Below are 66,168 nucleotides of genomic sequence, written 5' to 3'. Positions count from 1 at the left end.
GTGACAACACTAGATGTCACAACCATTCCATTCAGAGTTGCGCAGTGAAGCGGCTCTGGTGCCACTTAAAAAAGTGTTCCAGTGAAGCGGCTCTGGTGCCACTTAAAAAAGTGTTCCCCCACTTCTAATTTTACAAATTAAGCACAGGTTATAGTACAGCGGGATCCCCCAACCATCGCTTATATTTATAGTTTTTTCGGTCTTAAATTCCATTCAAGGTGGCATTAAAAAGGTCTTAAAAAGTCTTAAATTTAACTTACTGAAACCTGCAGATACCCTGTTTATAAATGCAGCTTGCTCCATACTCATGCGTTTTTGTCTCGTGCAGCTGGACCCGCTGCCGAAGGCCGTCCTGGAGCAGAGGCCCAACCCCAACGCTGTTCGCTCTCTGGAGAAAGTCTTAGAGACTCACAGTGAGTTCACCCTCAGCAACTCAAACATGTGACACTAATACACACAGTACTTCTTTGTGTCATTGTCTGGAAATTGAAACGTATCCAATAATTCACTTTCAATACCCATCAGGTAAGTACTGGCGCTCGGTGCATCGCTACTCCCCACGGCTGGGACTCTCCCTGCTGGAGGCCAAACGAGGAGACTCAGAGGAGGCTGAGGCCGTCAGTGCCATGGCCTCTCTGTCCGTGGCCAACACCAACGCCATGGATCAAAGGTAAAGGATCTAAAGTCACTGCTTACCAGAGAACACTGGGAGAAGCATCTTAATGAGTTAGCATCTTCATATTCAGAAGCTTTCACCTTTCAGTTCTGTGAGCCCTGTGCTCCTCTATCCAGTCATGTACTTCTGCCTGTAAAGCGTAGCTGCAGTGCAAGATGTCAGGTTGCCGGTGGTTTGGAGGAAACATGACGAGCTGCTTGGGATTTAAAATCTGTAAATGTGTGTGTTTGTCCGCCAGGCCGGAGGAGGAACCCATGGAAGAGGAGGAACCACTGTAACGGAGGGAAACATGAGGGTGTTACCATTGACCTCTCCGGAGAAGAGTCTCGACTGATCCCTTCATTTAGTCCCCCTAACCCCACTCACCACGTCAGTCACCTTGATTGGCGGCCCCTCGGCCGAAACGAGGGAGAGGGGGTGGGCTCAGCCTCAGAGTAGGGAGCCAATCAGGAGACAGAGGACTGAATTGGAAAAAAAATTAAACATAACAGCGCTGCTTGGTGGCACTCGCGCAGAGACACTCATTTTTTTCTGTCAGTCTTCGCACCCCCACGTTAGCCCATGGCGGCTAACCAAGTGACCACGGCAGCGGGGAGTGGGTGAGTGTATTTGGAGTTGGGGCGAGATCAGGTCTCGCCACAGGAAGGTGTGACGAACTGCGGAAAACATACGGTGCTTTACACAGCTGCCCTCTGACCACAAGGACACCAGGGACAGCAGACGTCCCCAGCTGTCAAACACAGCTCGGGACTTTCTTTTCTCTTTTCTCAACTATTTTTCCCGACGAAACAAAAAGGGCATCGCGGCAACTGAGATAAATATTTTACAAGTTCACTGTGGACTTTGGTCGGCCGAAGTTTGAGTAGGCTTTTACAAAGATTTGATGATGAGACTGTCGCCTCGCTGGACCAGCCTGTCGTTGAAGGTTGACGAGTGAGAGGAGTGCCTTGGTGAGGGTCCGCTGGATTTCAGGATTGTTCAGGAAAAGATTGCCTTAAGTTAAAAAAGATTTTTCTCGCCGAGGAGTCGGTGCAAGGGAGGGAGATGGAGCGTTTCCGGTCCTTTCGGGGGCGAGAATGACAAAGCAAACAGTCTTTCAGCATGTTTACTTGGAACGTGACGAAGACAACATTTATGTCTCTCACAGCCTCTCTTGAAGACTTTACTTTTGGATGGATCTATTTTTCTGTAAAAAAGGAGAAACGCTTTGTAAAGGTAGTTGCCAGCTTAGGTCGAGAACGGTGCAAACATGGAGACCTTCAAACAAGGAAATTAGATTGAAAACGGTCAAAAAAAGGTTCAGCCTTTGATGTAGCTTCCCTTTAACTGAAGTCATTGCTTTGTAAACACATGAAGCATGCATTGAGCAGAGAGACCAGACATTTTCGCAAGATTTTTGAATGTTATCCAAAAAGAGAAAGCCAAGCAAGAAAAGCCAAAGCATGAGTTTGCATATACAGTAGTACTTTCACTCCATGTTAGCTGGCAAACATTTCTCGTATTGGCCCTTTCAGATAAGGCTCCCAGTACCCAGTTCAATGTTTACTAATTTAATCTCCACACATCCAGTGAGCATTTCTTTACCCGTGCCGATCGGCCTCCCATGCTTTGCCGGTTGGCAACTACCTTGGTTGCTAGTGTGAGCTCAACATTAGTCATGTATATTGAATTGAATATATTTTGAGAGGCAGTAATCGAGTATTGCCTGTTTGTATCTACATGTATGATTTCAACATCAAGTTGTCAATTTACAATATCAAAAAAGAAACGTGTTTGGTAAGCGTGTCCACTTTTTATTTTTTATCGTACAAGATTATTTTTCTAACTTTTTTCATCCATAGATTTTGTTCTGTGTTTTTATCCGTTTTCTGGATAGTTATAGGGCTGCCATTCACACACTTAGTACTATCGTCTTCAGAACTTTCTTTCTTTCTTGTATTTATCAGAAATAAGGAGCAACACTTACTTTCTTTCTTTCTTTCTTTCTACGGCTCTCTCGGCCTTCCTGCATTTTCATCAATTGTGTATTTATAACATGTACTGTTTATAGGAGATTTGTATATGGAAAATTTATAAATGTACTCTAACTAATGACAGCTATGATATTGTGAGCGAAAAACAGTATGGTGTATGATATTACTCCATGGACTTTTAAAAAAAGCAGCGTATTTAACTCGTCATCGACTGCACTGTTTTCAAGTTGCCCTCAAGTGAGATGTGGTCATTACGCAGCACTGCAATTGACTTTTGAACACCTTCAGAGAAAAGCATTTGATCACTTTGTTGCCTAATTGATACATTTTCCTCTTGTGCATGGGTGATAATGCACTTATGTACGGAAGCAAATAAGAGACAAAAGCATTTTGATTTTAACAACCGCTGGATACTGATTATTAAAATTTAAAAACAGCTGAATTCATAGCATTGAAATATTTTACTTTTAAAAAAATATGAAAATAAGATATGAATTTTCTTCTTTTTGAATTTGATTTTTTTCTCTTATGTTTACAAACTCCGGAAAATTCAAATTCACATGTATAAAATTAGTTTTAATTGATGTTTATTTTGATTTGATTTTAATGATTTTTCAACAGCTGAAGTTCAGATGCAAAAAGATTATTCGACAGTTGTCGAACAGTTGTATTTGGCTGATGTTAATTTTTTTTAAACTTTTTTTTATTATTATTATTTTTAACTATTTTTTTCTTTTTTTTTTTCATCTGAATTTGACCAATCAAATTTGAGCAACCTGAATCTATTTTTTTTTTTTCTAAATTCTGAAACCTAAAGTTTTTGGGATCTGAATTTGTGAACATTGACAAAAACTTTTAATTTCAAAGCGCTGAATTCATAACAAATAAATTCAAATACATGGTTTTTAAAAGTAAAATATTTCAATGCTATAAATTCAGTGGTGTTTGAATTTCAATATCAAGTATTTAGTGGTTGTTGAAATTAAAATACTTACGTCTTGTAATTGCGTCTGTCCTTACCTTTCGACTGTGACACCATCACACATCTAAAATGAGGTTTAGAGGCCGTTTTATGTAGCTAGCTGAATTTTCCTTGGCGGGAAAAGAAAAGAAGGGGACACAGATGTCCAATAAAGTGGAATTTTAACTAGTTTTGGATGGAAAACATCGGCCAATAATTTAAAAATCTCTCTTGAGCATGTGTTGCACTATCATGTTTGACTGTCCGTAACATCCGTGTCTCCTTCTTCCCTTTTCCTGCGTTGATTGAATTAATCTGACACCAGTCGTAGATCAAACTACGTTCAAATTATCCCCCATCCGTCAGATCCTTTGTCAAACACCGGATTAAAGACGACTATCATGTTTATTTTATATAATTTTATAAACTTGTAAAATTTGAGATTAAGTTGATATTTTTTCATGTCTAACAAAACATTCCACTTGTTACTCGTTTAATTTGGCTTAACATTTTTATTTGAATGATTTTTTTTTTTTTTGTAGAAACTTTAATACTATGTTTTTTTGCCGTCTGCTCGCGCCAACTTTAACTCTTTGCATGGTTTGTGAGTCAGCATGCCTGCTTGTCTATGTAACAAAAATGTATTTGCACAATAGAAGAAGAACACTGGAGGACTTTTGAAAAAAAACTAAAAAAAAAACTAAAAAAACCAAACCTCCCACGGCAACTCCCAAGAGCACCAGGCAGGGCGATTTTCTTCCTCTCTGGTGTGCAAACAATTCAAAAGACTTTGTCCAAATGACTCCACTGAGAAACATTTGATATTGTTCTTATTGAGTATCATTTCCAATAAGTGATTTTAACATGATTCAGCACTTACAACATGTATGGACTGTGTTAAAGAGAAACATGCTCTGCCAAACCTCTGCTACATCCACACTCACAGACTCTCCCAAAGAATGTTCCTCTTTCAAAGATTTCTGAGCGGGCACTGTAGAGAAATGGCGGTTGAGAAAAAAGGTTTGGAGAAAACAAAAAAGGGCATCGTCGTTTGATTGTCACACCCACCTCGGCCAGTTCTATATATATAACCACTGTGGCTCAAGAGCAATTCTTGGTTTACATGTAAATGGATAAAAACGTTATTTTTTGTTTGTTGTTTGTCTCTATTGATGAAAAATGTTATCTTTCTTTGGGACCTACGCTTTGGACATTTCATCTCTGACATCATCTATAAAATATATTTCTGAAAAATAAAATCTGCGCTTGTGTTGTGTCTTTTTTTCTCTACGTAAAAGCTGTACAGAGGTTAAAAAAAAAGGTCAGGATTGGGCAACTTTTGGTGCGAGTTCAGGAGTTTTTCCTCTTATCACCTGATGCTGCAAAATCACATTATCAGCCTGATAGATACCTGAGGTGTTTTGCCGTCATTCTGCCACTATCACTTCAGTGAAATGATTACTCAAAGTCCATGTTAGTGCAATGCAAGTGTAAATAATAAATGCTGCTGGCTGCAGTTGAATTCCTTAATGCATTTAGGACGACAGGGCAGCTGCTTAACCTTTATCTCATCTGAGTAACCCTCCTTGATATCTCCAATACAAATCTCCCACTCTCTGACCTGTGCTAGATCTGAGCAGCGAATTAGCCGTCCAGCACATGACAGACGTAATGGTAGAAAGTGTGTCACCACTGAAACAGAGAAGAAGATGTATGTAGGAGCATCAAGTCTCAGCTGACTTCTCGCTGAGTGGAAAATCTAATTACGAGATCCAAAATCACAAGTGTGCAAAGCAGCAGCCATCAGGTGACCTCCTCCTCTCTAAAAAGTCGAAAAAAATCCTTTTATTTTTTACTAAAAGCCCAAGCTAAAACATTTAAACAGCTTGTTTTGCTCTACCAACTATCCAAAACTGAAATATATTAAGATTATTATCATAAAAAATTCAGAAAACCAGCAAAAATTGTCTTTCAAGAAGCTAGAAACAGATAGTTTTTTTTTCAATGTAGAAATACTAAAAAAAAAAAAAAAAACTGTATGAAAGGAAAAAAGGGACATAAGTATTTTAATTTTAACCATGTAATACTTAATATTGAAATTTAAATACCACTAAATTAATAGCATTAAAATATTTTACTTTATTTGTTCTGTATTCATAAGTATTTTCTTGATTAGCATTTTTAAAAGCTGAAATTTATTTTTGTTTTATTCATTGTTTATGAATTCACACCCAAAAAAAATTCAAATTTAAAAATTAAAATAAATAAATAAAATAAAAAGATGTTTTTGACTTGAACTTTTGGATCTGAATCAAATTTGAGCAGCAGGAATCTATTTCTTTCCTTTTTTTTTTAATTTTCAAAGTTAAATTTTTGGATCTGAAGTTGTAAAAACTGGCATATATATATATATATATATATATATATATATATATATATATAATTTTTAAATTTGAATTTTTTTTGGGTGTGAATTCATAAACAATGAATAAAACAAAAATACATTTCAGCTTTTACACACATACACATATATGTTTGTTTTGTTTTGTTTTTTGTAACATTTTGTATTCTAAGTGCGTGAATATTTTTTTTCAAAGAAAAATATTTAAATGCTATGAATTCAGTGGTGTTTAAATTTCAATATTTTAGCGACTGTAAAAATTAAAATACTTATGTCTCTCCCATAAAATAATAACTACAAGCAAAGGGTCAGGAGGAGAAAGAATAAAAAGAAAAATATAGGTATCATATGCTTCAGGATTTTATTCTATCACAAAAAATGACAATAATATAAAAAAATACTGTCATTAATGAATAAATTATTGAATAGAGCATATTAAAAATGAAAGCCAACATATGCGTGTTTCTATTGTGATGAATAATAGCTGCACAATGAGTAATTCATAAAAATGTTCAATTAATAATTAGTTTGGGGGTTTTAACAGGCCTGCATCCTGGATACAAAATGATTTACAAATAGTAAATTAAAATAATAATAATAATAATAATAATAATAATAATAAGACAACACCCAGTTAAAAGCACATTTTTTCACTTTGTTGTAAACAGTAAAAAGCGTTTGTTACTGTTGTAAATAGCGCTTTCTATGTAAAGTAAACAATAGTGCAGTGTAATAAGTGTACATGTGTCAGTGGAGTCCTCCTCTGTCCAATAAGAGGAGGGCACTTCCCTTTTACCATGCAAATACTGACCTGATATTTCCTCTCTGCCCACTGTCTCCACCGCTGCACCAGTGCAATGCCTGAGCTGCAACAGTAGCACGCTAATTTCTCCCATTTTCACAACCCTTAAGTGGGGCGACCTGTCGTCTTTTTTACCCTCCTTTCTTTTCTTTTCTTAAGCAAACTGCAGCGTTTTTTCGGACATGCCTAACATCGTGCTTTTTAGCGGGAGCTCGCACCACGACCTGTCCCAGAAAGTGGCTGATCGGCTGGGACTGGATCTGGGGAAAGTGATAACCAAGAAATTCAGCAACCAGGAGACATGGTGAGCAGTTTCTTTACTGGTACTCGACGCTTAGTGTTCTCTTGGCTGTGACATTAGCATGAAAGGCATGTTTTGTTGCTGTGGCGGAAAGCTGTCCATGTTGCTCTAGCCTCGGTATCACATGTGGGGAGGTTAGCTTGAAGCTAACAATAGTTTACTATTTAGCGGGTAGAGCTGTGAAGTCTACACGTGACTAGCTAGCCACATGTAAACACACCAGGCTAGTAGCTGATAGCATGCTAACACCAGTGCGTCCTTTATCGGACAGCGTTGCTAGCGCTGGCGGTAGTGAACTATTTTCGTTGAGTTTTTTTACAACTGTGTCTTCCCTTTGTTGCTGTGAAAATGGACCCGACTGTCAGAACCACAGCGGTTGCGACATCACGTAACGATGCATTTTGCTCGTTGCGTATCATCGTATCATGCTAACTACGCTAACGTTACGTGTGTTTCCTGTGTGACGGGGTGATTTATGGAGGACGCACCAAAAAAGTGAAAGGCCGTATTTTTTACTTGTGTTGAAACGCGTCCCCTCAAACCCAATTTTAGTCTGAACTATGTGAAAAAACCCTTTTACACGAGAAGAGTTAGCTCTGTTTTAAAATGTTAGCGCTGAGCTAGCAAGTTGCTAGCTTTGAAGAGGGAACAGGTTGCACGGTAATACGAAGTTTGTCGTTACACCTACATTTGTTCTTCTGCTAGCTAGGTGGATACTGTCAGCTAGCTGCTGCCCTTAAACCTGATGTTACTGATTAAACACTGTGGTTTAGGCACAACTTGGCCAGATTCTGCCAAAAAGAAGTATAGAAAGCTAGGGAAGAGAGTGCTAAATATTGTGTCCAAACTATGCAGATTACTGGCAGTTAAATAAGAATATTCAGTTAACTAAAACTAGTTGTGGGGGGAAAAAATGAGTTTAGAAAAACTAAAAGTAATTGAAACACCATCATGAACTTAAAAAACTTACCATAATGAGATAAAAATATACTGAAAATGTCTTTAGTTTTGGTCTTAAGTGTATTTCCTTGCACATCCAAGTGTATAAGAAAGACAAAACAGAAAAAAAGTTTGTATTTATAAGCTAAAATGCATTAAATGTGATGGAATTAGAGTCATTTCCAGATGTTTTTTAATAATGTTGATCGTGGTGATAGCAATAGGTTGTTCCAAATAGATGGTTCTCGGTGCTTAAATTAATATTGATGAAGGGATGTCCAACATCAATGAGTGAATGCTTAAGGAAGACTTCAAAGTTCTGGAAAACACTTGGCAAGTCGTGAGTAATGTGAACATATTTGTACATGAATACACAAGTCTGCTATATGTTCACATTAAAACTTGATATAAGTTGATGCATCTTTTAGCAAAGCTTATTACCCTCTAAAATGTCTTTTTGATTTAGAAAAATCGTATCGAGGTAAGTGGGGCTCGTGGCCGTCTAAGCAGTATAATAGTACATAATATGACTTAAGGTGTACTAACAGGTTATGTCAGTTTGTACAAGTTTGTTAACACAACAAGCCTGAGGAGGCGTTGGTGCATTTGTTTATTTAGACTGGGTAGTTTACATGCCTGTGAGGCAGTTGTCTTCACAAAGTGAAGTGTTTCTGATAGTTGTCTTAAATCTTGCCCCTGACAAATAGCCCTCAAATTATATTAAAACAAATAAACAAATACTGGATCTTATAAAAACTTAACTAAGACAAAACCTTTTTTTAAAAAAAATAAATAAAAAGAGCAAACCCACTCTGGAAACTGAATTGAAAACAGAAGTTAAAAACAAAATGAAAACTAGTGAAAAATTTGCCAAGCCTCAATCACATGCACTTCATTTGTGATCATCTCCAAAGCAGCCAAGATAACCGCTCTTTGAATCACTGACTGCCTTGTTTAATATTAGCATTGTAAATTACTTTATTACTTTCACTTCCTCTTCTGCTGTGTGGCTTTGATCAGAGTCAGTTAAGGTCACGTAGCTTGTAGGCTTGTGGGTAATGATTATTTTAATTTTCCATTAATCTGCCCAGTACGTTTTTGAGTAATTGATTAATCTTTTTGTCAATAAAATGTCAGAAATAGTGAAACGTGTGGTAATTTCCCAGAGCTAAAAGTGATGTCTTCAAATGCTATTCGCATTCATCATATATGACACAGAAAAGCATCAAATTCTCACATTTAAGAAGCATGAAACCAGCACGTGTTTGCTTTTTTGCTTTAAAAATGTATGAAAACAATTATTCAGTGATCATATTAGTTGCCAGTTATTTTTCTGTCAATTGAGTACTCATGGCAGCTTGTTTGAGCCCTTTTTGAGGATGAACTTTTGGCATTTTGCTGCCTGATTTGACTATGTTGACCTGAACTTGCTGCGTCAGATACAGCTTTAAACTCAGCATATATCTGAATGTATTTGTGGCTTTCTAACGTCTCATCTAAGTGCATTTTATACTCTTTAATTCAGTAACACGAACCTCAGTGAGTAGGGCTTTAACATTGTCAGAGTTGGATTTCCACTCTGCGCTCCCCATATTGTAATGCACTCTGGATAAAAGCTTGATGTTGTTTTAATCTTTCCTGTGCATGAAACTAAAGAGTGCTTTCCAGCAATGGTTTAAAAGGGCATGTAAAAATGTCTTGGCCCCTTTATCTCCTGTACGACCCTCTCTGCTGCTGATGTTTTCAACCACGACTCTGAAATCCAGGGAAAACTCAGATTATCCGTGCTCGGGTTTCTGTCTAGGGAACACAGCTGTTCTGGCAACGCAATGTGCAAAACAAAGATTATTTTCCTGTCCTCGCAGACTAACAGGGAGGTGAGAGCGACACGCTAATAGCGACTCTTCTCACGGCGCCGACACAGGTTTTACCAGGTGACTCGCAGAGGTCAAGGACCAAATGCAGAGGGAGTGCAACCCTGGGCAAGATGTTTTGTGGGTGAAACGTCCAAATAAAGACTTTATTGACACTGCCTTGTTTGCTCTCGTGTGGAGCAGAGATCCAGGTGTATATGTCAGCTGAAAACACTTCTACATAAAATGACAAACACAGAATATACAGGAAACCTACATTAATAGTACCAGATATTGTCCTTCTTTTCCGACTTTCTATTATTGACGAAGTGACTTTTTGTGTCCTGTGTTGTGGCACCTTGACTGCTGTTTAATTTGACCACCTGTGGCAGGAAATGTTTTGCTCATGGTGGTGTCTATCCATCCCAAATGCCTCGACATACAGTTTGAAAATGTATATTTTCCGGTTTTGTCTTTCCAGCTCTACAATAGAGTATTAGCTTTCTTGGTACTGACCAAAATGTGCACAGAGAAAGAGACAGTATTGTACTGTTTGTTATTCAGGGTGTCTGCAGGTCCTTAAAAGGTCTTAATGTCTTAAATTTTCTGAATATTAGGCCTTAAACATCATTGAACAGTTATAAATTTGAATTTGTGAGGTCTAAATTGCCAGAAACCTTTCAATCTAATTTATTTTGACCATCGTTGAATTTTTTTGTCAATATGAGGCGGGCTCTTCAGCGTGGAAGTCACATTTACATCTTTAAACCTTCTGCTGAACCTCATACTGGTTATGCACTTTTTACTTGCACTTACCTGCTGGCAGAATATAGATTAACCACATTCCTACATCAAACCTACCTCTGCACAGGATCTAGTATTGCAACAGCGTGAGATTTTCATGGTACAATAACCATCTCAGACAATGTATCGGTATTACAGTTACTGTCATTGTTATCAGTCACAATGCCTGTCAGAGGAATGAAAACATTTTTTGGTTGAACAAAGGCTTTATTATAAATTGAAACCTGAAACTATTTTGTAATAGAAGTATGTGTGAAGGTGTTACAAACCAGCCCTACTGACTCGTGAAAACACGAATGGCCCTATCTAGAGCCAGTATTTGGTTTGTCCGTTTTAGACTACTGTAGAAACATGGCAGCGCAACATGGCAATGTCCATAAACATAGTTATCATATAAGATTCTATTTCTGCCATTAAATCCCCCCTAAATCCTACACACTGGACCTTTTAAGTGTCTGATACCTGCAGACAGAACTCAAAACTCAAGATAGCTGTGATTGGCTGAAATTGGCAACTATTTTAACACATTTGGGCTTGTTTGAGTTACTGTTCAAGTCAAAAAATAATATTTAATTGCAGCCACAGTTTAGTCAAAATGATCTCCGAATTTGCCACACTGTTGCCTTCAGGTGCCACTACGGCCTTTGCTCTCCATGAAATACCTCCCAAGCATAATACAAGTTCAAACAATGCGAGTGGCGTCCTTTATTCACAGCGTTTAACGACCTTTACAGATTTGTACATGTTGGCCCCTCTTAAAAAAACCATTAGCCTTGTGACTGCACACACTCTCACCCTCTACAACTGTGCATGTCCAGTGATCACATGACTGAAGCCGCAGAGGACCTGGTCATCCCCCCACACAGGAATGTTTCACACATATGCTGTCTGCCTCAGCTGCAGTGTCTGTGGCAGGTTGACAGCAGTGTGTGTGTGCGCGTGTGTGTGCCTGGCAGCACAGTTTTTACTTCCATACAAGTTTTTTTTTTTTTTTTTTTGCAGACATCCACACATAAGCGGAGGGACTCAGCCCAAACTTGTTTCTGAACATTCACGTTAGCTCTGTCATACATAACTTTATAGAAGCAATGAAAACTCACTGCTCAGAGATGTGTGATTGTGTAATAATAAACTATATGACCTTTAATCTGGAAAGGAATGTTGCTAAACGTTTATGCCGTTGTTGGAGGTGATTTAGTGGTGATCAACAATTTGTCATAACTTGTTTTTATTAAAGATTTCAGTAAGAACAGGTTTTATCATGATGTTACCATGCTCGCATCAGGCTTTGATCTCCGCTGACACATTTCCCTCTTTGTCGTTCCAACAGTGTGGAAATCGGGGAGAGCGTGCGCGGCGAGGACGTGTACATCGTGCAGAGCGGTTGCGGCGAAATCAACGACAACCTGATGGAGCTGCTCATCATGATTAACGCGTGTAAGATCGCCTCCTCGTCCCGCGTTACCGCCGTCATCCCTTGCTTTCCCTACGCCCGGCAGGACAAGAAGGACAAGGTACACACACTTACACATACACACACTTCATCACTGTTGCTGGAAAATATTGAACTTCACTAAAGATTTAAAAGTCTTAAAATCTGCCACATTACAACTGGTAATAGAGCATTTAATAAATGTTAAAATACTCTGTGTTAATGCTCAATACATCTAAGAATGTATAAATAAGACCAAGCATGTTGTTGTGGCTTCACCTTTAACATGAATGTTGAAAGTCAGTTTCCCTTCTAGCTGCAGGTCGGCATGTTACATAACTTTACAGTGATGTATTAATGGGAAAAGTCAAATGTACACAGTGTACACATTGTTACCGCAGCGCTCCGCTTTGCAACTGGAGCAGTTCGCTGCTCTCGGGAAATCTGAAATTGACACATCAGACATTCCAGCGGGCCGAGAAACTGGTTCACACAACCCTGCTTATCTTGTAAATCATTATCTTGTGTTGCCTCAGTTGTTTATGTAACTTACAACCACAAATCAGGTCCATGTGAAGCAACGGGAGAGCTCCAACGAGTCAGCACCTGGAGAGAGAGTTTGAAAATGAGTTATCCTCCTGTTCCTCCTCTTTTCTTTCACTCCGCCTGCACGTAACTTATCCAGTGTGTTGGATTTCATTTTACTCACATGAGGGTGTAACGTATGAGGGTCAGAACTCTGCTGAAAGTTTGGTTAACGTCATCCACATGTTGACTTGAGGCAGAAAGGTTTCCCCCTGTAAAATGTGCTGCTTGCAGGCGTCCTGCAGGACTGGTTATTCTGTATACAAGCCCACTTAAACTTAACAAGAATACCAGCAAAGACATTTAGTAAACAACAAAAGTGTTTCATCTCTGTGAGGGAGTAGGAAGAAGTGAGTACTTATCATGTCCTACCCCCTTCTTTAATATTCTATCAATAAACTTGATATTAAACATGGGCTGATTGGCTTGATTTTGAGCTGCAAGCCCCCTTTTGAATTGTTAACTATCACTGTTAGCATTGTTAGCAACATCACCACAGCTAGTGGTGCTAACATAGTTAATGCTAGAGGGAGTTTGCAGCTCAAAATTAAGCTTTTACTTAACAGGGCAACCTGGGTGGCCACTGTTTCTACAGCAACGGCGTTACCAGCGGTTATCACAGACCGAGCAGAGCCGTTGACCTGCTCCCGCCAGGCCAGCACGCAGTGCGAACCAGTGGAGACTGGAGGGTGGGCAGTGGGCATCACGTTAGCCAGTTGCAGCTAACTGTCTGTCTGTCCGCTGTCTGTCAGCAAAGCTTTGTCTGTCTACAAGAAAAAAGCTTCAAAATGCAGCACTAAAGCTCACAGTCATCAGAGCAGTGGACTAAATGGAAAGCGCCTCTTGTGTATCACATCATTTTGCATGTTTTCCAAAAAATCGCCCAGTTAGCTATGGGTTAATATTTGCCAGGCTATCAAAAGAAAAATTAACTGACACTGACATCCCTAGTTTAGACTCAGTTCACACAAAATAATTCTGACTATGGATTTGCATTAAAAAAGAAAACCTCGCAGTGTTTTTAAAGTTCCAATATTTTTTTCTTACTTACTTACCTCAAGCGACTGTGTCTTGATGCTTGTCCCAGAGTCGAGCACCCATATCAGCCAAGCTGGTGGCAAACATGTTGTCTGTGGCCGGCGCCGACCACATCATCACCATGGACCTCCATGCCTCACAGATCCAGGTGAGTGTACAGCAGAGTGATTGTAGCTCTCTGTCTGGGTCTAAATGTGAAAAGAAGACATTAAAGGTGTTAGTTTATTGAAAGTTTCTGTAACAATCTGCTGTAAGTTTTTATTTCATCAGCGACATTAAAGAACTTCAGTGTGTAGCTATCCATCAGAAGTGCTAGCTTAGCTTAGCGAGGCTTTAGTTGAGGCAGTGAAGACAGAATAGTGGGTATGAATGAGTGCTAAGGTGCCACAGACATGAATATTGCTGGACTGACTTGTTAAGAAATACAGTCAGGTCCATAAATATTTGGACATTGACACAATTTTCAGCATTCCAGCTCTGTACAACACCACAATGGATTTGAAATGAAACAATCAAGATGTGCTTTAAGTGCAGACTCTGAGCTTTAATTTGAGGGTATTTACATCTAAATCAGGTGAACGGCGTAGGAATTACAACACATTTTATATGTGCCTTCCACCTTTTTAAGGGACCAAAAGAGTGGCTACTCAGCTGTTCCATGGCCAGGTGTGTGTTATTCCTCGTTATTTCACTTACAAGGAGCAGATAAAAGGCCTAGAGTTCATTTCAAGTGTGGTATATTCATTTGGAATCTGGTGAGGTCATCTCTCAATATGAAGTCCAAAGAGCTGTCACTATCAGTGAAGCAAGCCATCATTAGGCTGAAAAATCAAAACAAACCCATCAGAGAGAGATAGCAAAAACATTAGGTGTGGCCAAATAAACTGTTTGGTACATTCTTAAAAAGAGAGAATGCACTGGTGAGCTCAGCAACACCAAAAGACCTGGAAGACCACAGAAAACAAGTGTGGTGGATGACAGACGAATCCTTTCCCTCGTCAAGAAAAACCCCTTCACAACAGTTGGCCAGATCAAGAAAACTCTCCAGGAGGTGGGTGTATCTGTGTCCAAGTCAACAATTAAGAGACGACTTCACCAGAGGAAATACAGAGGTTTCACCACAAGGTGTAAACCATTGGTGAGCCTCAAAAACAGGAAGGCCAGATTAGAGTTTGCCAAGAAACATCTAAAAGAGCCTGTACAGTTCTGGAACAACATCTTATGGACAGATGAGACAAAGATCAACTTGTACCAGAATGATGGAAAGAGAAAAGTATGGAGAAGGGAAGGAACTGCTCAAGATCCAAAGCATACCACCTCATCAGTGAAGCATGGTGGTGGTAGTGTAATGGCGTGGGCATGTATGGCTGCCAGTGGAACTGGATCTCTTATATTTATTGATGATGTGACTGCTGACAAAAGCAGCAGAATGAATTCTGAAGTGTTTCGGGCAATATTATCTGCTCATATTCAGCCAAATGCTTCAAAACTCATTGGACGGCGCTTCACAATGCAGATGGACAATGACCCGAAGCATACTGCGAAAGCAACCAAAGAGTTTTTAAAGGCAAAGAAGTGGAATGTTCTGCAGTGGCCAAGTCAATCACCTGACCTGAATCCGATTGAACATGCATTTCACTTGCTGAAGACAAAACTGAAAGGAAAATGCCCAAAGAACAAGCAGGAACTGAAGACAGCTGCAGCAGAGGCCTGGCCGAGCATCACCAGAGACGAAACCCAGCGTCTGGTGATGTCCATGGGTTCGAGACTTCAGGCAGTCATTGACTGCAAAGGATTTGCAACAAAGTATTAAAAAGTGACAATTTGATTTATGATTATGTTAGTTTGTCCAATTACTTTTGGTCCCTTAAAAAGGTGGAAGGCACATATGAAATGTGTTGTAATTCCTACACCGTTCACCTGATTTGGATGTAAATACCCTCAAATTAAAGCTCAGAGTCTGCACTTAAAGCACATCTTGATTGTTTCATTTCAAATCCATTGTGGTGTTGTACAGAGCTGGAATGCTGAAAATTGTGTCAAATATTGTCCAAATTTTTATGGACCTGACTGTATGTCTATTAGCTGTTATATCTTTGTTGATAACTGTTGTGTCTTTCTATAAGGGCTTTTTCGACATTGCTGTAGACAACCTTTACGCAGAGCCGGCCGTCCTGCAGTGGATCAGAGAAAACATTCCAGAGTGGAAAAACTGTATCATCGTGTCTCCAGACGCTGGCGGAGCAAAACGGTAAGATACAGTGAGATTTCAGGGACAAAGAGACACCTGCATGTGCATAGGTTTCTTTAGATGAATGCTTGGTGTCACCATTGTGAAGTTGAGCTCCAGTTCACTGCCTCTACAAGGTCAAGTCAAAAGTCAACAAGTCATCTTGTTTGAGGAGCAGTTAAAGGTTCATTCCTGGTCTAATTGCTCTTTTTTCCCCTGCTCCTCTGTCCAGTGTGACGTCCATCGCTGACCGACTGAACGTGGAGTTTGCCCTCATCCACAAAGAAAGAAAGAAGGCCAACGAGGTGGACCGCATGGTGCTGGTGGGCGACGTTAAGGACCGCGTGGCCATTCTGGTGGACGACATGGCCGACACCTGTGGCACCATCTGCCACGCTGCCGACAAGTCAGTATCATTCAAATGCATTTGTTTTGTCTGTAAAGTGGGCAGAGCTTTAATCTGAATCCAAACTGGGATCAAACTCTGTTGCCTTTTGCACAAGGATGTGGTAACTGCAGCGTGTTGACATGAGCCTGATAAGCTGCTTTTATCAATTGAGACATTGCACCTTTGATCTATTAAAGAATTCTCTGCGTCATGAAAGCTTTGAAACCAAAAAAAGACATTGGTTGAGAAACACATGCATTATAAAGCATTACATTTAAAATTGTTTTCCTTTCTCCTGTAGGCTGATTGATGCTGGCGCAATAAAGGTCTACGCCATCCTCACACACGGCATCTTCTCCGGTCCAGCCATCTCCCGCATCAACAGCGCCCCATTCGAGGCCGTGGTGGTGACCAACACCATCCCACAGGAGGAGAAGATGAAGGCGTGCCCAAAAATACAGGTACACATCACACACACTCTTTCTAAGTTTCTGGCTTTAAATACGTGCCATGTGTTTGTTTTCAAGGCTGTACCAGCACTTGAGCAAATGGCGTGTTACATATGACAATAGTAACTAGCTTCTTGGTCACTTCCAGTTAGTTTATTACTCTACTGTCTGCAAACACTGGCACCTGATGCAGGGTAATGCTTGACCTCACATTTGTAACATACTGTTTTCAGTTGCAGCATTCATTCCTGTACAAACCCTCACTGTACATTTAATAAAATAAGTCAACTTAAACACTATTTGCTCATCCTTCGTCATGCTTGAACACACACTCACTATGCACACATGAGCTAAGCTTACGCAATGCAGTATGTATGTAAACCCGACCTCACCCATTGTCACACCGTAGTATTGTGAGTATTGTGTGCTTTCGCACAGCATTTTACAAGCTGTCTTCATATGCTCTTGTTTACATATGTCACATGGCGTGTAGGGTGGAGTGTGTGCAGGTGACGCCAGCAGGGCCAGGTGTTTCAGACTCTTAGGTTGGTTATATTGTGTGGCATTGACTTGTGGCTTTTGCTATTTCAAAATGGCACTCTATTAATTGTAACTGTATTAACTGTAACTGAGTAGCATGTTGTACAGTAGTCTCAGCCACCAGTGAATGAATGTGTGTGTTGAGTGCAGGTCCATTCACCATTTAAACTGATGAAACCTCATCAAATATAAACATGTGGGATCATACGGCACTGTAAATGACATCACTTTGTTTGTCTTTTGTCCATTGATATCATAGGCCGAATTGTACTTTATAAATAAGTAGCAACTGCATACTGATGAATAATGGGGACAACAGTGACATCAAGTGGTTAAACTATGAACTATTAAGTCCCCTTTTTTGTTTATTGTTGGCTTTGTGAATGGTTTTCTTTTTCAGACATGCTACAGATGTCATATGTGCAGAAGAGACAATTTAAATTAATAAAAATGAGGTTTAATTTCCCTCACACTTTTGTCTCGTTTCCTCCCAGGTCATCGACATCTCCATGATCCTGGCGGAGGCGATCAGGAGAACCCACAACGGCGAGTCAGTGTCCTACCTCTTCAGCCACGTACCCTTGTAATGAACGAGAGACGGCGGCCCTTTTTCTCTCTTCCCTGTCGGGCCACTCGGCTGGCACTTCCTGCCACACATCCTCGAGAAAGGCTTGAATAAAAGGCCCGATGGTTTTTGGCCAACCCCACGTGACTGTTTAAAGGTCACGCCCACACATTGTCTTTGACATTTTCACCCAGGAGACAGAGGGAAATATCACTTCTTTCCCTGAAGACCAAGTTTGTATTTATGACTATCTTTTTTTTTCCTGTTTATTCTTTTTTTTTTCTCATGTATTAGTTTTGGTCTTGCCAGCCTCGATCACCCGAGGCCTGGCCTTCACATCAACCAAAGGCTCCGTTATGTGACTCTGTATTATTTGTACCTCATATTGAACTTACTTTAAATAAATCATTCCACAGTGTTAAGTGATTAGAAATATTTTGGCCCTTTCTGCTTCACAAAGTCATAAAAATAGTGAAAAATATGCACCTTCCCCCCCTTAAGTGTTGTGCTAACAGCTGCTGAAAGTATTAAAATAATAGAGGCTAACCGTAATGAGCTAATGCTATCTGGATTGTAATAGTTAATGCTAAGTGCTGTTATTGGAGCAGAGTTTAAGGCTGCACCACGAGTGGAAATGTGTTGACACAGACAGGAGTAAAATTAAAGAACACGCTTATTTTACTTACTCTTTTTTTCTTGGTGAATGTGCTGATGCATTTTACCTCTGCAGCGTCATTCCTCCCACAGTAAGCTGCTGTCACCCAGTGGTGGCTCATCTGTATGACAACCTTCTCCTTCAGTAATCGTGCTAAAAAAAGAAAAAAGAAAAAAAACCAACAACTATGAAATTAACTTTTCCAGCTCTCTGACGGGTCTGTCGTTGAGTCAGAGTGTTTAATACGAGGTGTCCTTGGGTGCTTCACCCATGTTTCAAAAGGTCATTAAAAAAATAAATTGAGCCCAAAGCTTGTTATAGTGTTTAAGATTTCAACAATAATGAAAGTGGTTTAATTGTTATCATGTTTCGAGTGAGGCACGTTTCACTTGTTGCCTGAAGATGGAAAAAAAACGATGGTGGAAAAGCGTGATTTAAATTTTTTTTATATGTAACACTTCAAGCTGTATCTTTGAAAATAAAGCTTTGACAATGGCTTACAGATGCTCGACTTTCCTTTTCAGCAGTAGATTTAAAGGGACGTTACAGCAATTAGTATGCTTTCCAATGTTAGGGAACTTGTGTGGAATATGAAAATATATATATATATATATATATATATATATATATATATATATATATATATATATATATATATATAATTTTTTTTTTTTTTAATTGTTAAACCAAAGCAGTAGAGGCTGAGTTATCTTGTCTGTTATGCTGTGTTCCAGTCAGTCTGAGGTTGGAATATCCCAGTTGAAATTTTCAATATTCCAACTCCAAGCGTTCCAGGTGCACAACGCCAATCATAAACAAAACATGGATGACCGTGGTTTTTTAGCAAGTGCACACAAAATTGAACTCCCAGCAGTGCAGCCTCCAACGCATGAGGTAACTCATTTTAACTTAAGGCGCCTATTTGCTTGGAAACGTATCAAAATTTCTAATTTCAATTAGCATTAGTCTCTAGCATCTCCAAAATGCTGCAACCTGCACTTTTTCCATAATGCAACTCAACAACATCCCTCACTGGTAAAGGCCAACGTGTTTAAAATCCACATCCGCAGTCTGTCACATTAGACCTGTAAAAATTTGTAGCTGAAGCTGAGACAACCCTGATGACTTCACTATAATGATGTCATCGATATGATGTCACCAGGGTTATTTTTTCAGACTTACTCAAGTTGCTTTATAGCTACCACAGACATTATACACTTGTTACAGATTCATTAGCGCTAACTATGACTAGCAAATTGACATGTATGTGTAAAATTGTAATTTTCCTATATTAGAAATACAATAAACTATAATTTTTTAAAGTCTTATTTATCACATAGTAATGCATTTGAGTTTAAGGATAAACTAAACAAAATACAAGATGTGACTGAAAGCTCTGGAAATTTTTCAGCAATTGGACCCCATGTAATTTTATAAAATTAGATTATTGAAAGTTAATTTCCAACACTGCAAGTCATTGAAGCGAATCATTTCAACATCTCTTACTAAGTTCCTTATTTGTACCTTTTTAAATAGGGTTTCATTTAAATAACTGTTCAGGGCTCAGAGAGGTAGAACTTCAGTTTGAACGCAGGATTCTTACTTATAGACTAGTAAACCATTATTGTATGGGAATTTACTTGAGTAAAGCATCTGATGTAAGAATCCAAAAAGAGAGGAAATGCTTGATGAATCAAAGTCACTGGGGTCCATGTTAAACAACAGCAAAACTATATTAAAACATCTGTTAACGTAGTCTCACTCAAAGCCAGACTCCATTGACAAAAACAGCAATTTTACCTCAGTAAATGCGGGAGCTGCTGGTCTACCACAGCCTCCATCAGTTGGTGTAATTGTTTGACTTCTGTGTTTAAAAGGGTTTGTTCGGCCTCACAGAAGTCACACAGTAACACAAACACCTTGACTGAAGCAGTGATAGACCAGCAGCTCCTGTGTTCAGTTAGGTAAAATTACTATTTTTGTCAATGGAATTTGGCTTTGGAGACCATAGATTTATGATAGATTATGATAGTTTCCCATCAGAAAGAGCTGCCTGTTTGGAAGGTACTGAGCATACGACTGGATAAATGACACTTGGATTATCCTGCATGAGTTGTGTGAGAAACAGGAGTTTTGACATAGTTTTGCTGTTGTTGAATGTGGACCCCAATGACTTCAATTCACTACAAAGTTCTCAGTTTTTGGTTTTGTCGTTCATTGCGGAGGCATGCGAGAAAATCAAAGTTTTGTTTGTGAACTCAACTTAACACAGGGTGAGTAATTAACATACAGATTGTCATTTTGCTAGTGAACTATTCCTTTAATTTATGGCTTTATGCACCATGCAGATTTGCAGTCTTGAGGGCAGAAGTTCTGGGAGGTAAAAGTACATGCTTTTTATTTTATAATCGTACTTTATCTGTAAATACAGGACAATAGAAACACTGACTTGCCTTGAAGTGAGTATGTAAAGCTGCCACCGGGGGGCGCTCTTTCTACATGAATGTGCAGCCAGAGCAGCTGCAGACAGATCAAACTAATGAGGAGAAATAATGTGCCATTCAGTTCAACAAGAGAGTCATTTTCACATCAGATGCAGTTAAAGTAATGGCACATTTTAAGTCAAACTGCTGCTGTGATGTGAAACTGAAGTGTGGGGGTGCCACGCTGACATTAAACAGCCACAACATGAAACCAGGAGCGTGTCATTCGGCTCCACATGGCGACTGTAGCGCAAAGAAACACTATAAACCCGTTTATTTACATTTGTCTTCAGTGGGAGATGATATGAGGCTCCTTTCTGAGGGGTTTCAGTGTTTGGTTTCAGCACGAGGATGGAGGGTGCGTTCCTCACCAGCAGGGGGATACGGAGGATGGGAGCTGGTGATGTCAGATGTCATTAGCATATTTCTGACTATATCTAATGCTTGCGCAAAGACGCGCCACTACTGCTGCAACGCACTGACCAGAGATCATCCAGCCAACAGACACCACTTCGGTAAGAGCCATACAACAAAATGTATTTCTATTGTTTGAGCTTTATTTCCTGCAGATAGAGGAGGGGAATGTGAGGACTGTGGTCCAGGCGAGGGGAAGAGATGCTGCGCCAAAGCAGGGATATAAGACAAGATAATTAAAGTTAAAGTCAAAGCAGCTTATTTTTTCAATATTAATAAATAATAAGTGAGTGTGATGTGACAGCAGGGGAGTTACTTGTGTCGTGCCTTTGTCTTAATCGCGCAGAATTACGCATATCAGCCTATTTCCTTTGTCTGTGCTCGAGCTGCATGGTTCCGTTATCCGTAAAATGATGCTCCAACGCGCTTTATGTGGCTGTGGGCTCTGCCTGGAGAGTATTTGTGAGTGTATTGTTGAAAAAAAGTGGAGTTGATGTTGGATTTTTAGACTAACGTGAATGTGCCAAATGCCAATCTGGGCGGTGGTTCCTTCAGATCGCACCCCAAGGGGAGAAGTACGTGACAAGTGAATTTTCGGATGTTGCACAGCTTCCATGTGGAAAGCCCCAATCATAAATCAACACAATACCTCTAGATTGCATCGTTTTTATTTATCTTTAATGTGGTTTTTATAGAATATTTGCACACAAGCATGCGACCTTTCTGCCGTATTCCATATTTTTTCTCGGTCAGCGCAGCTTGGGAACTCCTGTTGTTATGTAAATGTCGAGTTTGGACTGGCTTCATTGTCTGGAGCAGCCTGTCCCCCCTGTGTGCAACATCCCGGGCTGTGTGTGTTGGATAACGGGATGGATGGCAGGCGAATCACGCCGGGGCTGAGCCAGCCGCAGGCGAACAAAAGGAGGCGGACGCACATTAGAGGGAAAAGTAGTCCGCGGTTGCGCATGTAGTTAAACTGATTTTTTGGTCACTGAGATTTAGGCAACGCCCTTCGGCTGGGAAAAAAGTCATGGTGATGGTGGACCACATGCTCCTGTTTAAAAAAAAAAAAACATTGCTACTGCTTATTAAATATACATTAGATGATATTTAATCTATTGGACTGACTGTTTCTCAGATGATTCATGCACATGCTCTCTGTTAAAGTGTCTCTTTCTGATTTTTCAGACTATCTGCAAAAATGAGTGACAAGCCTGACGTGTCAGAGGTGACCAGCTTTGACAAGACCAAGCTAAAGAAGACGGAGACGCAGGAGAAGAATCCCCTGCCTACAAAAGAAAGTAAGGCTCAAATTCCTGGGGAGGGGTGGGCATTACATCATTGATTCTTGACGTGTGTCTGTGCTGTTCATCGACACCTGTGTAGAAAATGGAGGCTGGCACAGTGCGGTTTTTAATCCAGGAACCTCACATCTGCTCTCTCTTTCCTTCCCACAGCTATCGAACAGGAGAAAGCCTCGTCGTGAAGCCCCTTCCTCCCGTCATGCACTGTACACCCCCTCCTCCTCCCGCATTGCCTTGTTTTCAGTCACTTCTTTTAGCTGTATAACTTTGTAACCGAAATTATGGAACGACAACGATAACCAAGCTGCACAGCCCGTGGACGGGTGATGCTTTCGCCAGGGCGGTCGGCCACGTCCCCTCGACAAACCCCGCCTCGACCACCTTAATGCACGTCTATGTGAGGAGGATTTGTCTGAGGTGGAGGAGGGGAGCTGCAGAAGGTGCACGTCTCTTCTTCACCTTAACATCGACGTGCGGCAGATAAGAGAGGCCTAAGGGACGGGGCGTGGCCTGCGTCCCAGGAAGCTCATCAGCGTCTCACACATCACCACCGACACCCAACTTCCTGTGTGGCTGCTTTTGCGCCCCAGCTGTGGCGTCAAGCTTCTTTTTTTTTGTTGTTTTTGTTGTTTCTTCGTCTTCTAATTTTCGGAAATGCACAACTTTCTTTGTACGCTGGCCAAAATGTAAATGCCCCAAAAATTGATACTGTTGTCTGTCACAATGTTTTTTTTCTTTTTGTATGTACACGAGGATTAAAAAAAAAAAGTGTAACGGATTCCATCTAGATCTGGGAGATGCTCAAACTTACGGACCTTATTTACGGTTAAATTTGACCACCCTTTTGCCGGAGTGATTTGGGATAGTTTTTGTGTTGCAATCTGTTTCTGAATTGTCTCAAATGAGGAAAAGGAAAACAAAAAAATACACCGGCAATTGATTCCATTAGTTTGCTTTCGACAGATGAAAATTTTTTGGAGTTCCAGCAGTCATGTTACTCTGCCACAAACCATTACCAGAAATGGAAAACCGTGAAATGTTGTAATAAAAAAGAATTTGTTACTAAAGAATTGCTGCAGAGTGCTTTTTCTGACACACAAATCCTCACACGCTTGATCACAACACTCACATTTACAAATATTGTAGCTTACAGTTAGACGGCCCGTCTTAGTCTAACCCACTTCTTCACACTATCTTACACTCTGCAGATGCCAAACAATCCTTTAGCATTACTCAAGGGATGAGGCTGTGCACTATTAAAAGGCTTAAATGTCTCAAGCCCTGCAGGGATTTACCAGCACAGGAGATGAATTTTGTATCGCTGTGTGTGTCTGTGCAGAAAGAGGCAAGGAAAGGAAAGCAACTTGTTGGACCACCTGTCACGAAGGTCTTTTCTTGAAGAGGATGTGATCACAACTGTCAACACAAAGCTCACTTTAAAGCCAGTGGTTATTGCAGAGAAGCTAGTCTTGCAGTCCAGCAAGTAGACTTGTCCTACTGAGGACCTCTGCCCTGTAAACATAGGGATTACTTCCTGGTTGTACCCTATTTTTTGAAGGACTTGCAGTAAAATGCATCAAGAAAAGAGGAACAGAAGTGTATCAGTAACAGTTGCTCATGCATCTATTGTGTAGTGTCATGCACTGGTGAGCAGTGGCTTATGGGACAGCATGCCCTGACCCAGAGAACAGCCTCTGAGGGAGATTTACTCAGCCCTATGTCCTAAATTAGCTACCACCTACAAAGCCTTAATGACATTAGCATGACATCGCTAACATTTCCTGTAAATGCCTTGCATTTATAAAGTATGTACTTTAATTCAATTGAGATGTGGCTGAGCTTTAAGGGAAATGCCACTTTAGGTTTGGTCAGCATGGATGTAGCGTTTTGAACGCTAAAGCTATCAGCTAGGAGTTTGATCACATGGGGCATGAATTGACATTTTTAAGCACCTCAGTTTACTTGAATCTTGTCTTTCCTCATCATTATCGAAGCAGTTTCCTCCCAGGCTGATGGCAACATCGATTTCAGGCCACGTAATAGTCCGCAACTCGTATATGTCCATGTAAGTGGATTGGCGCTAAGTCAGTTGCTCTTAATAAGGCATTAATCTGCGTGTAGGAGGAGGGGCAGACATGGAGGTTAGTGGACTAGTGCAGGGAGCCTAGGCCAAAGCCTCGCAGGTTCTTCCTCAGATGGGATTAACACGTCCCTGTGCATGCTGCATGGCTTCACACAGGCCCGCATCACAGCTTCCCTGAGGAAAGTGACGGAGGATTTAAGGTGGAGCGGCAGATGGGGTGGAGTCACTGTCCAATGCCTGGTAACCCATGGCAACAGCTGCTGCTGAGTCACTCATGGGCTTTGGGCGGCGGATGCTTGTTATCCTCGTGGAGTCTGTTTCTCCCTGGAAAGCATTCGTCATTAAAACGGTCCTGTTGTGTGGAATTGTTAGGAGATTATGAACGCAGCACATTCTGCTCTGTATGAAGACATGTTTGACCATCTGTCTCCTACAGCCTCTTGTCTCTACTAAAGACATGTCAGTGAAACTGGCCTGATTAACCAAGCGATTGATTGATTATTTGTTACAGAATGTGTCACTGTTGAAGCTCCATTAGCAGGCTGTTGCAGTATGGGTTAAACTGTGGCCACAAACACTGTTTACAGCCTCGCTGGTGTCACTCGGTTCTCAGCAGCTATTTGATGGATTGACATAAAACTTTGGTACATATTCATGGTTTCCAGATGATGAATCCATATCACTGTGGTAGGGCTGTAGTCTCCTGGTCAACTAGTTGATTATTTGGTCGCTATGCTCTCATCACAAAAAATTGTTGTTTTTTAGTGAGACATTGGGAGCATTTCTGGGTGTCTTTTTGCGAGGCATCACAGCATTTCCAGCAGTAACTGTGGCACAAAAACTGAGTGTTTTTTAGCAGGATGATAACAGCATTTCCAGCCATGATTGTGCCACCAATTTTTTTTTTTTTTTTTTTGCAAGACATCACATCATTTCCACCAAAACCAGATATTTTAACCAAGGCACTGGCTGTATTTCCAGCTGTGTTTGTGCCACCAAACTGGGTGTTTATTAGCAAGACATTAGTGGCATTTCCAGCCACAACTGTACCACCAAATCGGATGGGTTTTTTTTTAGTAAAAACAACGGCAGTATTTCCAGCCATGATTGTGCCACCAAAATCTGATTTTTTTTTGCAAGACAGATATTTTAAGCAAGGCATTGGCTGTATTTCCAGCAGCCAGTGTGCCATCAAAACCAGATATTTCAAGTGAGACATCAGCTTCATTTCCAGCTTTGATAATGCTACACAACTTGGTATTTTAGGCCAAAACATAATCTTATCTTAAGCATGACCAAGTGGTTTTTGTGTCTCAACATAAGCACAAGTTAACCACAGTGTGGTTGAAAAACAGCTACGTAATAACGTACAAATGTGTATCCATGGTTTGCAGAAATGTACAATGCCAACATTTATTCTGACGATTGTGTTGGATGCACACAACTTCAATGAATCCAATATTCTGGTATGTGACCACATCCCTGTAAAACTAATGCACAAATCAGACTCAGCTACACTTTGTATTTGCCGTTAATTAACAAATCTTAGCATGCTAGACTTCTAAACTAAGATGACGAAGCTTTTAACATTGAATCTGCTCAACATCAGCATGATAGCACACAGCTTAAAGCCTCACAGTGTCACTCACATGGCTGCAGACTCAGTCACCAGCTCCATTGTTAGAGAGGAACTGAATTAACAGCCACACATCGGTATAGCTCATTCACCAAGTCTTTCTCTGTTATCTGTGTTATATATTATCTGCAGGTTGGTTTTCCACAGAGCCGGCCGACTGAGTCAATTATCTTCCTATCGCTTGCTGGCAGAGACAAACACAGGGTCTGCTGTCGATTTCCATGGCAACTACCCATCCAGGAGCTACATTTGGCTTTGCTAGAGAAGAGGGATGTGCCACACGTTAACACCTGACCATTAGCTTTAATACGCTCAGATATATCCACAGTGTCTTTGGCTGCAGACATATGACCAAAGACGTGGCGACCAAACAGGAAAAACATGTTTATAGCAGCATGTTAGTGTCATTATTATGGTTTCCTGTCCAAACCATATCAGTCTAGATTGTCTGTGGTGTCATTGTTGAGGGCTGGCTATCGCAGCTGTCAGCAGACTGAAAAAGAAAACATATAAAGTTAGCTACACCCTGCACATATGCAGCATTTGTTCCCTCTCTGCATCTGTGATAGGGGTCAGCGAGTACAAATGCTCACCACTGCTGCTTTTTATCGACACATGGCAATGACAAGCATATGAGGTATGAGCAGCCATGTTTTAAAGGCTGAGGGCCATGTGTATGTTAGCTCATAGGATGTGACCTCAGAGTGTAATTTGATACAGCCATTAAAGCCCTCAGGGAGTCCGACATTGTCTTACTGGTGAAACAGAACCTTAAATGACGCAAAGGAATGATTGTCAGGGGGATTTTCTAAGTATTCATACATCCAAGCCAGTGCTGTTTCAGATGTTTATTTTCTTAGGTACAAATTAATCCAATTTACCAAATTAGTAAGTGTAGGATCAGTCATGTGATGATGTTTTTTAGGGCATAATTTTCCCATGAAAACTGTGGACCTCCATGACGTCAACAGCTCTGTTCTTTAGTAATGAGATAATGCATTTTTCAGATATTACAATGTGATTAAGTTTAAGATGCAGTATCCTAACCCTAATCCTTCAGTTTATCTGACAAATTCTAACATGATTCTCACTCGAGCACCGTCAATGTGCTACATTAAAGGGTCACTGCGGTATTTTACAACTGTTACAGCTATTTTCCTCTCTGTTTTCCCATGTTTTTGTGTCCAAGTGACTAATACGAAAAATACTGCTGCACTCAATACTGGTCCAGTATTGAGTGAGAGGTATGCAGGCTGCAATTTAACCACTCAGGGCGATTGCGTGCTGTCAATTTATGTCCACCAAAATTGCTGGTTTTTGTCACTGACAGGCTCAGATTGTTGTCAAGTGTCTGACAACATTATGGAAAGGATCCCTACAGAGATAGACCTTTTTGTTAGAGAGTAAAATCCTTTTTGTTTGACCAGAAACAGCCCAGAAATTGCCTTCGCCAACCTCACTAGACTAGACTAGACTAGACAAAATAAAACTCACAAAACAAAAAGGTCTGTCTCTGTCGGGATCCTTTCCATTATGTTGTCAGACACTTAGAATAACAATCTGAGCCTGTCAGTGGCAAAAACCAGCAGTTCTGGTGGACATAAATTGACAGCAGGCAATTGCACTGGGTGGTTACGTTGCAGCCTGTTTCCCTGGTGCTGGCTGCAGCAGTCTCGCTCAGCACTGGACCAATTTCAAAAACTGTTGTTCTTGTTCGTCACTGAGACACAAAAACATGGGAATATAGAGATCAGGTTTAAAAATACCTAAGCTACCATTGAACTTCATATATTATTATTATTGTTATCTATTAGCCCTGGGAGATTATTTCCTTTTGTGATCCTTCCTGCGGGGTTTCCTTGATTCTTGTCTAATGTGGACCTGTGAGTTAATATGATGATGGGCTAAGTGTAAGTGATATTATGAAACAAAACAGGGATTTATGCCAGTCTGTTGATTCAAGAAAGTTCACTGGTTCAACTCACTGAAAACCTTATCTATCCCGCTTCTTTTGGAATCGCTGACATACTGAGTACACACATTAATATGTTTTTATGCAACAAAACAGGCCTCAGAATATTTCACCAGTCATGTCCTCTTGGTGCAATGTGTTTACAGATAAGTGCTATTCTGCGTCCGGAGTTAGCAGGAAAGCAGGAACTAACTTTATGTAGCACTTCTCTGAACAAAGACACAAAGTGCTCTGAAATAGAGAGCAACACAGAGAACACACACATGAGCCGACACTCAGCTGTAAGAAAGAGCAGACATGCACGGTTGGCTACAGGAAGCACAGGAACAGCTCAGAACCATTTGTAATGTCAGTGCTGGCTCTCTTGTTGCATAAATGATAATTACATAGATCCTGAGGATTGGCAAAAGTCAGTTACTTTAATTACACCATCAAACTGATGCATAAAAGTGCAGCTGGCTTGTTAAGAATCAGTGGGGCAGAGAGCGGGCGTGGTCCTGCATTACAGCAGAGCTGCCTGTCTATAGCTTGGGTTGATTATTCCAGACATGCTCTATTAGTCTGGCCCCAGGTGGGGCCCGATCAATGCTGTCTAAATGGTGTTCCCCATTGCTTGTAAATGCATTAGTCGAAGCATTGCACAGAATCGATGCATAGACAGCCGAGCAAAGAACAGTACATCACAGTGCGTCACATCGACTCATTGTGACTTGATGAGGTGGTCCTGAAAATATCCACTCTGAGGTGATGACCGAGAGTGTGAACAAAAGAGTGTGACTTCTGCAGCTCACAGCTGTGCATGCACGGGCACACATGATCCAATGAACAGATGCATGTGCGGCTCGCCTTGCGTGCATGTGTGTGTGAGTCACCTCGGTGCATCCGTGAGGTGTAAAACACGGAGAAGCTCTCAGTGGCTGCTCTCCTGAGGGCTGATACAGAGCGACAGCCTTGACATTTCCTCCGAGCGGAGAGGCGGTGGCTGCCGCGCTGCAGACGAGACGCTCCCTCCCTCGCCGCAGGCTCATATCTGGGCCACTCTCTGCATCTCTTCTTCCTCCTCCTCACAGGAGGTGATATTGCTGCTGCAGACACCTGGCACTTTTGGTTTCTCTTTTACATAATGCCACAGAGAAAATGTCTGCTTATAGAGTATTGTAGCAGAACCCTCTAGATAGCAGAAAATGTGGTGCTTCCTATGTTGCAATTTAATTTTCATAATCTAGAAGATTTCCAGTCCATTTACAAATATGGGATGATGCATTTTTGATTGGTTTTACATTTGCAAGGAATCGAAAAGGTTGACCTAAAAAGACCAATTTTCCAAATCTTTAAAAAGTATATGTAGCTCTCCTTTGCCTTGCAGCATCACAAAGAATACAAACTTTCCCTTTTCACATATCTCAAAATAAAGGATTAAGGCACATTCTGCTTTGGATTGACTAAAAGTACCAGGAGGCCTTGAGTAATAACCTCTTTTTCAAAAAGGAAACTTATCACACGTAAAAATATTTTCATGAAATTAAAACCTGAGAAGAGTGCATGGCTCCCAGAGACTCCCCAGGGCCGTGTTAATGGCTGGAAGAATGTTGATCATGAGCTTTAATTACCCTGGTCGTCCCAGTAGAGAACAGCTTAATTACTGCCCCCTTGCTAATAACAAGCCTATTCATTCTATTCATGTCATGTCCTTGTTTTATTCATCAGCATGAGAGCAAAGGTCGGGAAACTGCTTCACCACATTCAAACTCTCAGCTCTGACTGGAAAAAGTGCGATCACAGACACAAGGTGGATGTTTCTGGTGTGTGGGTACCTTCTTTTTGCATGGGGTTTGATCACACAACACAACGTCACAGGTGTTTACAAGTTTTAAAAGGAGCGTGCCATCTGCATGCTGACTGCAGAAATGTTGACCAGAGCTGTTTCCTCTGAGCTGAATGTTCACTTCACGACCATAACACGTCTCTAATGTCATTTCTCTCACAACCGCAGACCATGTGTAACCACACTAGCTCAGGACTTCCACATTCAGCATCTTAACCTGCAAGATCATCTGAGTTCAGCCACACGTACAGCTGATGAAACAAGTGGTTTGCACAACTGAAGAATTCAAACCGTCTCAGGGAAGCTCATCTGCATGCTAATCGTCCTCACCAGGTTCTTAACCTGACAGCAGTTTGTCATTGTAACCAACTTGAGTGTGCAAATGCTCATTGTTGATGGCATCTGGCACTTGAGAGAAGTGTTCTCTTCATAGATGAATCCTGGTTTACACTGTGCTTGGCAAATGGCAGACAGTGTGCATGGCTTCATGCCAACTTTGTGAACAGAGTGCCCCATGGTGGTAATGTGGCAAAAGCTAGTGACAATGAACACAGGTGCAATTTACTGATGGCAGTTTGAATGCACAGATACCTTGACGAGATCCTAAAACCCATTGTCATGCCATTCATCCGCCACCATGACCACATGTTGCAGCATGATATTGTACGGCCTCATGTTGCAAGGAAGCTGAAAACATCCCACCTTGTGCATGGCCCACATTCAACAGGCCACTATCAGCAACCTGATCAACTCTATGTGAAGGAGATGTGTCAAACTGCATGAGGCAAATGGTGGTCACTTAAATACTGACCGATTCTTTAAGGTATCTTTGTTCCAATAGTCGACAAATCCTAATCTATGTCCTGGATGCTGTCAGCTCTGCATCTGCAGGTGAACTGTCCAAGGACACCTTTTCAACCCACAGTGTTTGTGTTCCCACAAACGCTGATTGATGAGTCAGTTCTGGAAAGGCGCCCAAGCTTTTCACACTGTCCTATCTTGTGCTGTGGGCGACTGCAAGTGCTCGATAGAGTTGCGCTTCCATGCTGCTGTAATTAAGAGAAGTTGCTGGCTGTTTGCCTCAAAATAAACCAGGGATGAATGGTGTCTCTCAGTGGAGGTTTGTGTCTGTATCATCAGGGTAGAGCTACACTGACACTACGTCTCTGTTCTTCTCTTCACATGGCCTAAAGGAAGGTTTATTATTAAAAACACGAAGCATGTTAAATGTGCTTTTTGCCGTCTATCAGATCATTATCTCTGTTTTGAGGCCCCGGGGTTAATGGCATGCTCATGCTGCTCGAGACAGCATTCGAAGACCGCCTAGCCTGCTGCTGCTCATCTCATTTCTCTTCAGGGCTTCAATAATGTCTCCTCATGCTGTTACATCAGTGACATGAGACTTGCAGAGTTGCTCAAACGATGTTGCTAAAAGGCTTCATTGTGCAACACCACGCTGGGGTCTAAAATGCACACAGGAGACAGTCACCATAGGCTTTAATGAGTCATGCGTGAAATGGCGCGTGTTGCATATGCACGTACGAGGAGAGCTATTAAATACAGTTTTAACTGGAACACAGACAGCTCCGTCAACACCACACCCATAATCCACTTATCCTCACGTCTCATAGTTGTTTGACATGGTGTTTATTTTCTATTTCCCGTTGGCGAGGTCAGTCCAGTGGCGATAACGCCTGTTGGCATGGCAGTGAGTCACAGTGGGCCAAGGTCGGTCCAGAGCTGTATCAACAATAGCAAAGCGACACACTTACAGTGCAAGGTAAGAAAACAAGGAAGCTGGACCCCTGCCATCGTCCAAGAGTTTTGGAGCAGGCACAAAGCATTAAAATCTTCCCCATTGATGAAGGTTAATCTTATCCCCCAAAGGAACAGGATAATGCTGGTTATCCACAATCCATTTAAAAATATCTTGTTGGGACAGAGGATGCAACCCCCCAAAATATGACACCCTGAGCTAATGATGAGTGATGTAGTTTGACCTTTAAAACAACAGTGGTTGTGCTAATCTGTGCTACACAAGATAAAATCTTCCACTTAAATATTTGTTTGAGCAGGAGATGTTATCTTAAATATATATTTATGTGTAATTTGTATAAATATGTAAACAACAAGAGCCTGGCAGGTTTCCTCTTTTTTCAGCTAACCGTCTCCTAGCTTTAGCTTTATGTTATTTTTCGTCTGCTTTGTATTAAGTAGACAAAAAAGGATGCTTAAATTAGTTTGACATTGTGATAATATGCTTGTTAACTTTTGAGAAGGTCGTCACCACTCTTGTGTCCGTACACCAGGCTTATGAAGAAGGTACAGCCAGCAGCCAGTTAGCTTAGCTTAGCTTAGCATAAACACTGGAAGCAGAGGGAAACCAGTAGCCTGATTCTGTCCAACCCATTCTCGTTAAACTCACCGCTTTGTCAGTGGACTTTCACGTCTACATGTGACGTGCTATGTGTCTTCTTGCACCTGTTGTTGACGTCAATATGTGCTTGTTACAGGCATTGTGTCTTTTGAACAGGAAGTTTGGGAAGAAGTTTTTACAGGAAGTTGTACAGTTTCTGGCAGACTTTTTCAAAATAAACTTACAACATTGGTAAAACACCTTGTATTTACGCATTTTCCTTGTGCAACTAAAACACGTGGTCAGGTTTAGAAAAAACATCATGGTTTGGCTCAATATTCACACGGGAAGCGAACATTGGGCTCCTGGGTGAAAGTCCGAGGTTTCTTTGACCCATCCACCTCCCCTCCTGCCCATCCTATGGGGACTTTCCAGCCCCTCATATCATGTTGTTACCAGCCTTAAAAACTGCCTCCAATCAGAGTGTATATTACCGCCACGAAAGGTGCCTTTGCACATCGGTATCTAACGCCCGAATCACTAACAAAGCGGTGGTATTTAACAAATTTGAAATGAAAACAGGCTGTTCTCTCAACCCAGTCTCATTCCAAAATCTGAGTACTGGTGCTTGGGCATTGACTTCTGCGTCAGACGCTGACAAAAAAAAGCTGTTATTTTTTTAGTTTAGTTTTAGTTTTTTAGTTTGCATGCTACACAGCCAGGCGTCATCAGTGTGTAACAGCAACTGACGGCAACACAGGGAAACGCGGCCAGACAGCAACGTAAGTTAAGGGGGCGAAAAGTCGAAGTAGGGTGAGTGGGAGTGGTGGTGTCCAGCACCTCTAAACCTGACTAATTCACATGTTATTTCTTATTTTGAGTCCTGTTGTTATAGTGAGCGTGAGCTGGCAGTTTTTATGCTAGGCTAAGCTAACCACCTCCTAGCTGTAGCTAGCATATTTGGCGTACAGACATGAGAGTGGTGTCAATCTTCTCATCTAACACTTGGCAAGAAAGCACATATTTTCCAAAATGTTTATTTATTTGAAAGTTAGCAGTTTGCTGACATTAAAGGATGGTTTTCTTATGTGTTGAAGCACAAGAGTGGCTCTTTATGCAGCCAAGGCAGGATTCAAGGATGGACTGAAATCTGAGCTGAATGCATTATGAGCTCCCTGCTATATATGTAGGGAAAATAAATGGCAGGAGTATGGTGTCGGCTGTGTTCAGAATGAAATTAGGGAGATTATACTGCATACACACACACATACACACACCTGCATTCACGCCCACAGACCCAAACACACTCGCTCATGAATGCCAAGAGATTTTAAAAGCCGGCGAGCTGATTTTCCCCTCGTTAGTGGAAAGTTTAGGCTCATTCTGAGATTTATTGAAGCTTTAACATCAGAGAGCAGGACGCTGGGGGTGTGTGCATAGAAATATAATGATGTCACTGATCTCGTGGCTCATTCTCCCTCTGCTACGTCTGCAGGTTGGATGCTCGTGAAGGCCTTTGCTTGTGTGTAGGAGCAGTTTTATTCATCAATTTTACTTCTTCTCTTGTCAAACAATAGCCGAGCTGAAATTCCTGGTGTGTATTTTGTTGGGCTCGAGGTCAGCTGCAGCCTTTGCTGTCAACAATCCAGCGCAGTCAAGGACACATCAACACAAAACCTGAATTTACCAGACTCTCCAGGCATCCAAGGAATTCTGGACCACATGTTGTTTTGTCTAAAGGAAGTGAATGCTCTCACTGAGCGCTCATTTTGGCAAATATCACAATGAAAAAGGATTCTGGAATATGGCCCATTGTTGAGGATGTTATTAAATGTTTTTTTGAAACATCAAAAGGCATTTTTGAGGAAACTGCAGGTTGATCTGTGTATTTTGTGACAGCATGGTGTAGATCGTCCTGCACAGAGAGACCTCACATTTAAACCCTGTTTGCCTTGTAAAAGTTATTGAATCTTTTTAAATCTCCCAGATCCCTGAGCCTGACCTTTGACCCTGCTGTGGCTGGCAGAGAGTATAGGGATACACTGGCTATGAGATTTGTTATCATTGTATTTTGCAAAATTGATTTGGAGCTGATTTCTAATGCCTCAGCAACCAAAACCCGCTCTTAATCGGGATGGTGATTTGTTAGATGTGGTCTTTGTTCAGTTTGTTGCTGCCAAAGTTCGTGAGTTGAACCCAAAGCCGCAACATTGCAAATACATTTTCTTGTCTTAGTCCACTTCAGGGTCCTCAGGGGTTTTTTACCCCCAATCGTCGCCAAAATCTGCTCAGCTTTCTCGGCCTCATGAATGTCCCAGCATGCCTTTCCAGCCCTGTGGTTTTTTAAAAAATGAATAAGGCCTTTTGTGTGCTCGCTCTGTCCACAAAGGGAAGTCTGGCTGCACTTTACTTCCTCTCACACTGTATCAGTAATTGCGATTGTTGCTGCTTTTAGGAGGTTCAGAATTAGCTTGTTTAATTAAAAGACAGAGTTTCACCTCCATTTTAAAATGTCACAGGATGTTTTTTCTTCAAGAGCAATGCACCCTGCTTAAGGATGATTTTTGAGAACTGATAAGAAGGAGGAAGTTGCAACATGATTCAGGGTGTCTCAAGGTTTTAGCTAGTTTATCCATTTGGTGTGATGTGAAGTAGACATGGGCGGATAATGAGACAATGGAGCGCTGGGCACAGACATGCAAAAAGGCCCCACCACCTCTCCCACATAGGAGCAAGACACACAGACTTTGTGCTGGTTTTGCGGCTCTGTTTAGTTGTTATGCATCGTTTTGTGGTTTTGTGTCTCTTGGAAGTCTTTTTGTGTTTCTTTGAAGTATATTTGTGTCTCTTTGTAGTCATTTTGAGTCTCTTTGAGGTATGTTTTTGTCTCTTTTTTTTGTAATTTTGAGTCTCTTTGTAGTTCTTCTGCGTCTCACTGTAGTCATTGTGTCTCTTTTGAGGTCAATTGGGGTATATTTTTGTCTTTTTTTGGTCAATTTGTGACTGTGTGTAGTTCTTTTGCATTTTGTTGTAGTCACTGTGTCTCTTTGAGGTTCACTTTGTGTGTTTGTAGTCATTTGATGTCTCTTTGTAGTTGTTTTATGTTTCGTTTAAGTCTGTGTGTCTCTTGAGGGTATGTTTTTGTCTCTTTTGGTCATTTTGAGTCTGTAGTTCATTTGCATCTCAATGTACTTATTATGTCTCTTTGATGTCATTTTGTGTGTCTTTAGGGTATGTTTTTGGCTTTTTTGCTTGTTTTATGTTTCTGTATAGTTCCTTTGCATCTCTTTGTAGTTGTTTTTGTCTTTTTCAAGTCCTTTTGTGTCTCTTTGTTATGTCTTTGCATGCCTAGTTGTTGTTTTGTGTCCCTTTGTGGTCATTTTATGTCTCTTTGTAGTTCATTTGCATCTGTTTGTGGTCTCTATGTTGTCTTTTTTGTCTTTATTGGTCAGTTTCTGTCTCTATGCATGTCTTTGAAGTCATTTTGTGTCTCTTCGTAGTTCCTTTGCATATCTTTCTCATTTTTTTGTGTCTCTTCCTGGTTCATACATGTTAGTTTGAGTGACGTTTTGCAGGTGAAGGCCAGGGGGGCCTCTGACACTTTGGGCACATGGGCCTGTGCCCAGTAGACCTGTTCAGTAATCCATCCATGAAAATAGGCAGAAAATATAATAATACTTGTTCACATAATAAAGAGAAGTAATGTAACTATACAATAAGTTTCAGTTTGTGAACAAATTACATTTTTAACACATTTAGGAGGCCATTTTAATACATGTTGTTTATTACATTGCACCTGATACAGGCAGTGTCTGTCATCATGTGTCGCTGAAGTGAGAATGGTCTATACGCTGTCTCCATGGCAACAGACATGCAATCTCGCCGCAGATACGTGGCCGAAATGATGTGCAGCCTGTCGCTATTTGATACTCGCTGCTGAACAATAAATGTATCTCACGTAATGTGTTCATTCAGAGAGGATTAATGTTCCCTCATTAGGGACGATTAGTGTGTGTGTGTTGAAACTTATTCTGCTGCAACAACAAGATGCTTTCTGTTCACTTTGTATGCACAGCGTGCAGCCTGCTGTTTGTTACGTCTACAGTACACTGCAGTCTAAATTAGCACTGGGAGAGTGTCAGACATACTGTGTGTACCATGCTGCATGCTTTGATTTATCTAATCACAAAAGAGATGACTTCACTGTTTACAATCACCAATGACTGTGAAGCAAAAAAAAAAAATCCCAGACTGTGACTCACTGATACGGTGTGAGCAATTTAGGTCAACACCCAATCAATAAAGATAACGAGACCTGATTAACTTACAGTGTACATTGTAATCTCAATTATAAAAGTACAGTCAGTATTATGTAGGCTGTTAATCTGGGGGGATTAAAATAGTGTTTGTGTGTACCTGAGCCAGCAGATACAAGATGTCTTCGTATTTACAACTCAAAGAAATCCAAACAGCTTCTGTTTCTACTTTTGAAGCCAGGTCTCAAGGCCTCTGCAGGTGCTGTCCTCCAAAATAAGACCCGCTGGACTAATTCATCTGTTGTCACCGCACAAGGAAGTCAAGGCGCTGATTGCTCTTCCTGTTTTTGGGTGCAAGTCTTTGGCTCAGCTGCGCTTCATTCTGCCAAGTTTCCTCCATCTGAGTATCAAAGGTGAAACCACGTTGTTCTGAGGTCGGGATTAATGAATTATGGTGGTTTGAGGGCAGAACCGTTTGTTTACAGCGGTAGATAGTTCCCTTGAAAATAAACCAAAGGCACAAAATGTGAAGAGGTTACACACGGCTGAAAGAGATAAACCAATAAAGGGATGAGAGAGGGGTAATAATGATCCATGTGTTTGTACACAGATACTGATATGTGAAGAACACATGCTAATGCTGCTTGTACTGTAAACCAGGACTTCCAGCAAGCTGCTGTAATTCCCCCGAAATGCCCAGTTTAAAGATTTGAGCCGTTGCTGGGTGAATAGAATCCCAGATGCCTGAGTGCCCCTCCATCTTTGCAGGGGGAAACAGCCGGTCCCTGTGTCTTTTTGTCCGTTGAGGCCCCCTCCTTGCATAAAGGCTTTAGTCAGACGTGTGCCTACATTCCCTCGCCCCCCACCTCCACCGTCCTGACTCAAGTTCGACTGGACTCCTGCCCAGATGAGCACCGACTCACCCTCTTTGTCTGCAGATCTGGCACATGACCTGCTCTGGCAACTGGCACCGTGGGCCGAGCTCCAAACACCACCCACGCCCCTATTGTTCTCCGTGCCCCATTTTGGCCCCTAAAAAACTCCCTACGCCCCAGCGTAGGCACGGCTCCAAGGCGGGCACAACAACAACAATGGCGTCAGTGCTCATGTGTTGTGAGTGCGCAGTAACTGCTTTGCTGGAAAACCTCGGTGGGCACGCTTTGGCATTGTTGTTGTCTGGATTGTCTCAGCGTGGTGGAATTAAGACAAATTTTCTTTTGAAATGATTATAATATGTTGACAGCAGAAGGACGCACATTTAAATAGTCATCATGTCTTTATTACCTCCGCCAAGGGGGTCATGTTTACGGTTTGTTTGTCTGTTACTCAGCAGGATTACAGAAAAACTACAAGGCCAGGGAAGAACCAATTCAGGTTTTGCCTAATATTCAGCCAGAACTGTCAACTCTTTACAGTCTGTTTTCATCCTCAGTCTGACATAGTGTCCACTCTAACTGATTTCTGTGGGGGAGGGGGATTAGATTTTCCCTAACCAATCACAAGAGACCAACGTATCTGCCTGAACCTAAGGTCATTTTAAGGCCACACCGATCAAAGCCATGCCAACATACCTGTTTTGCCGGGATTTTGTGAGTGGAGCGGAACAAGGTAGAAAACAACTATGCTGTCAGGCAGTAGAGAAGGTAGTTTAGACCAGCCTTGATACAGGGGCGGATTATCAGACAATAGGCCCCTGGGCACAGATATGCAGACGGTCCCCTGCCTCTCCTACACAGGAGCAAGACACACACACAGTATAGCTGTTTAGCCTCATATTGTGTCTTTGTTCTGCCTCTATTTGTAGTTGTAATGCATGTTTTTGAGGTTTTATGTTTTCTTATAGCAGTTCCATGTCTCTTTGTGGTTGTTCTTCCCCTTTTTGTTGTTATTTTGCATCTCTCTTCAGTTCCTCTGCATTTCTTTGTGGTTATTTAGATTTTTCTTTCTTGGTCAGTACATGTTAACTTGAGTGACATTCGCAGGTGAGGGCCAGGGAGCTCCCCTTACACTTTGGGCCCCTGGGCATGTGCCCACTGCTCAGTAATCCTCCCATGTTTAGACAGCAGCATGTATCTTGTCTTCAGTGCTTGCAATTGTTGTTATTACTACTCATTGGTTCTGGAGCATCATCTGACAACGCTTGGCAACAGCTTGACTTCAGCATTAGTCCCGCCCATGGCGCTCTTTGGTTATATATTATTGTAACTGAAAAACAGGTTTCTGTTTTAAGTCATGATACGAGATGAATTAGTCAACATGAACTCTTGGAATGGGTGGATTCAAAGGTCTGGACCCAGGCAAATTAAATTCTGGAGTGGTGCCCTTAGTTCCCTGTGGTTTTGTGCTAAAACATGGCATACATTTTGTATATCATCTCTGCAAACGCATGTTGTTGTAAAAACAAACACAAAATTCAGACAATGGGTGACGAGTCAGAATATACATATATATATATATATATATATTCCTGAACTAATACAAGATGCCATCTGTCTTGTAATTTTGTACACATTACTAGTAGAATGAGGACATATGTGAGTGAGTTTGCTCAAATATTACAATTCTGCCCTCCCAAAATATTGGTAGTTGACTTTGGTTCAGTTTAGAGTGGAGGTCTGCAATTAGGTGACTAACCAGGTGTGCAGGATTTTGTTCACACCAGCCTTTTAAGCATATTTTACAAACCCACCGTTTGACACTTCAACTTAAAAGAGGGCACCACATAACCAAAACCAAAACCAGTTGATTAAAAAAAAAGCACCTAAAAATCCCAGAGTTCACAACCTTTCACCACAAACCAGACCTGTTGAAGCCCCAGGCTGAACTGTCAGTTGGGTTACGCCATGACAGCAGCTCATCTTGCCTCTCCAGAAACAGCTGACGTGTGTCAACATAGGCAGAGTGTTCAATAAAAAGTGGAACACCGCATCAGAGAAGAAGAGAACAGCCTAGATACAGGCTTCATCTTCTGACAGTGCTCTCATGAGAATGTAAATGTTTACATTGGCGCGGGGAAAACTGAGGTTTCATCCCATCTGCTACACAATAGATTAGCATTCCGATGTATTTCGGACCACGCTGGATGTAGGCGGGAATAACTGGTGTGGGAGAGGAGGGAATGTCAGCTGTGAACTCAAGTGCCCCCGCCATGTTGGAAAACTGAATCTGTGAGGAAGAGAGATGATGGTTGGATGATGTTCCCCTCAAGGCTGCTTTAATGCCTTTGAAAATCCTCCAGTTTTCCTTTAATAATTATTTCACACTAATAAAAGCAGCTAAATGAAGCCTAAAATGCTGTGAGAGTGTGAGGATGTGTAAGATGAAACTCCTGCAGCCAAAATATTCACCATCCAGAGCCAACTGAGTGAATCCCAGCTCAATCTCCCCCTTGTTTTCATTTGATTAAGAGGGAGTATTTCTCCACGCTGTGGCTTGATATGAGCATTATCTGGCTCTCAGCTCTGATGAGAAATTTGAGACAAAACAGCAGAGGATTAACATGAGAAACAGAAAGGGAAAGCTGGGTAGGGAGGAGGCATAGAGAAAGAGGGCTGCCACAATCCCAGTGAATCCTCCTCTCCTCCTTCACCCACCCTCCCCCAGCTTCTCCTCCTCAGAGGTCAGAGAGGGGTAGCTTCCCAGAAACAGGCCCTCGAACTCTCCCTTTCCATAACAAATCTCCCCAAACACAAGAGCGCTCATAGCCTGAGGAGCTATGAAACCCATACAGCTCTGGCATGTTGACAGTGTGTTTGAGGAGAGATACGTGTCGTCTAATGCCCCTGTAGGGCTCTTACACGATGATGGTTGAAGCAGTTACCTTAAGTATAGCATAACCTGGCATGGAAAAAATGACGTTGTGAATCCAAAGTGTATCCACTGCCTTTGAAGTTATGTGTGTCTTGTTAACAGAACACTGATATACAGCTTGGTAAGTGTGTTGACATTGTGATGGTAAGTGGAGACAATTACAAGAGCAGTTTTAAACAGCCTCAAGCTTAAGTGGGCGAAGACATAAAACGCAGTGGTGCTCCAAGAAATTTTCAATAGAGGTGGCCAGGTGGGGCCACCGAAAATCTTGGGTTGGCACCAAGAGGCAACCTTCGAGACTGAAAACTGCAGTTCTTTGAACAACCACTTGAGGCTGGCTCCAGTAGTCAGTCAGCTCCCATATAAAAATGCACAACTTCACAGCAGAAATAAACACGTTTACAGCCTGCGGTACAAAAAACAGTCTTGGTCTCTATAGCTGATTTCACCGCTCATGACAACAACCAGAACAACCAGTGGGTTCCCCGGTCAGGGTCACTCGCTGGGCCCAGTTTTAGAACAATAGCGTATTAAATATCTGGCAAAATATACAGATATACAAGATAAGAAGTGTTTTCAAGGAGCTACAGCCTAGAGTAACAATAAAGAAATGAACTAAAATAGCAACTCTTGTACTTATCTTACTCCTATTTTTACTATATTGGGCACTGGTTTTACTCATATTATCATTTGCTTATTGGAGACTCATGGGTACCCACAGAACCCATTTTCACTCTCTATCTTTAGGTGACAGTTCAAGGGACCACTTTGAAAATGACCATGCCAGTTGTTCGCTCACCAAAATGTAGTCTAAATTTGGAGCATTATTTAGCCCCCTTCCTCACAAGCTACTCCAACATGGTGGGTACCAATGGATGCCTTCGGTTGTCTAGTTTCATAAGATGCCACTGCCTTTGCGCTAGCTTAGAAAATACATACCACAGCTTCTTAAAGGTCTCCCCTGGAACCCTGTGGGCACCACTGGTCAAACAGGGTCTTATAATTTTGATTAGATTCAGATTTTATTTCAAACATAGAAAATAAATGAAATAAAAATATGAGTAGGAAAACAAACCTTGCATACATATTCAGTAAACAACATAAATATTTCATGATATGTTTTATGATCTATAATCACACCCAAAAAACACTAACACTATTTTAGTTCAGTTTTATTTCACAATTAGCCCTAATGCCACTGAACACCATACATTTTGTTTTATTTTAATTTAGTGATAACTTATCTGTAAAATTGTCATTCATAACAAAACAATAACAGATCAATCTGAATAACACATACGCCCCCACACACAAAGAAAAACTAAACAACACAACCTATAAAGAACCTACATATCTTGTCTTACCCTCTCTGATCATCCATATCATATCTCCCTTCAAATTTGTTAAATGTTTTATGTTTTCATTTCCACACTACAGTAGTTCACAAATGTTTGCATACTTGTATGTAGTAGTTGATTTTTTTTCGCTCTGTGCGTGATTTGAATCGTTTTGAAGTCAGCCAGATCTTTGAATTTTCGTGCTTTTAATCTGATAAAGGGTGAGTTTTTTGCTTCTCTTTAAGTGGTCTTGTTTATGGATATACAGCCATTTTCCTCACATTAACATTCCACCAAGCTAACAGGGTGATGAGATTAGATAGAGGTCGAGTTGAACTAAAAGTTTCCCCACAATGCAGTCTCTATCAGCTCCTCAGCATCTGATACGGAAACAATAGACTAATGTTAGCGACTGGCAGCCTCTCACATTCCTGCATCCAGCAGACACATCGGCCCGTAGACAACCTGAAGCCATTAGAAGCGAATCAATTTGCACAGTGATGGGAACAGCGCCGCTAAATGCATTCTGTCTTTTGCACATCTATGTCATATCAGGGCTCGGCAGCAGGAGCGCCTGGTTGCCAGGGGGGTGAAATGCTTTAGTTGGATTGCAAGGCCCGGGCTTGGTGCCGATAAATAGGACAACTGGTGCTTCTAGCTACAGTAAAGCTGCATGTCGGGAAGCTCTCTGCACGGCGATGGCTTACTTTTTTTTCTCATGACTTTGAATAGAAGGGACATGCTGATGCATGTTCCCGACAGCAGCAAGAGCTTAGGATGCTTTTATGCTTAAGAAGATTTTAAGTATTTGCTTAAGAGCATAATGTTTGAAGTTTTCATGCAAATTGACTCGTTGGCAGCTAAAACTGGCCTTCAAGCTAAAATCTCAGTGCAATGCAGAATCTGTTGTCTTAATAATAAATTGTGTTTTTGTGTTGGTTGTGTTTAGTTTTCTCAGGTGATACCTGGCGCGTGTTAATAGACATCTGTTAATTGGCTGTGACTTCCTCTGCAGACACCAGAGTGTCAACTGAAACATTGATCCACCCTGACAAGATGCTGATCAGAGAGAGGAAAGTGTTGCCAAATATTTCAGATAGATGTGGAGGTCCTGTCGAGCTCATGCAGGGCGTGTGTCTACGTGTCCTCAAGCTGGATCTTATATAACTCATGACAGACAGAGAGATAGACAGTCATAAAGATGCTACCTCAGGCTATACACTCCAGCCTAGTTGTCAGAGCTGATGTTGAAATAACCTGCCATCATTTGAAGCATTTATTTGACACTATCATCCACTGAAATGTGTGCTGTGTTAGCAGGCAGGGGTCCTGGGAAGGACACAAGGAAGTGCTCGGAAAAAATGTCAAGTTAAATCATTAGCTTGAAATAAAGGTCATTTTAGGAAAGGAGTCAGGTGGGAGGGGTTAGAACACGGCACATGTTTAATCATACAAAAACCACCAAAGTATTAAAAAACAAGAGCCATGCTAGCTGTTCCGACCAGTCGTTATGCTAAGCTAAGCTAACTGTCTCCTGGCTGCAGCTTCATATATAGATATCTCCCAGATGTTAAGCTACAGCCAGGAAACATTAGCTTAGCTTAGCTTAGCATAACGACTGGAGGCAGGTGGAAACAGCTAGCCTGGTTCGGTTCAGCTAAAGAAATAATTTTACCAGCACTTGTAAAGCTACAGTTTGTCCGATCATACAAAAATAAAGGCTAGCCGTTGTCACCTGTTCCACCGGTCTTTATGCTAAGCTAAGCTAACTGTCTGCTAGCTGAAACTTCATAATTAATGCGTCAAAAACCCATTTAAAGCTCCTACAAGGAACTTTCATTTTGAGTTGATTTTGGCGACCCTGTGGACAAAAGCGGTAGTGTTTTGCCGGAATTAAGCCTACATTTCCCATGAGCTCTCGCGCGTATTGTCGTAAAGACGCTTACCTGGCTCGCGCATGTGTTTGTTTTGGGGATGAATGAAACAACAAGACGGGAAAACTTTGCCCCTGCTCCTATCGGGGATCCCAGCTCACCTCTGCCGCGCCCCAGCTCCACCTCTCCGGCGAAAGCGCCACTGCCGCCGGGGTAAACGCAGCGGTCGGCTGGTAAGGCTGAAGGCCTGTTTGGCGAGCACTTCCACGGCTTCTTGGACTGAGTATGGAGCGGTGCCTCGCCTCTTTATTTCTCGGCACTCGCTGGACCCTGTCGACGCCTGGCTGGTACCTGTCGTCGGCCCGGATGAGGTGTTCCAGCCCCGCGGCCCCTGCTCTCCTCGTCCCCGCTGGCACGGGGTGTAGGTCACGCACAGACATCAGCAGAAACGAGAGACTTTTGCATATCCAGTTAAAAGTTCCTTGTAGCGGCTTTAAACTACACAAACAAAACATTTCTGGATTGGTTTACAGGAATAGTTTCTGTCTGTTTCTTCATATTTATAATAAACAGGTAAGGGTTTTGCATATTGTTTAGTCCTATATGTAAAGAGTTTATGACTCATAATCCCTCAAAACTACAGGTAGACAAAACTCCCAAACTGAATTAGATAAGTGGCACTTCCTTTTTTGCAGTTCTGCAAGTCTTAACCATCAATCAAGAGGTTTATAGAGCAAAAAACATAATTACCCAAAAATAAAAGTGCTGAAACCACACTATTACATCTGCCAAACACAACTTTAATACCATTTAAAAACCTGCCACAGAGCTTATTTTCCATCTTAAGACAAAGTGAACCTGGTCATTTCAAGTCTTGGTACAGTATGTGCTGCATTGTGATGGAGATTTAATACCTTACAAATGCCTTCATTGTGACACTTTTATAACATTCAGCAGCTTGCAGCACTGTTGAATTTGACTGAAGGTGGTAATCTGTAAATAAAGCAGCTATACATGAGTGGGAGTGGACGAACCCTGGAGGAATTGAAAACCTCGTGGTAAAAATGCAAGAATTAAAGGTCGCAGGAAAGAGGATCTCCTCGCAGACAAAAGGAGAGTAACCTGTTTTCATGGGAACTGGAGCAGCGGTGGGGATGTTGTGTTTTGTTTGCTGGGCCTGTGGTGCGTTGCCAAAACCACTGAGTAAACTTCCTCTAAAACACAAAATGATACTGTGATGTAGTTTACATTTTAACAGAATCTCAGCTTGGTAGACAGGAGAGTAGGTAGTGTGTCTCTGAGATTATATTTTGGTGAGTACAAACTTGATAAAATCTCTTACTATAATTGACAAAAAAAAATCCATGGGTTCTTGTGAAAAGTTCTTTGTCATTCCTGAAATATGTGTTTATGTTCACAAAAACAGCGAGTTCCCTTCTGTTATGAAAATGTTGATCCAGGATTACAGCTCATCTCTGTCAGGCCATATCAGCGGCCACCGGCAGTCATTTTAATAAACATACAAAGGAAGCGCCGGAGAATTAACTTCACCACATGAACAGATTGCAGACTTAAATAAGACTCTCCTCCATTTATCAACACTGTGTTGTCATGGAAATGCTCGCCAGGGCCAAAAGTGAGCAGATGGCTCGAGAAATCGATGGCTGCGACTCAAACTAGCTGATCCGCTGATTTGCTTCGGACCCAGGGGGAGAGTGTTTGGACTCGCTCTCAGCTTATGTTTCATCGGCCGTGTGTGGTTGTGTGTGTGTATTCGCAGCGTAAGATGGGGGACAAACATGCACAGACCTGCCGCTGTGACCCTTAGCGAGGGTTTGTTGTCTTGTCATCTTGTCTGGCTCAGAAATCTGAAGTATGTACAGTGGGTGTGACTCGCCTGGTGAACTGTTTCAATCTTAACGTTTGACTTTATGAAGGTGTCATGGGAGATATCAGTATATTGAGTAATCTAAAAAGAAGAAATTTAAATTTTCATACCATACCAATAGGAAAAGTGAATGTGAGTACAGATTACGACCAATCCTTTCACCCCGTAGTCTGTGAAGTAAATATTTGACCAAGCCCCATATCTTCCAAACATTCTGACACCATATAAAATGGCATTTTTCAGACAGACATATCACACACATCAACTTTGTTTGAGCTCTCTCAGCAACACACTTTTGTAAGATCTGGCAACACAGAATCTCTTCTCTCTGTGGTGCTGAACCGTCAGTCCTGTTTCACTGCAGTGCTGCCAACGTCGCTTTCCAACCAGATAAACAGAAATTAAAATAGACTTATACATCAAACCATGAGTAAAACTGAAATAAAACTTGTGTTTCTTTGCTCAGTAATACTATTATTATTATTTTTTAACTGTTTTGGAGGGGAAAAGAGAACTTTATCAGAGTGGTGTGATCTTATACTGAGTGGATATCAGATATTATGCTAGCAAACAAAACAAGCAGCAAAATGAGCAGCAAACATTAAAGTTATACTGTATATAGTGTTGTATTGTTTTGAATCTGCTGCAACACTTCACCAGGTAAGGGGATTATGGGAAGATGAGACCACGCCCACTTAGGAGAGCAGTAAGGTATACCGTTTCAAACAGTTGTTTGCAGCCTGTTATGCATTATCTTCTGTTATAGAGGATCTTTGATAGAGGGCTCCAGGAATGAGTTAGCATTTTAGCACTCCTGGTTCCCTTGTCTCAAAGTGTATGAGTTTTTATGAATGGGTTTTCAGTTAGATTGTGGTTAGTACAAGCTGAAGAGACGTTCACGTTTTGTTCTATGACATAAAATATGTCAGTAAATTCCTCATAAATTTTGATTGATTTATGCTTAGGCGCTCGACACTTTTGAAGAGTGTTGCTAAACAAAAATTAAACAGTTGCACGATGTTTTATGCTTCAGCAAAAGTTGTGCCACCAAAAGCTAATGTTTTTTGGGCAAATATTGTCAACATTTTCAGCTGTGATTGTGCCACCAAAAACCTTCCCTCATTGGGAAATAAAATCAATTAATCAATAAACACAAATACTGTTGATTTCTTCTCCTGGTGCAGACATGATATTTTGGTTTAGTAAATGTCTGCTGTCAGTCAGCCTGGTGAAGACAGTTTGGTCGGTCCATAGTTGTATAATGGGCTGGCCACTGTGCGAAACTGAGAGGACAGATGGCTGCTTAAATTTAAAACTACTTTCTCCATGGTGATAGGGAAAGTATCACATTGCACGACAAAGTATAAAATAATAAAATTCTCCAGGTGCATGACACAAAAGGAAAGTGTCACGCAACACTTTTTTCCATTGAAAATGTTTCATTTCTGTCGAGCGACACTCATCAAAAATGTCTCAGGCCCAACCATAAATCAGCTTCCCTCTCATTAGTGGAAGCTAGTTAGGAAATATTGTCAGCTTTCACTTTGTGAGCGGCGTACAAACCTGGCAGCACTTCCTAAATTTTTAATGTTGTAAATTGATTGTGATATCATATGTCTATCAATATAAGCCACATGTGTGTATCCTGGCAATGCTTTCTCAGATTTCAGTCAACAGCTGCCATGAGAAATGCACCCAGAGGCTAGAGGAGTGTCTACACTGCATCCACAAAAAAGTTAAAAAATGATTCTCTCTGAAAAAAATAGATATAATATGCACAAAATTAACAATTTCATTATAAATTATTTTAGATTTTAGTCAGACTTTCAAATCAAAGGCCCAATAAGAGCATGTGAACTTTTAGAGTGACCTGCCCATGAAAATCAGGCAAGCTAATCCACTGTCTTTGGCTAAAATGGCTTCATAAACATGCATGATAACATCCCTGCTCTTATGCAATCTTATATAATCTACTCTCCATCACTAACACTGTCACTGTCAATCACAAATATTTATCCTGAAACACTGGCTTTTATTTTGAAATCGGCTGCACAAATAAAGATTAATCTATTCACTTATCTCTTTGTTTATTGTATTAATATTGATAGTGCTGACAGAGAGACAGACTGACAAACAGACAGTCTGCCCTTAATGCAACTTTCCAATATTTCCCATAATCCATCGGGATGCATCTGTGCAGGCCAGTCCCGTTGTCATGCTTAGAAGCAGCCAATCAGACCTCATCTTATGTAATCCCTGCATCCATCTAGCAGCGCAGTGATGGCAGACAAACTCTGGAGGAGTGGTTTGCATGTGGGAGCACACACACACACACACACACACACACACACACACACACACACACATCATTTTATAGTTGAAGTGATCTTGAACTCCACTGCCATTGTCCCTCAAGACACATTTTTCTCTTCCTTTGTCTGTCAGTCTTTCAGTCCTTTTATACACACACACTCTCTCTCTCGGATTGTCTGTCAGTCTTTCAGTCCTTTTATACACACACACTCTCTCTCTCGGACACACACACACGTGCACACACACACCCGGTCCACCCAGACCAGGCATAATTGCGAACATTCCTCCTCCTCGAGCCAACGTCTCCTGTTGTGCATTCCTCAGACATTAGACCGAGCCGCTGCAGCAGATGGGAATTACTGTAACCGCTCCTGTTCCATTTATGTCATCACACACATTGTATGTGAATTAAGAGTGACGTCTAAATCTCTGGATGTTTGGGATGCTATGAATGACGATTGTGTTTTGCTAGCTCGGTGAGGCACTGGGCATGTGCAGTATGCTGCCCAGAATATAAACAGTATGTGGAAAGTAACACCTTTATTTATTATACAGCAGGGGGATTATGGCAGTAAAATGGTTGAACAGATTCTTCTGGTCACAGTGACTCTGAAGCCCATTTTCCAGCTACTCTGAATCTCTAAATATGTTTACATGCTTTCAGCTTAGGGACAGTTATCACGTGGCTTATTTTCCTACCTCTAAATGCTATTTGCCTACAGAAAAACAGTATTGTGTGTCCATTCTTAACTCTTGGACACAGTCCTGATGAAATTACAGCATGAGGAAGCCCTTAAAATTGCAACATTTTATCTTGAGGTAGGAAGTGAACTGTCATTCCTGCCTTTGTGCCCTTCAACTGATAATACCAGCCCGGTTGCCAAAAAAAAGGTCACTTTGTATGTTTCTGCAAACCAGAGATGTTATGTGTGTAGTAGTAGTTATGATTACATGTATATGAGCTGACTGTCATCAGGAGACATAGCTTAGCAAGACATTGTTGCATTTCCAGCCATGATTGTGCCACCAAAAGCTGATGTTTTAAGCCAAATATTGGCAACATTTACAGCTATAACTGGGCCACCAAACCAGGGTGTTTTTTGGCAAGGCATCAGCTGCATTTCCAGCTGTGACTGTGACAGCAAAACGGGGTGTTTTTAGCAGACATCATGGCATTTCCGGCTGTAATTGTGCCACCAAAACAGGTTGTTTAGTAGCAAGACATCTGCTGCATTTCAAGCCATGATCGTGCCACCAAAAGTGGGTGTTTTTAGCGAGACATCTGCAGCATTGACCAGCTGTGATTGTGACATCAAAAGTGGGTGTTTTTTTTAGGGGGCAGTGGCTGCATTTCCAGCTCTGATTGTGCCGCCAAAACTGGGTGTTTTTCAGCAAGATATCAATGCATTTCCAGCGGTAATTGCGCAGCCAAAAGCAGATGTTTTCAAGGAGATATCACTGCATTTCCAGCTCTGATTGTGCTACCAAAAGATGATGTTTTTTAGCCAGACAGTGGCAGTATTTCCAGCTGTGATTATGCCATGTAAACTGGGTGGTTTTTTTAGAGCGATATCACTGTGTTTCCAGCTGTGATTATGCCTTGTAAATGGGGTGATTTTTTAAACAGATATCACTGCATTTGAGCAAGTAGTTTTTGTGCCCAAACATTACCACGTTAACCACAGCGCTGTCGAAACGTTAAGAAACGCAGAATTATGCAGCTTCAACTCATCTGCTGCATAATTCTGTACAAATTTTTACATATCTGTGTTTTGCAGAAATGTAATATGCCAACATTTATTCTGCCGATTAGGTTGGATAATTCCTCCCAACAGTCTCTGCTCTTGACCTATATTTCAGGTTTTAACAGCAAAGTTAATCCTCTGAAAAGAAAGTTTCATCTTGTGGCAGCTGAAGTGACTCACCCGTCTGCTCTCCAAACCATCACCCACCTCGCCTCCTCCTCCCCCCCTCAGCTCCTTTCTGCCCGTTGTCCTTTTTTCCTCTCACTGTACAGTATTAACACACCCGTGGCGGGAAAAGCCAGGCTTGCCATTGTCTGATTGGGGGCACCGTTGGCTGCGGACAACAGCCGACCAATAAGAGAGACCCCATGCTGCGACAGCTGTCGTGCTGTTTCACTGATCTGTGGGCATTCCTGCTCATTAGCAGCCTTTGTTGTTCGCCCTGTGTGTATGTGTGTGTGGGCGCACACACATGGGTGATGAATTGACTGTGGCAGGTAAAGTAAGAGGAGGAAGATGAATATGCATGAGACTTCCTGGACTGCCAGAAAATAAGTGTGAGGGCATCTTTGTGGCTGAAAACAAGACGCCTGTTTGTGCACAGCAGGTGCAGCGCGCATTATCAACGCTTTTCACTGTTTGGAGTGTCACTGCTGTGAGACTCCACCTGGGGTCAGGGGTCCATTCTCTTGTTTTCATAGCGTGGGCGTCCACAAATGAGCTTTTTTCCTTCAGGGACGTCCACATGGAACACACACGAGCTCAAATCTGTCGCTCTTACCTCATTTTCAGGTTCTTGCCAAGTGCCAGCGTGCAACCATATTTGGACACAAATGAACATGTTCCCATTTTCTGTGCAGGAATTTCCCGATCTGCCCCCTTTATCTGGGCTAATCAAAGCTGTGATAACAGAAATTTCATCTTTCAAGGAAGAGAAAAAGGAAGAAAGTGCGAAATAAATTCCTCACATAGCCCACAGAAACTCCAAGCAATGTTAAATATGTGTTTATCCTCCTCTCTGTTTGCAGAGAGGAGAAACTCTCATTATAAATTATTTTGCTCAGTGCTGAACTCCATTTATCCTTCTCACACTTTTAATGTGAAACTGTGGTTGAATAAAAGAAACAAGGAGCAATAATTAGAGAAAGTGTGTTGCAACACATAATCCATCTCAACCTCAGCTGCTTTTCAGATTTGCATACCCTCTTTTTGGGTGCTAGGGCAGGTATAATGGTTTCCTAGCATGAGGTCAGCTCTAAAGAATGTGGGCTGCCCCTTCCTCTGTTACACTGAAACCAGTCAGATAACCTTCTCATTTACACAGACAATATGTAACCACATCAAGAGGAGTGTTTTATTTTTTTGCACCACCACACGTCCCTGAGCTGAAGAACCACTGTTTTTGGTACAGAGAGCAGCCATTGTTCCAGGAATGTGGGAGGAATGGTGTGTTTATTAAGGCGAGGACAGCAGTCACCCAGCAGCATCTAACTTTGTGTTTTTAAAAAGGAAAATACAAAAACAAGGGATATCTTTTCACCATCCATATATTATATCATTATATCAGCAACTGTTTTGCCTCGATATATTTAGATGACTTGATCTTTGTTATATATCATACAAAATAAAGAAAAGAGAAAAATACACCTTCAAATGTGTGCAGTTTTCACAGTAATATGTCGCCCTATTTGTTGTGAATGTGTGGGCGCATTAACAATCCAGCTAGTTTCAATGCTGTTATGTTTTGCAAAGTAGCTTAATAGGCAAAATCTGCTTGACACAGAGCTGTGGTTGTTTTGTTTTAATTGGCTCATAGTCTCAGAGATGCTCAGCGAGCCTCAGGACAAACACTTTTTAGGCGTTTGATGATGGTCAAGCAAAGACTTCAAGTCCCATCATGTCGTATTTTGATACATCATGCTAGTGATGAAGGGACGAAGGTCGGATTACTCTAAAAAAAAAAAAAAAGTTTGTATGCAGGCTGCTCTGGTGCACTGTTTCTACATATACCTACAAAAAGCAATGCACCAGAATTTGTATATAACCAACTAAGTATGAAAAGCTGCGGTCACGTGAACAATGCGTTAACAGGAGTAAAGACGGAAGTAGCAGAAAAGTGAAAGGCCACGTAACAAGGCCGCCAGGAGACCAGTGTTTGTGTCCCATGTGAAACTAGGAGTCACCATGTCTAACCAACATAACTTACTTTTCTAAACCTAGCTTACGTAACTTAATTTTCCTAAGCCTAACATACGGAACTTTCATTAAGTACGTAATGTGACGACACCTAATCGCGTTTCTTTTCCTAAACCATGACTTTACTTTCCTAAACCTAACCTACATAACTTTCTTTAGTACGTAACATGACAAAGCCCAGCTATTTTTCTCCTCCTAAACCTAACTTGTGTAACTTTACTTCCCTGAACCTAAACTTCGTAACTTGCCTAAATCTAACCTCTGTCCTTGACATTATTTACATAATGTGGCAACGCTATTTGTGGGGCACTAATTCGTTGCAAAAATATCATACAAAACTTATAAGAATACGTTGGGATGTATCATGTAAATTTCTGAGGACATGCACAACGAAAGCTCCAAAGGGACGAAAAATACACAAGCAAACACGTAGTTAAAAGTAGGTATATCTCTAACGTAAAGGTTGGACTATGCTCTAAAAAGAAGTAGTTTGTACGATATGTGTGAATGAAAAAATTGGAAGGGCACAGAGGACGCCATCATAATATAAATTTAATTGAAATGAGGTTCATCATGAGAGCTACATATGTCGTAGCCCTTCTGTCAGCTAGTTTTTCCAACCTGCTTCATCTTTCTTCAACTGTACTTACTGACTTCCTGTTTCACAGCACTTCATTGCTCAAATGACAATATATCATATCTGCACTGCATTCTGAATTATTAACTGTAAGAAAGACATTGCTCTGCTGACACCAAAACCCAAATGCTGCTGTGGATCTGTGCAGCAGTAACTCAAAGGTCATAATTAAGGCCTTGCCAGTCCTCTGTGGGAATGCACCAGGGTGAAGAAATATGATCCACATGTGTGTGGAAAGCAGAACAAACTAGTATTTTTGCTTGAGAGGTTCAGAATATATTTTTTTTATAAAAATGGATGTATAACAGCGTGGAACTGCCCTTTATTTGTGAGCGCTGATAAAAAGGAGGAAGAAGACGGCGAAGAGGTTCGTATAGAGAACTGAGAGCAACCTTTTCACCCAACTAAACCATCTCCACTTCTGCATTCACCTTCGCCAAGGAGGAAGTGGGAGCACTGACTTCCTGCTGCCAGCAAAGGTGGGCGGGGGAACAGGGGGAGGCGGGGCCTCCTGCATCTCCAGTTGTTACCCAGAATCCCTTGCGCAAATTCAAGCAGCAGAAAGACAGGAAGTGTGACCCAGGCTTGATAACAGCGGGGGCGGCTATTTCTGAAAACGGGCGAGTGGAGAGCAGACAAGGAGGTGTCTGTTCTGTTTCCTGTTGGTTGTTTTGTCAGATGTGAGCGGCTGAATGTGTCTTTATGTGTCAAAATGAACTGTTTGTGCTCTGGGGTCGCCACGCTGAATCAGTGACACATAAAGGACCTCTACATGAGCTCAGAGATAAGTTTTGATGGGTGCTTTTGAAGCTTAAAAACTCCTCTTTTTCCTGTCATTCAGAATAAATCAATACTTCTTCACAAACTGTAAAATTTAAAAAAGAATACAGCTTAGTATGAAGCTATAAGAGGCCAGACACGTGTCTTTGTTTTCTTGAAGGAGAGACTTGAGGCCTCAAAATGGCTGACCTGATCGCCTCCAGATATTGTTATTCAGCTTTCGTAGCAGACACGCGGAGGTTTAAAGGCTGCTGCTGCTGACTCCACATCAGTCTTGCTTTGATAAAAACCCGATGTGGAATTTTGGCCCTCGCCTCCTTCCTTCCTTTTTTCTTCCCTGGGATGCCAAATAAGGCCAGATTGCCACATCTGCTGAAATTCGAGGTCTGCGTTGTCGCTCAACGTCTGGGCATCTGACTAAAGGAATGAGAGAAGGAGAAAAAAAGTGTGATGCTCGCCCTGCTGACTTGAACCCCTTCTTCTACTATGAAATGCATGACATCATCTCGTTTCTTCCCCTCCTCCCCTTTTTATTCTCTCTCTTCTATCTTTCCCCTCATTTCTTTCTATCTCCTGCCTTTTTTTTCTTTCACATGTTCGCTGTTATGTAACTGTGTTGAGGCAGCCAGGGTGAGATTGTGAACCTTTGCACCAGCGTGGAGAAAACATTTCCCCTTTTGCAACCCAAGCCACAGCTGCTGTGTTTCACCGACTGTCAGTATCAGAGTACACACAATTAACCCGAGAGTTTCCGTACGTCTTTAGGTATGTTAAGATGAGGCAACCAGATGACCGAAAATGGTAATTTACTTAATCTCAACAGCTGATGTAACTGCTGGCTTTGAAGAGGTTATACGATAAATGTGTCTTTGCTTTGATGCTTAGAAGGAAGTTTGGTGCATAACATGTAATTGATGCTCACAGGAACGTTTATCATTTGTAAAATGAACCACGTTTTGTTGCTTTTATAGATTATTGTGCAAAGTTTTGATCATCAGTCAAAATTTTCTGCTTGTTTGATGAAATTTTAGCACTTATTGCCAATTAGGGTATCCTCATACAGTGGTACGTATGAAATCTAAAGACTTATACTTAACATGAAGTTACCTAGATTAGATTTAGGCAAGTAAAGTTACATAGGTTAGGTTGAGGAAAATAATCCTGGTTGGGCCTTCTCACGTTACGTAGACTACCTAATATATAATCAACGTACATAATGAAAAGATATGTCGGTTAGGTTTAGGCAAGTAAAGTTACATAGGTTAGGTTGAGGAAAAGAAAGATGATTGGGCGTTGTCACGTTATGTAGGCTACTTCACGTAAAGTTACGCACTTAACGTAAAGTAACTAGACTAGATTAGATTAGACAGCGAACTGCGGTTTGTATGATGTGTTACGAAAGTGCACATAATGGTTCGTATGATATCTAATGAATTAGAGCCCCACGAATGACATTCGCATGCTACGTATGTACTATAAATGTATGTGCCTAATGTAAAGTTACATAGTTAGGTTGAGGAAAAGAATCATGGCTGGGCGTTGTCGCATTACGTAGCCTACTTTCCATATAATTACATATGTAATGGAAAGTTATGAAGGTTATGTTTAGGCGAGTGAAGTTATGTAGGTTAGGTTTAGAAAAACATGGTTGAACTTTGTCACGTTATGTAAGCTACTTAACGTAAAGTTACGTAGGTTAGGTTTTGGAAAAGATTAATGGTTGGTCGTCTTCATGTTATGTAGGCTACTTAACGTAAAGTTACGTATGTTAGGTTTTGGAAAAGATTAATGGTTGGTCGTCTTCATGTTATGTAGGCTACTTAACGTAAAGTTACATAGCATAGATAAGGTTTTGAAAGTAAAGTTACGTGGGTTAGGTTGAGGAAGAGAAACATTGCTGGGCGTTGTCACATTAGGTACTTAATGGAAAGTTAAGTAGGTTATGTTTAGGCAATTTAAATTAGGTAGGTTAGGTTTAGGAAACATGGGTTATATAGGAATTCTGTTGCATTACTTTTTGTAGGTATATCTACGAATAGAGCATAAGAACAGCCTGTGTCACTGCAAAACAATTTAATGAGGTCTTATTTCGAGATAAAGTTAAAACAAAAACCCCAAAACAAATGTTTTTGGCAAGTTGCACTATTTCATCCCTGCTAGCAACTGTTTCTACTTGCTATGGAGCCTTGAAGCTAGACCACACAACTGCTCACTGTCTTCCTGTTGTGTGTTACTTCCTCTAAGCTGTGATCCAGCACACTGTGTATGTGTTTTTTTTACTTTTAAGTTCCCTTTTTGGACTGAGACGAGTGCTACATGCTGGCTGAAAGCGAGGAAGTGAGAGGCAGCCTTGTGGTTTACCTCAGATCAAGCAACGAACAAAGGACTTCAGTTCAAAGCCAAGGGCAATGAAAGGAGCATGACCTGCACTCCATCTTCAGATGTCCCCACTTAGAGTGGGTACATGTGTGTTTCATCATACCAACCTCATTGTAGGAGCAGCTTTCATCCTTTAAATTGAGTTCTAGCTGCAGAAAGGACTAAAGTTCAGCGGCCACCACCTCCAACTGTCACAGATTCCTCATGTGCAGCAGTTCAGAGGTTAACTATTTGCAGAAGTAACTGGACAGGAGGGGAGCAGCAACTTTCAGACAGCCAGTCATCAAATGTGTGTGATGTTCAAAGCTGGAGTTAGGATGTGTTTGTTCATACCGAGCATGTTTGGAAGGGTTTGCTTGACCTCTGCACTGCACCCTTTACCCTTTTAATTAAAGTAAATAATGCACTTTTTCAGCTACATTATTGCTTGTTATACTATACTAGTATGAGGAAACTACAGCAACTGAAGCCCAAGGATCTTAGCTAAAGTTACTGGGACTAAAACTTTATTTGTGTTGCCTGTAAAGGGTACTAATATTGTAACCACAAGGGGACCATAGGTGTTAAAAAGCACTTTAGAAGTTCCTTGTTAAATGTCAAGTAAGGGGTAGAAAGAGACTGTGGCTGTAAGTCGACTCACGTGACTAATGACTGGCATGACAAAATCACTAAGTGTTGACCTTTAGTTTCACACACGGGACACAAACGGTCTCCTGGGTCAAAGTCCTATGCTTGGACCCATTCACCTCCACTTCCACCTGCCCTAAGTGAACTATCGCACTCTCTATACTATGCCTGTTGCTCTAAATTCTAATAATGACGCGGATGGGTTTACATTGGAGTTGGTTAAAAGCCTGGTGCATCTCATATAGATGCTTAAGGGTGCCCCTGGCAGGTATTTTGATGCTTAGCTGAGATATAATCACAATATACCATGGCCACTCGTGAGCTATTGCTTAAACATCAGCATGCTAACATGCTCTCAATGACATTGTAATATTTATTTGGTATAGTGTTTACCATGTTCACAGTCTTAGTTACACATGTAAGCATGCTAACGCCGCTAGCATGCCTAAAAATAAGCAAAAACTACTTGACTTCTGCTGAACAGCGGCCACTGTGGCCACAAGAGTGCATTGCAAGGTAATGATATGTCAAATTTACTTTCATTTCCCAAGTTTCTCTTGTGTAACAGCAGTAAAGACATCATCATGTTTGTCTTTGACATGCTAAAATGTAGTGAAGAAAAAGAGTCATAAAAGTCAGCAAACAAATGTCAGCTGTTGGCTAACAGTAGCTAACATAATTAAGCTACTGGTCACACCAAACCCAGTTGCAGCTGCTGAAATCTGTTTGTAATAAAATTAGTGAGGGTGTGTTTTATTTCGTGAGTTAATCGTTTCAACTGTCTAAGGAAGAGATGTGTTATCTCGTCTTTTTAAAGTTAGTCTCACTTTAAACCCTGCTTTGTTGAGCGCCTATATGATGGAATTTAATGCAGAAATGCAGATTTTTATTTTTGTTCAGACTGTAGGTGTGTGATTGCACCCGTTTTGACACCTAATCTGTTCACAGCTTTCTCATCTCATGGCTCAAGCTAAACAGTGTGTGTTTGTGTACTGCGTGTGTGTGTATGTCTTTATTGATTACTCAAGAGAGAAAGAAGTGGTGACTCCGGCTCTCAGTTGGCTGATAATATCTTTCCCACATGACCATGCAGGAATTTGTGGGAGCGTGTGTGCACGAACACATGCGTACAGTCAATATGTGTGTGTGTGTGTGTGTGTGTGTGTGCATTCTCATGGATTGTGTCTGAAAACACACCTCATCCCACACCTTTCTCACTTGTCGTCTACCTTGAGCTCCTCTTTTCATACAGCCGTCCTCAGAGCTCCTAATCTTGCATCCATCAGACGACTGCAAGTAGAGGACAGGCGCTGTGAGGAGAAATGGAGGATGTCGGAGGGAGGGGAGGAATGTGTTCGGTAAATCTGTAAGGCGGTGAGAGGAGCAGTGATGTGGAGGGGGAGAAAGAGAGGACAGGAAGGTGAAGAGCAGGAAATGGGGAAGAAGGAGAGGATGGAATAAAAGAAGAGAAGGATGAAAGGTGGAGGAGGTGAAGAAGTGTCCTGTCCACACACACTGCGGGCCCATGAATCTTAACTGTGGGATATCTGGAATTCAGACTCAATCACCCAACGGAAATTACCAGAGGAGTGGGGGGAGGGGAGGGGGAGATCACGGGCTAAAATTGTAGAAAGGACAGTACATGCTGCTGCTGTCCTTTCCGTTTTGGAAAACTTCAACAAGTTTCATCTTCATATTGTGCAGACATAAATCCTCTTCCTAGTCTTAAATCTCGCAACAAAACTTAAAAATAGAAAGAGATGACTTCTAATGTTTAACAGCAACAGAATACTCTCAGGAGTTATGTTTCAGATATAAAAAAAACTCTATCTTGCTGCTGCTTCTTATCAGAGTGAGAGAAGATCCGGGTAGAGAAGAGGTCACAGTAGGCAGAAGCCTTTTATAACAGTGTTAATTTATACACAGGGCGTCGCCGTTCAAGACAAAAGCACTTTCAGCTCTTATCTTCAATGTACTTGATCACACCTGTTTAAACCTTGTCACATAGGTAGATATTTAACTGTGTGTGTGCACACTGTCTGTGTGCGGTTACGGCACTTTATGATGTGGGAGTGAAGTTATGTTTGAATTGTTATGAGCTGGGGATGTGATATCTCTATGAACCTACCAGGGTCATGGGTAGAAATGCAGTGATTGGTCCACCTCAACTGAAGGCTGGGTTCATGCATAAGATTACAAATATACTGAACAAAAATTTGAGCACAGCACTTTTGTTTTTGCTCCTATCTCAGACTTTTTTCATGCACTCTATAGACTTATTTCTCTTCAATTTTGGTTGCACCTTAGTTTAAATCTGTGTTAGTGAGCACTTAATCCATCCACCTGGCAGGTGTGGCATGGTAAGATGCTGATTACACAGCATCATTACTACACAGGTGTGCCATGGGAAGGTCACAATTAAAGGACACTCTAAATTGTGCAGTTTGATCTCATCTTTGATCCTGGTTCAAACCCAGGGTGGGAGTTTGCATGTTCTCCCTGTGTCAGCGTGGGTTTTCTTTGGGTACTCCGGCTTCCTCCCACAGTCCCAAGACATGCATGTTAGGTTAACTGGTGACTCTAAATTGCCCGTAGTTGTGACTGTGAGTGTGAATGGTTGTCTGTCTCTATGTGTCAGCCCTGTTATAGTCAGGGTGACCCCTGCCTCTCACCCAATGTCAGCTGGGATAGGCTCCAGCGACCCCTGTGACCCCCAGCAGGATTTGTGGTTACAGAAAATGAATGAATGACTGTAACGTGTCCGTTCTTAATTAAGTAAACTCAGGGGTTTTGCAGCTGCAGCCTCACGTGGTCTGGGATGACCAGTAGCTCATGGTGACTCATCTTTGCTCATGTTATACATAGATACTTGTGTCATGTGTTTGCTTCTTTTAATCTTCTTAACATAACCGCAGGCTGCCAGGTGTGTCTATTTTTACCCATAATCCTTTGCATCAAGGGTGTCATTTTGAGCTACTTTTCAGTAACACTCACTTGGAAGGACTCTCGTTGGAGTTATCCGGTGCCACTTGATCACACACAGCTGAACCCAGCTAACGAGCTCTGAACACCCCCTCACACCTGTGCACAGTTTGCGCCCCTCCACAGCGATCACATTACAAATGTAAGTCCAGTAGATGCTGCACAACTGTGAGCATCGTGGGAGGATGTGGTTATTTGTAAACCCGGGTGGCGGCGGATTTCCCATAAGGCCGAGCATGCGTCCAGTTGGTGTGTGTGTGTGTGTGTGTGTGTGTGTGGGAGAAGGGGGTTTCATGGGAAAACAAATGTGGCGAATCAATGTGGATAATAGTTTATTCATCGAGGGAACAAATGGCTGGAACCACAGAGGATTGGTACGTCACGTCCTTCAGAGCAAAGTCATGAGGGGGAGTATTAAAATCAATTCTCATATTTCCTTTTCATAATTCAGGTCACTGCTTTCAGTGTAAAGGGTTAATAGAGCTCGTTAAAGTAAACTTACAGTTGGAGGATGCAACGTCTCTTTAAACTATCACCAAGTAAAGTGTTGCATCACATCACAAGACGTGTTTCTTACAGTGCCAGAAGCAACATAAACTTCTGCGTTACTATATCTTGTGATTCTGCATTTGACTCATCCCTCTACTGTAGAGCAAATCACAAACAAGCCGATATCAGCTGTGCTCCCCTCTTGTCTCTGGCTCTGACATGAGTTTTATCAGAAAAGGACAACATTATGATGAACCAGAGCAGACATAACAGTCGCTAGTTTTTGTGGTTGCATTTTTCGGGAGTCTCGTTCCTTCCTGAGGCGCTGGAAGACTGATAATAAGAACAAGCAAAAGACTGTGACACTTTGTCTGGTTTTTAAGTCCTGAAATAGAAACACAGAAACCTTTCAGTGTCAGTCAGAATGATCCCGCAGGCAGAGACAGAGAGAAAGGAAACAAAGAGAAAAAAAAACGTCAACTCCAGTCATCTGTTATCACCCTCAAGGTCATGATGGGTGGGTGTGATGGGTGGGTGTGATGGGTGGGTGTGATGGGCAAGGGGGCAGCCAGGCAGCCCCCCTGTCACACACAAACTCTCGCACACACACACCCTGTCAAGAGCATTAAGCACAGATGGAAAAATGAGGCTGATTTTGCTCTCACAGCATGAAAACCACAGCCTTTAAGAGTCACACGCATGTTTTTGCAGCAGCTGTAGCTATCCTGAACCTCATTGTTAAATCTAATCAAATATAATTGAAAAGAAATACAGCATTATAAATATTTATTGATGTTTAAATCTAATTTGTTGTTCATTTTGCAGGGAGAGCATAGAATTTAAACCAATTGCGCCAGAGTTAGCTAGCAGCTAAATGGCATCTGTTGTCCCTGGGGCCGATTTGCGTTTCCTAGGATAGATTGGTGAGCTCTTGCTGCCTTCATTGGTTGGATTGGTTAGGTTTAGGCAAGAGGAGTGATATTAGTTATCAATTACTCAAGTTATCAATTATTTATTTGTCACATGGAATTATCGGCTCCTTTAACGTCTTCCTACATTGTTGGCTGTTGCTTTATAATTGTCCATGTTTTCCCAATAGTTCGGATAATCCATGCTTTCTATTTGTGGAATGATAAAACTGTCGACACATCCCGACCCCAACAAGATGGCCGCATGGTCTCTCCACCCAAACATGGACAGCGACGCTCTGCAGCCGCTTGAAAATCTCAACCTGGCTAGCTAGCGGCTAACTAGCAGATGTCGGCAGGAGGACAGTTTACAATCTGGTGAGTTGATTTCCTCATCGTGATGACTGATTTGCAGCCACACGCCACCACTGTAAGCCAACTACATAAAGCATCACCGAGACTTGCAAAATAGATACAGAGCCTAAATTTAGAACAAAATTAGCAGAGTTGACAGAGAGGTGACTGGAAACATCCACACCTACATCATATGTTAAGATTAGGGTACAAATGTCAGGGTAAGCCAATCAAAGGCAGAATAGGGCATCATGCCTTCACTATCCTAGGAAATGCAAATTTGCATCCCTCGGCAGGTAAATATAAAAACAGATATGTGAGATAATAAATAGAGTCAGTATGATAAATACAGTAAATACAAGGCAGTAATTGATGATGACACTTTCGTGCTGACTTTAGCCAAAGCATTAGGTTGGTTTTTAAACACTGCAAAGCATCTCCCTACACTTAACTTGCAAATGCAACACACTCCCCCCAGTGACTCAAAATATTACAGTACTACAGAGGACCCACAATATGATATTATCACGATACTTAGGTCACGATACGATATTATTGCGTTACTATGATATGCTCAGTATTGCGATACATCTCGATACATATGTATTACCATCTAGTGGACCAAACAAGCAATTGATTTTATTATTCTAGTACCAAAAGTTTTATTAAAAGATCAATGCTTGGCGTCCATGTATCGATACAATATCGTCACGCAAAATATCGCGATACTCTGCTGTATCGATGTTTTCCCAACCCCTTGTTTAAAGCTTAGAGGGAGAGTTAGCTTAGCTTAGCACAAAAACTGAAAACGGGGAAAGGCTCGCCTGGCTCTGTCTGAAAGTAGCAAACTACAGTTTCCCAAGTTGGGAAGTCTTTCTTCCAATGTTCTCCCGCCTTACTTACAAAATGTAGAAACAACATGGATGCTACAAAGAAGATGTGCTCTATATCTCAAAGTGATGTTGTCTTATTTCTGCACCAGTACATCCCCTAAAATATTGCTAATAAATAGCACTTCTAACTAATCTAGGTCACTCTACTTGGACCAGAGCTAACAGTTACAACCTAATATACCATATTACAAATTACATGTGAGCAAAAATAAATATACGATACCTGGATCACCGAAGAGTTTTGAGTAGCCACCAATGTGCAAATTATTAATTTCAGCAATCATAAAAAGCTGAACTTGAACTTGAGTAAATGCCAACTTTAACTTTTCTTTTTTTTTTTTTAACTTTTGTTCTGAGGTCAAAGAAAGTGAAGGAGGAAGTGAATAGAGAACATTATGTGTGATGGGAAATTTTCAACTCTCCCAAAATAAAGTCAGACTGCCCTCCCCTCAGCAAAAGAGAAAAAAATAAACTCCCCTGCCCTTTTTTTAACCTCTCCTCCCCTCTAATAATTTGTGTACAGTCCCTAAGTAGCTTAAATATTTGCACTGGCAGAGCAAGAATGAGACAAAAACAGCTACGACTCATGATTTTAACCATTTTTGTGAACACTGTTTATTCTTTTGTGTTGCTTGATGTGCACACACACATTCACACAGCCAGACACACACTTGTGCTGTATGAGCTGTGTATCCAGGATGTGTGTGGGGGGGCTTGCAGGGACTTACCATGTTGTCATGAATGTCTGCCCATGAAGAAACTGATCACTTTAACAAGAAAGGCCTCCCTCCTCCTCCTCCTCCTCCTCAGGATTTCTCAAGCTCAGGGCGGGGTAGAAAGTGTGTGTGTGTGTGTGTGTGTGTGTGTGTGTGTGTGTGTGTGGGTGTGTGTGCTCATGCGTACCAAGTGTGGCGTGGTCTGCACAAGAGGCGGAGACAACAAAAGCAGGATGTGATACAGCAGGACTCCACTTCCTCATACAGCACCAATGAAACCAGCACAGTGCAGAGAGCTCCACCTGTTGACCAATGGGTGCCACAGCGGTGGTGTGCTGGTAAAATTCCATTCCCACAGATAAGGAGTGCACAAGTGGAGCCAGGCCGCAGTGAAATGACTTGATAAGATCCGAGGAGCCTTGTGTGTGTTTTTGGGAATTCCAGTCATGTGTGGTAGCAGTAAGAAAAGGCAAAGGGTCTGCAGTGTTTCGACTGCTACAGGGGATTTTTTTTCTGCTCTGTCTCCTGCATGTGTCCACTGAAGGGCCAGCTGGACCCCACCCATCTCAGTACACACACACACACACACATATAGAAGCAATGTTTTAGGTTGGGGACCAGTAGTTCACAAAATCCACTCAGCAACAACCAAAAGATCACTGACACACATCTACAAGAACTTGGATGGCCACCGTTGCACACTGCCGGACACACCGACAAAAATCTCCTTAAGCCAGCACACTTGGAAATAAAAGTTAAACATTAACGCTGCTAAAAGCCTCCTGGAAGCTACGACTTTCATTTGGGGTTTTTTAAAAGCTGCACTTTGAAGACTTGAGAGCCAGAGGCTATTATACGAAGAGACACTGTATCAGTTTTCCCGTGGGGCCTCCACCGCTATTGGCCCCAGCTGCATCAACCTTAAAAGCAAATTTTTAATACGAGATTAGGAGGGTGATGTCATACCTCAGGTTACGTAATGACACCGTGCTCATCCATTTATATGTCATGGAACTATTTGTGCCTGAATAATAACATATATAATTTGACGGGAGCGCACTTTGATTCATGCCGCTGCTATTAAATGTGAATTAAAAGGCAATATTGAGATGAAAACTCACATTCTAGTGCAGTTTATGTGAAATTTATACACACAAAGGAAGCTAGCTTTTCAGTCACAGTCAATGGAGCCACGCCAAAGGGACGTGACTATCACAGACTACGAACTGGACTCCTACTCTTACTGTCAAATTAATGAAAAACCTAATGAGAGATATGAAGATAATGCATCTTACACAGGCAGCATAATTGAATTAAAGTGTCTATTAAAGTGAAATCTCCTAAGGGACTATGTGAAAATGTTTAGCGAAGCGGGAGGGGTCAGAATAAGGGGAGGGTTGTTTATCTTTTCTGTTTGCTCAAGGGAGAAGCTGAAACAATTAGTGAATGAATTCAAGAGTTAATCAAGTGTAATTGGTCTGCAGCATGTTTTGTAATTGATACTGCTTAGGTAGGTGTGAATATTTGGGGCTTTTATTTGTCTTGTATGATAAGATATTAAATAAAGCCCCTTTTCACACATGCACTGCAAAACTAAAATTATCCAAATGTAACCTGGAGGAGCTGTATGTGAGAATGCAAATGTCTGAATCAGTGGGATCGGACATGAAACTGACTTCTTCCTGCCACGTGTCAAGTACAAATCCAAGTAAAGCCCGACTGAGCCCATGTCTGGAGAATTTATGGCGAGCAAGTGGGTATCTTGATGGTGTTTTTACAGAAGAAGAAGAAGAAGAAGGGTCATCTACACGAAGATAAATGTCTAACTGAAGAGATTACGAGATTGGGGAGCTATTGTCGATGAGGGCCAAAGCTAAAATTGTCATACAAGTTCAAGGAATGCCAGAAGACTTGGTTGTTTGTGATTAAATTACAAACGTGCTACGTGACTGCAGAGTTATTCACATCATGTCCAGCATCCTGCACACTCTACCCACACTGGCATACACAGGTATGCAGGGTATACCCACCTCTTTCTCTGGACATTTACAGTTGGGATATAAAAGAGAGTATACCCACTTCCTCCTTACCCATCTACTTTTTAGTACACCCACCTCATCAACCACCACTACACCACTGCCCTCGCCTAAACCAAAGTGAGTATTTCCAGTTGGTTACAACGCCTCTGATATGGACAGTCTCCTCTTGTGTGCCACGTGTGGCAGAGAAACTCTGGACAGTGTCTGGACTTGATTCTCCATAAATGCTCCTGTGTTCATGTGAAGAAAACAACTCATGTCAGGGTTGTGGACTGTCCAAAACTTGTTCTTGCTTTTTTTTTTTTTTTTATTGTCTTTGAAATGCAACTTTAATGTTTCCTTAATGTCTTAAGTTGATTGTTTTCCATGTCCCTGTAAAGCACTTTGAATTGCCTTGTGTCTGAATAGTGTTTGTGTTGGTCACACAAAATGAGACATTGTCAGACGTCAGTTTGGATGTTGGGAAATTATAGAGGACATTTTTTGCAATTTTCTGATATTTTATCTATAGAAATAAAGATTAAATGTGTAACTGAGAAAACGGATGAATTAATAATAATTAATTCTAGATTTAGAAAATTATTTTAGAAAATACATATTTAGAATCATGGTACATAATTATAGTAGTTTTCAAGCACTTTCAGGTCATTTATGTGTTTGTTTTGAACATTTTTTCTCCTTTTTTTTACTGATTTTTTTATTTTCTCTTTTTACTGTTATTGTTTTTTAATTGTTTGGGGTCATTTTCTCATTTGTTTGTTTTTAACTCTTTTTTTTTTTTTTTTTTTTTTTTTTTACTAATTTTAAAAAAATAGTAAAAAAGTGAAAATTAAAACAAAGAAATCAGTAAAAAAGAAAAAAAGAAAAAAAAAGAATGAAGACAAAAAAGTCCAAAAGAAACAAACAAGGAAATGACCCAAAAAAAATTTAAAAAAAAAAACAAAGAAAGAAAAATAGTAAAAAGAGAAAATTAAAAACAAGAAAATTAGTTTTAAATTTTCTCTTTCTAGTGATTTATTTTTGCAATTTTTTTGGGTAATTTCTTCTTTGGTTGCTCGCTGCCTTCTTCCTGTTTTTGAAATAAATCAAGCGCAGGTTTTCGAAGGGTTAATATCAGCCTTCTATTGCAAGATGTATTGTTAAAAATAAAGTTACAGCTGTTACAAATGACTGAGGAGGATCTGCATTTTTTTTTTATAAAATGGTGGAACATTAACCCCACATTTCAGCCCACCTATCCACTGCAATACTTTTCATACAGTCCCTAAATTGCACTCAGT

General features: G+C 41.2%; 3 protein-coding genes across 6 annotated transcripts in view; all 3 read left to right on the top strand.

Moving 5' to 3' along the window:
* Positions 1-4,866, top strand: part of LOC126401892 (histone deacetylase 4-like) — a 72,773-nt gene extending 67,907 nt beyond the window's left edge. For all 3 annotated transcript variants that reach the window (XM_050063445.1, XM_050063446.1, XM_050063447.1), the window contains 3 exons: positions 329-413; positions 526-670; positions 915-4,866. In XM_050063445.1, the coding sequence (XP_049919402.1) occupies positions 329-413; positions 526-670; positions 915-954 (270 nt within the window). In that variant the 3' untranslated portion in view covers positions 955-4,866. The remainder of the gene's footprint in view (positions 1-328; positions 414-525; positions 671-914) is intronic.
* Positions 4,867-6,827: 1,961 nt separating this feature from the next.
* On the top strand, positions 6,828-19,094 carry LOC126401725 (ribose-phosphate pyrophosphokinase 2). Of its 2 annotated transcripts, XM_050063184.1 has the most exons (7): positions 6,828-7,117; positions 12,041-12,224; positions 13,815-13,913; positions 15,892-16,016; positions 16,228-16,401; positions 16,685-16,844; positions 17,867-19,094. In XM_050063184.1, exons 1-7 carry the CDS (start codon positions 6,996-6,998, stop codon positions 17,957-17,959), a joined length of 957 nt encoding a protein of 318 aa, XP_049919141.1. In that variant the 5' UTR covers positions 6,828-6,995; the 3' UTR covers positions 17,960-19,094. The 2 variants fall into 2 exon arrangements, with proteins under 2 accessions (XP_049919141.1, XP_049919142.1); XM_050063185.1 differs by lacking the exon at positions 6,828-7,117 and having other exon boundaries at positions 12,084-12,224; positions 13,789-13,913.
* A 2,340-nt stretch (positions 19,095-21,434) lies between these two features.
* On the top strand, positions 21,435-23,863 carry LOC126401844 (thymosin beta-12). Its single transcript, XM_050063362.1, has 3 exons — positions 21,435-21,590; positions 22,678-22,790; positions 22,947-23,863. The coding sequence occupies exons 2-3, from the start codon at positions 22,691-22,693 to the stop codon at positions 22,973-22,975; spliced, it is 129 nt and encodes a 42-aa protein (XP_049919319.1). The 5' UTR covers positions 21,435-21,590; positions 22,678-22,690; the 3' UTR covers positions 22,976-23,863.
* The last annotated feature ends 42,305 nt before the right edge of the window (positions 23,864-66,168 follow it).

Source organism: Epinephelus moara, chromosome 15 (genome assembly GCF_006386435.1).
Source record: "Epinephelus moara isolate mb chromosome 15, YSFRI_EMoa_1.0, whole genome shotgun sequence".
Lineage (NCBI taxonomy): Eukaryota > Metazoa > Chordata > Actinopteri > Perciformes > Serranidae > Epinephelus > Epinephelus moara.
Note: the sequence above shows the minus strand (reverse complement) of the source record. Positions and strands in the feature narration are given on the sequence as shown.

What these genes read in the sequence shown, in the direction of transcription:
- LOC126401844 (XM_050063362.1), top strand. Translation starts at nt 22,691, where the DNA reads ATGAGTGACAAGCCTGACGTGTCAGAGGTGACCAGCTTTGACAAGACC. An exon ending in TCCCCTGCCTACAAAAGAAA is followed by an intron (nt 22,791 to 22,946) that starts GTAAGGCTCAAA and finishes TCCTTCCCACAG; the next exon opens with CTATCGAACAGGAGAAAGCC.
- LOC126401725 (XM_050063184.1), top strand. Translation starts at nt 6,996, where the DNA reads ATGCCTAACATCGTGCTTTTTAGCGGGAGCTCGCACCACGACCTGTCC. An exon ending in TTCAGCAACCAGGAGACATG is followed by an intron (nt 7,118 to 12,040) that starts GTGAGCAGTTTC and finishes TCGTTCCAACAG; the next exon opens with TGTGGAAATCGGGGAGAGCG. An exon ending in ATCTGCCACGCTGCCGACAA is followed by an intron (nt 16,402 to 16,684) that starts GTCAGTATCATT and finishes TTTCTCCTGTAG; the next exon opens with GCTGATTGATGCTGGCGCAA.